Here is a 69,205-nt window from a genome sequence, read left to right as displayed (position 1 = left end):
GGAGAAGCTCTGGGTGGAAGGAACGACCCCGAGAAGGGCGGCTTCATCCTCCTGTTGAGAGGGTGCTGTGGGGGTCAGGGCTGCTCTCAGCTCTCGCTCACCCCCAGGATATTTGCAGGGGACCTTTTCAAGCAGACAGCCATGGCTGGGGTTCCCTGAAAGATAAGGACCTTTCCTGAGGCTCTGCTTTCAGTTTCCCACTCTTTGCAGCAGCTGGGAGGTGGAGGTGGGCAAAGGGAGAGGAAAGGAGCTGTGAGGTTTGGACAAGAGGCTGATGCTCCCAGACCATTGCAGTGAGAGATCAGTGGTTCTGTGAGGGACCTCATTGCACCCTTTCACCCAGTGCTCTGCCTACAGAAAGCACCACCATCACCTTGCCTGGCCTCACCAACGTTTGTCTGACCTGCTCCTTAGCACCTGCAAAGCCAGAGATGCCCCTGGGCAGTGCCCTGCTGCTGGGAGGTTTCTGCAGGGCAGGACTGAGTGCCCAGAGGGTGGGATGGGGTCTGTGAGCACTGGCAGGGAAAAGAGATGGGGCAGAGAAAGAGCTGCCAGGAGGAAAAGCTCCAGGCAGGGGAGATATGATCAGCGAGTGGGGGAAAAGTAAAGCCATAAATGCTGTGGGAGGGGGAATTAGGAAAACTCCCAGTCAGTCCCTGCAATGCAGACATCTTCCTCTCAGCAAGCCCCCCGTGTCTCCTCTCCCACCCAGCACAGCCTCTGCCCTCAAGGCCATGGGCTGCAGGGCAGGAGCCCCCTCCTCAGCAGCCTGAGCTGCAGCAGAGCAGAGAGGCATCTCTGCTGTGACGTGCCCATTTCCCACTGCACGGCAAAGGGGCTGAGAGTGACTGTGCTGCGATGCCGCTGCCTGGGAGGTGGTGTGCAGAGCTGGGAGAGGGGAAGGCTTTCCTAACTGCCCGTCTGGCTCTCCCTCCTGGCTTTCCCTTTGCTGGCAGGGTCATGGTACTGCTGCTTGTTTCCTCTCCTCTCTGTGCTGCTCTGCTTCTTGCTGTCCTGCTCTCTGGGGTGAAGGAGAGGGGTTCAGCTGCAGTTAAGGCACTGACCCTGTGGGTCCTGCGTGGAGCTGTCTTCATGGCAGTGATGTGCCCAAGGCCCCTTCTAACCTTCTAGGCAATGCATTTCATCTGATTGGGGAATGATCTGACTCTCCCTTAAGGCTGCCCCCCTCACCCTTCTTTAGATCTCTTGACTGTCTCTCTGGGGTGTCCTGCCAGGCTGCAGGCTGCCCTCCACAAGACCTCAGCTCTGCCATAGCATAGCTGTGATAGCGGAGAGTCTTTGTGCTGGTCATGCAAGTCAGAAACCTCCTCACCTGCTCTGACGAGCTCTCCAGAGCACACTCCCCATGTCTGCTCTGAGAGAGAAGAATGGGGAAATCTTCCCTCTGGAGCTACATTCCTCCACTCTCACCTCAGCCCAGGTCCTTTCTTAGAGTAACTTGGGAGTGGGATTGTCCTTTAGCTGGGAGAGGGGCTAGCACAGGGCAGCGGGGAGCAAGACTCCTGCACAGTCCAGATCCCCTGACTCTGTCTGTAGTATATAGACACCGTGAGCCCTTTTCCTCCTGGGACACTTAAGTTCTAATGCTGAGAGAAATTGAAATGCCAAAGATTTCTACTGCATCAAAGAATGCTCCCACGGTGTGACGGAGGCATCTCAAAACTCAAGAAACGTAGAATCAGATCACTCCGCTGCAGCCCATTTTCTGAATAAACTGTTGAACGAACTTTCCACAAAATGGGTGGCTGTAATCTGCTGCAGGCTGTGTACATCAGAGCTAGTCACGTCCCACTCCCATTGCAGTGCTTTGGGAAAGAGTGCAGAGGGTAAACTGATGTGAGGAGAGGGTCCATCTCACTGGAACAGAGATGTCTAGGAAGGGTGGGGTCATCCCCTGCCTTCCCTTCAGTGTTTCTGTGGCTTGCTGGAGTGGGAGCTGGTGGGGCTGATTCCGACACAGACATCTGTGTTCAGGAGGGCAAGGCTGGGGGAGATGAATCCCTTGCAAGGGTCTTCTCTTTCAGAGGCAGCTGCCATGAGTGCTGTATTCATCTCTCACAAGGATTAAAAGAGGATATTCCCACTGGGTCAGTGGACTGAATCCCCTTCACTCAGCTCTTGACAGCTGTCTCCAGGAATTCCCAGCAAGTACATGGGGCAGTTTGACACCTCCATTTACAACCCCAGCACAGAAGGACTGACTCCTCTAGAGCACCACACCCCGAGGGCCCTGCTGTGCATGGCACACTCAGACAGCATAAACCAGCAATCAGAAAAGGGATCTGAATGAAGGGAGAGAAGAGAGGAAAGGTGGAGGTTTGTACTAAGAATAGTTTGGGTTTGGCTCGGAGAAAACTAATTAACTTACCAATGCCTCTTCCTCCTTGGACAGTCCCCAAAGCTCAGAAGAAGCAAATGCTCAACAACAGTTTCCTGGATGAGTTCCTCCTCCTGGCATTTGTGGACAAACGGGGGCTGCAGCTCTTGCACTTCTCCCTCTTCCTGGGCATCTACCTGGCTGCCCTCCTGGGCAACATCCTCATCATCACAGCCGTAGCCTGCGACCACCGCCTCCACACCCCCATGTACTTCTTCCTCCTCAACCTCTCCCTCCTTGACCTTGGCACCATCTCCACCACTGTCCCCAAATCCATAACCAATTCCCTGTGGGACACCAGGGCCATTTCCTACTCAGGATGTGCTACCCAACTCTTTTTTTTTACCTTTTTCATTTTGGCTGAGTATTCTCTTCTCACAGTCATGGCCTACGATCGCTATGTTGCCATATGTAAACCCCTGCACTATGGGACCATCATGGGCAGCAGAGCGTGTGTCAAAATAGCATCAGCTGCCTGGGCCAGTGGGTTTCTCAGTGCGGTGCTGCACACTGGGAACACATTTGGAGTAACATTCTGCCACGGCAATGCCCTGGGTCAATTCTTCTGTGAAGTTCCTCAGATCCTCAAGCTCTCCTGCTCAGACTCCTACCTCAGGGAACTTGGGGTGCTTGTGCTTAGTGCCTGTTTAGGCTTTGGGTGTTTCATCTTCATTGTGGTGTCCTATGTGCAGATCTTCACTGCTGTGCTGAGGATCCCCTCTGAGCAGGGCCAGCACAAAGCCCTTTCCATGTGCCTCCCTCACCTGGCTGTGGTCTCCCTGTTTGTGAGCACCGTCATATTTGCCCACCTGAAGCCCCCCTCCCTCTCCTCCCCACCTCTGGATCTGGTGGTGGCTGTTTTGTACTCGGTGGTGCCTCCAGCAGTGAACCCCCTCATCTACAGCATGAGGAACAGGGAGCTCAAGGATGCCCTGAAGAAACTGATTCTCCTGGTTTTAGTGCAGCAGCAATGAGCTGCCCATCCCTCTTCACAAGTGGTTTCTAAGTACCTCAGACAAGTCTTGTGCTTTGGGCATTCTTGCTGTGATCATCATGTTTGTGCAGAAGTGTTGGAATTCATCCCACTTCCTTACAGCCTAGTCTCTCTGACCCAGAGGTCTTCTGTAAATGTGTCTCTCACTGTGTTACAGCTGGCCTCTCTGTAATAAAAGGGGATTTCCCCAGTGCGGTGCTTGAAGCTTGGGCTCTCCTTCAAAAGCTGGAGCCAAGGATGTGCTCAAGGACTTTCCCCCTGAAAGGGCCTGTTGCTTTTCCAGGGCTCTCCCTGGGCTCAAGGCAATGAGCTTAGAGGTGATGTGTTAGGGAATGAGGGCTGGATTCAGCTCTCCCTTGTGGGTGCCCAGTGCTCCTGGAGATGGTGAATGGTCAAGTGGTATCTCCCATAGGACACGGCTGGACACTGATGCCCATCCTTCTCAAACGGAATATGGATCCATCAGAAGAGCATAGGGCATCCCCAAGGGCACCACGTGCTTAGGGGTGGGCAGTGAATGGAGCTTCACAAAATGCAGTGCAGTCACCCAGAGGGAAAGGGCTAAAGCAGTGAATGTCCAGGCTAGTGAGAGCTCTGCAATCCCACGAGAGGCAGTGGGGACCCAGGAGGCCCAGGGAAGGGATCCTGCAGAGTGGTCCATGTCACCTTCAATGAAAAGCCATGGGCTGGATCTCGCGACACGCCTGAACACAGCCTGAGCCATTTGAAATGCCCTGTAATTGCTCAGAGCATCGTCCATGGCCACAGGGCAACAGATGTCTCGGTAGGGGGTTGTCAGATGCAACGATGCCCATCCAGCTGGGTCTGCTTCCCACCCCCAACGCAATCACCGTTGCAGAGTCACCCTGTGGCCCCAGGGCACCACAGCCCACTTGCTCTGCTGAGCAGCACTGCCAGCTCGGGGCCCCACAGGGAGCACAGGGTTGGGTCCAGGAACAGCCAGGTGGGCAGCACCCATGCACTGCCCTGGGGAAAGACTCTCCCGGGAGCACAGACATCCCTGGAAGAGCAAAGGAGCAATTGTGTGCTGGCAAGGAGGAATAAATGAGAAAGAGAAATCTGTTTCTGTGGAGGTCAAGTAAGGGCAGGCTGCTGTGTCCCTGGGGCAGCAGGAGCTGCCGGAGGAGCCCCAGGGCAGGGAGCCTTGTGCTGTGCTGGAGAGAGGGGCTGGCACGGGGGGCTGCAGGCAGTCTGGGGTAGGGAATCTGCTGTGCACAAGAACAAGGGAGATGCAGAGTGTCACTGTGCTCTGCCTCCTTGTGCCACGGGGGCCTGTTCCAGCTTGGAGGCTGATGGGGCAGCTGGCACACACATCCCTGCCCCCCAGAGCTGCTGTGCCTGCCGGGGGTCAGGGGATGTGGTGTGAGTGCCCAGAGCTCTGTAGCTCTCTGCTGTGGAGCCACCACCAGCCTGGGCTGCTCTGCTGGGTGGGATGGGGAGAGGGCAGGGGAGGTGGGGAGAGCCGGGGAGGGGCTGAGCTGGGCTGGAAAGGGCCCAAGAGAGGGAAACACCAATGTTAGCTCAGATGTGTGATTTGGGAGGGTGAGGACACACACTGGGGGGTTTGTGGTGCAGAGCCAGGTCTCATGCAGGGGAGCCAAGACATGCCAGTGCAGAAGAGAGGAGGCTGCTCTGTGCCCTTGGTTGCACGGACTGATGGGGAAGGTGCCCCCAGGCATTCGTCCCAGACCAGCCTCTCACATGGGCTGTTTCCAGCCCTGGCCGCACACCCCAGGTTTATGGGTGCATTTCCCTGTGTGGCCAGCTCTGTCCTGCTGGGCTCAGGGCCTGTATCGAGGGGAACAGCCAGCCCTGCCCGGCCTCTCTCCCAGCCCAGACCCCAGCAGACCCTGATGGATGGCTGTGTGCTCAACCCCACGTGGGACATGGCCAGAGCTGTGCAGGGCCCAGGCGCTGAGGGAGGCTGTCAAAGCAGGAGGGCTGTGGGGGAACGGGGCACCAAGGGCTGTTGTGGATATTGTGCTGGGGGGGTGTTTCCCCACCCCTGAAGGCACCCTGCCCTGTGCGCTGCTTGCACAGCAGAAGTGGGGCCATGTGCAGGCGCAGGGACAGGGCACAGATGGGAGCCACGATGCTCCTCACTGCTCCACTGCAAAGGAGAAGCTCCCCGAGCTCTCCCAGCCCTGCTCCACCAGCTCTTGTCCCTGCTCCAGCCATGCCAGAGCAGAGGCCGAGGACCAAGAGGACCCTCAGGCAAAGCTGTGCCAGCCTCGGGGAGCTGCCCTGAGCACCAGGACAGGCAGAGCACCCTCCTCCTATGTCCCCACCCTGCTGCGAGGGTGGCAGGGGCACCAGGGAAATGGCCTGTTTCTGCCTGGGGTCAGAGTGGGACTGTTGCATGGAAGGTGAATACAACAGCCACTGCGCTGCAGAAACACAGGCCACCACCCCTCACTGCAGCCCCCACTGCCCTCCTGCCCCCATCCCTGCTTACTTGCCCCACCCCTCACTGCCCCATCTCCTCTCCCCTCTCCCCATACCGCTGGGATCAGCAGTGCAGCAGGAGCTGGAACAGCCTCACAGCTGCTGCCTGGCCCCTGCCCTCCCCAACTCCCCCTGAAACATTGCATCCATCTTCAAGAAGGACAAGAAAGAGGATCTGGGGAATGATGGGCTGGTCAGCATCACACCAGGGATCAACACATCTTCCTGGAAGCTAGTTCCAGTCACATGAAGGGACTGGGAACAGCCAGCATGAAGCCATCAAGTCAAATTATTGACCAACCTCTTTGCCTTCTGGGATGGGATGACTGGCTGTGCAGACCAGGGGAGTGCAGTGCCTGTTGCATGCCTTGCATTTAGGAAGGCCTTTGACATGGTCTTCCCTAGCACCTTTGTAGCCAGACTGGGGAGAGTGAGGACGGAGGAGTAAGCAATGGAGTGTGGGGGAAACTAGGTGGAGGCTGCCTGGCTCGAAGGGTGGAGAACAGTGGCACAAAGTCCAAGTGACTAATGGTTACCAGTGACGTTCTTCAGAGTCAATACTGGAGCCAATGCCTTCTGTCTTTAGGAATGATTTCGATGGTGGGACGGAGTGCACTCTCAGCCTGTTCATGAACGATCCCCAACTGGAGATGAGTGGTTGACATGCTGGAGGGCAGGGCTGCTCAGCAGAGGGGCAGCGACAGCCTGGTGATGCGGGCTGAAAGGGGCCTGGGGAGTTCAGCCATGTCCTGTCCCTGGGAGGAAATAACCCTGTGCAGCAGGGTAAGCTGGGGTGGACTGGTTGAAGAGCAGCTTTGCAGGAAAGGAGCTGGGTGTGCTGGTCTTCAACAAGTTGACAAGAAGGCAACAGGGTTCTCTTGTAGCAAAGACAGCCACCGTTATCGTGGGTTGGATCAGCAAGAGTACAGACAAGTGCAGGGCAAGTGCAGTGGGACAGATGAAATACCCTGGCAGTCTCCACCAAAAAGAAGCAAAATAAAGGGCAGAACTGACAGACTACCAATGCTGGGGAGAGCGGTATGATCAACAGAGTGCCCAGGGACTGCCAACATTTTAAAGCAATCAAAACAAGAAAGGCCTTTCTGCCAGTTGCCAAGTGGCTGGAGCCAGAGGTACCCAGGCTTGCTCAAGGGTGAGAGGTCCAGAGAGACTATTTCTTTACTCAACCACCAAGCGCATGGCTAGGATTATAATGTTCTAGTGAGAGAACATGCTTTTTGCAAGTCTAGCTTTTTAATTAAAGCATTTAGGACTCATACTCACACCAACTGGGGGGAGGGCAAGCAAAAAAAAAAAAAAAAAAGAAGGAAAAAACACTTCCCATTGGCTTCAGTGGCTGTGGGATGAAGCCTGCTTTTGGTTTGAAAGAGAAAGGATTAGGACTGAATGTCAGGCAGGTGACTATAAACTACCTGATGCTTTCTATACTCTTCAGTGTCTCATTGTCTTCGTCACTCCTCAGTCTATACTGCACTCTATTTTCTCCCCTGCATCATGGATCATCCCTCTGGAGAAAGAGCTGAGTCCAGGGACACGCCATGCCGATAATCTGGGCATCGTGGGGAACCCACTGCAAGAGTAAGTGTGTGCATGAGAGCTCACAGCAAAGGCCTGGGCAAGCCAAGGAGCAGGGACCCTCCCCAGGTGCCAAGGATCCCAGTCCCTGAGCCACAGGGCTGGGTACAGCCTCCTCCGATTGCTCATGACAGCAGCTCATGACACCCACCACAGAGTCCAAGAAGTTTCTGTGGGAGAGGTGGAGGAAGAAAGTGGAAACATCTCCAAAGAGGGGGAATGAAGGCAGCAGTCCCAGGGGTAAACATCTCCAAATACGGGTGGATTTTACCCCCTCTCTGGCAGAGCCATTTCCTCCATGAACAGCAGTACCTGGGGGAAGGCGGGTCTTTTGCTGACACCCCCTGTGGCATAGAGGGCATCAGGGTTGGAGACACCCCTTCCAGCCAAGGGGCAGTTGCTGGGCACTCAAACAAAGGTTTCAGTCGGGGACCTCAAAGCTCCAGGACCAGTGTGGAAGGCAGCAGTGAGTGGCAGCCCTGCCGCTACACTGAGAATTTCATTCTGTTGGGCTAAACCAGGACCCCAGGGACTCCCTGCAGCCGGCTGGATGGGCACAGATGGGACCTGGCCCTTCCTGTTCCTCCCGAGCATGTCATTCAAGGAAGTGCTGGAAGAACAGGCCTGGAGGGATCCTCATGGCACTGCATTGCCTGTGGCTGTGATAACCGATTGTCTCCCTCCTGCAAACACTTCCCGGGTCAGGTGCTTGGGGACAACCATCTGGCAGTGCTCATGGGAATCCATCAGGACCATGCCCTCTGGGTGGGCAAGGGGACCTCAGGCACTTGTCACCCTGTTGGAGAGCAGCTTGGAGAGCAGAGAACTGGGGGGAGGAAAGAGAGGTCCCATGGCTGGCAGAGTGAAGGTGCTGCTGTGTGCCTGGGGCCAGGGCACTGCCACCTCCGAGGCCCTCTCCTAGCTCCTGAGAAGCTCTTGCAGAAGCAAGCAAACCCCGGAGAACAACCTTCCCCACATTGCTGGGAGTCAAGGAGAGGGTCACTTCTGTGAGAGAACATGACAGGCCAGGAGCAGGCACATGGCTGGGGTTTGTGCTTGTGAGGTCACTTCTGCCCCAGGACCTGATAGGCCAGCAGCAGGCACAGGGCTCACATATGGGGCTGTAAGGTCACTGCTACCTCAGAAGCCGGCAAAGGGCTTCGGTGCTGATTGTGAGGTCACTGCTGCCTCAGTACCTGATTGGTTGGTGTAGGTTCCTGGAAGTCACCTGTGCCTGTGCTGCTGTTAGGCCAGAACCAGGTTAATTGGCACAGGAGACTGTCCTGGAGGGCAGAGAGGCCATGGATCCCTCGTGGATCTTCAGGGACAACGTCCTCAAAGCCCAGGAACAAGCCAGTGTGATGTGATGGGAGTCAAGCAGGGCCTGGCAGGAGAACCGCATGGATGACCAGGGGCACCCTGACTTAGGAGTTCAACCACAGGAAGGAAGTTCCCGGAGGGTGGAAGAGGGAAGAGGCTGCCCAGGAGGCAGACAGAAACCTTGCCTGTGGGTGCAGCGATGGAGTTAGGAAAGCTGGAGTTGGAGCTGGAGCTCACAAGGGGTGGGGAGGGCAACCAGGAGGGCTTTTGTAAGCATGCTGGCAGCACAAGGAAGGCAGCTAAGGAAAATGTGCTCTCACTGCTCAGTGGGGCAGGGGACATAGTGACAAGGACCGGGAATAAGCTGAGTCTCTCCTTGTCTTTTCTGCCTTACATACTACCGGTAAGAGCTGCCCCTAAGGCTCTTAGTGCCCGTGTGACATTGCTCTTGATTGTCTTTGAAATTTCCAGGCAAGCAGGGAGGTTCCTGCTATCTGGGAAAAGGCAGACATCACACCCATTTCCAGAGAAGGGCAAGAGGAAGAATGCAGGTCAGCTTCATGCGAGTCCCTGGGAAGGTGATGGAGCAAATGCTCCTGGAAACCATCTCCAAGCATCTGGAGGGCAAGGACTGGAGGAGCCAGCATGGGCTGAGCAAAGGGAAATAGAAACTCTGCCTGACCAACCTCACTGCCTTCTACCAGAAGACTGTGGGCACAAGGGGAAAGCAGGGGACTTGGTGTGCCCTCATATTGGCAAGGCCTTTGACACAGTCATCCCTGTTCTACCTGTAGCCTAACTGTTGAGATCTGCACTCGATAAATCAACCATAAAGCAGGTGGAAGACTGGCTGGTCCATCAGGTCCAAAGGCTGTGATTAGTGGTATGAGGAGGCCAAACTGGTGTCTGGTTACTGGTGGCATCCCTCCGTGATCAACACAGGGGGCAACACTGTTGAACTTCTTCATTAATGGCCTGGGACATGGGATGAAGCGCACTCTTAGTACCTTTGTGGACTATGTGCAATTGGAGTGAGCCCCTGAGCAAGCTCATTTAGTTCCCTCTGCATGGAGGAGGGAGGTGGGACTGGGGGGACATGACATCCAGAGGTCTCCTCCATCCTAAGTGCTGTGATTCAATCACAGTTCATGTTTCTAGGGAGAGCTCTGTAAAGACAGACTAGGCCGAGGAAGAAGACAGGGCAGAGAGGCAGAAGAGAGAGAAGTACATCAATTTAAATAGAGGTGTTCCTCAGCAGAAAACTTCCCCATTCAAAGTGCTGGTAGGAAATAGGGCGTGATGAATAACTGTACATACATATGTATATACTCGAACAGAGGAAGTAATTACTGTAGTGCATGGACATGGTGCTGCCAACAAAAAAGAAAGGAAAAACAACATGAGAATTGACAAATAGTATTTGAAGTTCTGGAAAGGAAGGCTTTTCTCAGTTATTGCATAGAGTTCTACCTTGGATAGGTTTGGACTTTTGACTAAAAGTTTACAATCAGGCCTTTATTAATTGGGGCACCTAGAGAGGCTACTGCTGCCCGAGATGCCCTGTTGTCGCTGTGTTCCCAGGCAGTGCTGGGGAATGTGATCCAGGAGCTACGGGAACCTTTCTGGAGCATTAGCTGGTCACCAGGAGAAGTCTCCCAACACCTCTCAGGGAGACACCTTATTTCTCTCCATTGCCTAGAAGGGGAAGTGCAGGCAGCTGGATTAGGCAGAGACATCTGCCTTGAAGGGGTCTGGCACTGGGAGAGATCAGCCTCCTCCCTGTCGCTGCCTAAAATCAGTTACACTTCATTGACCGTGCTGGGAGTGTGGCTAGGTGCTTAGGGCCTCCTTTAAAACAGCACTGCAACACAGGCATGTTGAGATTGGTGCCAATTTGGCCATCCAAAGATATCTCATTTCATTGAAGCCGGTCACCCTGTTTTCCACTGCTGGTCAAGAGAGCTCGAGCCCTCAGAGTGTGCCTGGCTCTTTGGAATGAGTGAGGAGTGGCATGGAGAGCCCTGGGCAAGGAATGGTTCTGGTGAGCACTGGATTCTGTGTGAGAAACAGGGTTGCCTTTTTTAATGGTGTAGGCCTGATTATAACGGAAATGTTTAGAAAGTGACAATAAACCTGACATGAGAAAGAAATTAAAGAAAATGAAAGCAAAGAATTCTTTTTTACACTTTTCAGCTTTTAACAGTCTGTATTCTTATAATCCTCCTGCTGGTGTTGGGGGGGGGGGGGGGGAATACTCTGCGTGTGTGTGTATGTGTGTGTGTGCGTGTGTGTGTGTGTTTTGTAAAGGAAAGTGATTTCCAGATCTGGGGTGAGATGCAGTGACAGGGACATGGACATGTGGTGTCCTTGTAGGTGCCTTGGTCCCCTCTGCCCAGCCTCCGTCTGCACCTCAGAGGGGCTCTGGTCTCCTGCAGGTCAACTCTGAGAGCTGCCAGGCCCAGGCAGGTACCTCACATACACCAGGGCCTCTTCAAGTGCCACTGGGTGCTTGTGATTAGACACCTAAGCTCTGTATGAAAAGGTGAAGGACTGTTTAAAACTGTGTTAAAAATATGAGCACCTTTTCCTCAGCTGAAATAATTCAATAATTTTAATAAATTGTCCATGTTTTCCCTTGAGGAACTCCTGGATATGTTTAGGAAGGGTATGAATCCCAGGAGAAGAAATATTGGTCTCCCCCAGACTTGCATTCTCACTGCTCTGTCAAGGTACAAAATCTGTACAGAGGAACTTTCCACTTTTCCACTTCTCCTGCTCCTCTTCCTCTTTATTCACTCAGCTACCTCTCATCTCTCTCGTTGCAGCTCTGAGCTTGAGCTTGCCTCCTCTTTCAGGAGTCTCCTTGTCTCTTTAGACAACTCCTGAATTGTGTTGCTATCTCTCCTTTCCTGTCTAGCTGTCAAAAATCTTTCTAGCAAGGTTATTCCTTGTGGAAAGTGGACCTCCCTGGAGGCAGCCTGGACTTGGCATGCAGTTAAGGAGTGTATTTTATTTTTCATTCAAATGTATCGTGTTTTGTTGCTTTGATCACAGTTCAGAATTATCCTCCTATGTCTCTTTGCAGCTAGTTCTCGAAGGAAAGCAGGTGGGAATTGGTGCATAGAGGCTGTAACACTCAGCTACAGACGCCAGTGGAAAAAGGGTTGATTTTTACAAGGGTGATGTAGGTCCCCAGTGGCCGAAGAGAGAAATGGCAGGACTGGGGAAGTGGGAGGAAGGCTGTTTGTACATGTCTGCTGTCAAAAATCCTGCTTTTCTCACACATCAGGATTCATTGGGAGACCCTCTGAGTCACTATGAATTGGAGAATGTAGATATCACTTGTTCTGTAAGTTGAAAAGTAAAGAAAACTTTAAAAGCTGGAGTATTTTGTCTTTTTTTAGGTGCTCATTTATATCTTCCTCTTGTAAAGACACTCCTGAAACCTCTCCAATTAGCCACTCGAGATCTGAAGAACTGAGGGAAATTATGGAGATAGACGTGGCTCCCTAGGGCTTTTTGCATTGCAGTGACCCCTCAGCAGGGGTATCTGTTGCTGAGTCCATGAACCTCAGATTCTGAGAGGAGAATGAACCAACCTCTCAAGAAGTTGCATTCAGAAGCAAATCATAAAGTTTCTTGGAGTATTAATGGGTCCCCCTGAGGGCCATTACTCACACAGCCTCCCCAGGGGCTGATGAGAGCAGAGGCAGTTATTACAGATAGATAAAGAAAATGTGCAGGTAGCTCTGATGCCTAGAAAACCTGGATGTGTTTTATCATACCACATGGCCATCACTGACACCCAGCCCCTGAGTAGGGTGATGCTTTCCCTCCTGCTTTGCTCAGGGCTCTTTGTGGGGGCAGTGTGCCACACTGAGTGAGGGACAGTGAGATGGCACCTCGCAGGCCCCCCCCCAGCAGGAGGAGGAAACAAGGCCTCAGACTACAAGGAAATGGTGTCTTCTGGCAGGCCTCAGTGGCAGATACAGGAGCCATAGCCAGGAGGAGAAAGATCTCAGTCCTGTCGGAAGCTTTCAGCCTTGGCAGTGCCCCTGGCCATCTCTACCCCAGGCTGTCCTACACTGTCCCACGCCTGTGCCTGCTCCACTGCAGCCTGTAGACACCCAGCCTGCTTCCCCTCCTTGCTCTCACCCAGGGATCTGCCCACCTTTACTGAGGTCTCTCCACCCTCCCTTGCTTTTCCTTCAAACACAAAGCCAGGGGCTCACCACAGACTCCCTCTGCCTGACCTCTTGCACCACAGCACTACCCTTCAAGTGACATCTCTTTTTCTAACATCCATTCTGAACCTCTCAAGCTGAAGACTGTGGCTGCTTCTCCTTCTCATGCTGCTTCCCACACCAAGAAAATGGCCACCATCTCTGAAACCACCCTTCAAGCACTCATGGGCTGCTACTCTAGTGCCCTTAGCCTCCACTTCACCAGGATAATGTAGCCCAGGTCCCTCAGCCTCCCTGTACAGCTCACGTGCTGCATGACCCATACCTGCTCTTGGCACACCTCCTCTGCACCCTCTCCAGGTCCTCCCCATTCCTCCAGCACTGGGTGTACCACACTTGGACACACTATTCTCCAGATGTGGCCTCCCCAGGGCTGGGTTGAGGGGGATAATAACTGTCCTTGTCTGGGGGGCCACACGCTTCCTAATGCAGCCCCACATGCAGCTGGCTGGATCTGTGGTGAGCATGCTCCACAGGCTCATATGGCATCCCTCATGCTCTCCAGGCCCTTCTCCTCAGGGTCACTCCCCCAAGGCAGGACCTGCCGCTTTTCCTTGCACAATTTCAGGAGGTTTCTCTTGGCCTAATCTCCAAGCTTCTCAAGGTCCCTCTCGACTCAAGCTCCTTTGTGTCAGCTGTGAATGTGTGTGTGTGTAGATGGTTCATCCTTTCTTGCCATGATTCTGACAGGATAACAGCATGACCAACTGCAGGACACCATAGATAAAGACCATACTATTTTAAAGGAACAGCTGGAAATGGTTGAAGTGAGCATGGCAGCCATCCCAGACAAGCCAAAGGGAGGTACAGAGCAAGCACAACCAGGGTCAATGGGTACAGGGTAAACAGAGGTGTACTGATTGCATGGGAGGAGATCGTGATAATAAAAGAGAAGGGCTTGTAATGTGGAAAAGAGGGGCAAATGCAATAAAGGTTGAAGCCAATGAAAAATCAGGGCCACCTGGGGGTGCCTGCCAAGCAGCCCTGAATCTGAATTGCTCTGGCCAGAGCAGGACAGGATACATGCAGTTGATCTAATCTTATTTATGTCTGACGTACTTCCATGACCGTGGGGAAGCAGAATGTTTTCCCTAAGGTCAACAAGGGAAGGCCTGAGGTGGAAGGAAATGCCAAATCATTCAGGCTGGAACGGACCTCCGGTTGTCTCTAGCCCAACCTGCTTCTCACAGCAGGCTCAGCTGTCAGCTCCTGCCAGGTTGCTGAGGGCTTTAGTCATTTAGGTCTTGAAAACCTCTGAGGATGGAGGTGGCACAACCTCTCTGGGCAACCTGCCCCAGTGCTTCACTGTTTGGATGGGTAAAACGTTTTTGCTTATCCCCAGCCTGAACCTCTCCTGTTTCAACTAATGCCCATTGGGCCACCTCCTCCCATGGTGCACAGTGGTGAAGAGGTTGGCTGCATCTTCTTGATGACCTCCTGGTAGGTATGGGCAGGCTGTCATTAGGTCTGCCCAAAGCCTCCTCTTCTCCAGGCTGAACAAACCCAGCTCCCTCAGCCTCCCACACTGACAAAGTCAAGCTTACAAATGTGTGCCTAGGTTGTTTAATGGATCTTCCAATCCTTCTGGATTTTACAGGATCTGCAGAATACCTTAGGCCTGTTAGAATGCAGTCAGCCTCATGCCATGACATTCTGCATACGTCACACCCATTTGACATCATGTTGTGGTTACAGGTGTTGTAGATGGTGAGGAGGACAAGCAGTCATCCATAATTAAAAAGAGGTAACCTCGCATCACGAGGAAGGCCTGGCTCTGGGGATGCCATGCGTGGTGCTGAAACACATACAGAAAAGGAATTCAGGAGTGCAAGAATCGCAGTAGCTATCGCCAGAGATGCCAGAATCACCCATCCCTTTCAGTTGGAAGCGACCTTAGGAGGTTTCTAGTCCAACCTCCTGCTCCCATCGGGATGAACACTGAAGTCACACTAGAGTTCCTCTGGGCTTTGTCCAACAGTGTCCTGAAAGCCTCCAAGAACAGAGAGGCCATAAGCTCTTCAAATGCTTCATTATCCTCACTGATTTTTCTCCCTGCTATCCCATCTTAGTTTTTAACAACTTCCTCTCATTCTTCTGCCATGAATCCCTGTAAAAGCCTGGTTCACTATGGGTGGCCACCTTGAGCTGGGAAGCTGCTAAGAGTCACCCCAAAAGACTTCTCTTCTGCAGGCTGAACAAGCCCTGTTCCCTCAGCCTCTCCTCTCAGGGCAAGTGCTCCAGCCCCCAAGCACCTTGGGGACCTGCCACTGAAATCACTCAGAGTGATCAACAGCATTCTTCTGCACGGGGCCCCAACTGGATGCAGGATCTAGATGTGCTCTAAGAAGCCTTAGTAGAGGGGGATAATCACTTCCACTGATCTCCTGGCTTTGCTCAGGTTCATGCAGGCTAGGATGCTGTGGCCTCCATGTCTGCCAAGGAATGCTGCTGGCTCATGTTCACTTTGCTGCCCACAAAGACTCCCAGGTCCTTCTCCTCAGAGGTCCTGCCCAGCCAGGGACTCCCCAGTGTGTATCGCTCCAGGGTGTTGGTCTCTCCGAGGTGCAGGGCCTGGCATTTGTCCTTCTGAATTTCACAAGGTTCCTGACAGCCCATTCCTCCTCCCGGCTGAGCTCCCTCTGAATGGCAGCCCTCAAGCATGTGACTGTTGTCTCGATCCAATATCAGGAAGGTTTCGTTATGATCCCAAGGACGAGATTAAGACCCTAAAACCGGTCAAATGTTGTACAACCTTTTACCTTTATTTTCAACGGAGTGGGGAGAAAAGGTGGGGAAAGGCAAAGAGGAGGGGGGAAAAAGGGTAAGGGGAAAAGACAGAGAAAGTTGGAAAAGGAGAAAAGAAACTAGCTACCGCCACTCCGAGTCCGATGGTGTTCTGCTGACTCCGCCTGAGATCTTCGGTCGTTGGAAGCAAGCCCCCCCCCCATTCACACAGGCTGCAGTTTTTATAGGTTCTTGCCCCACCTCTGGGAGGTGCTTCCTCGCTTCCCATGCAGATTAACCGTCATGCGCAGTCCGCCCTCTCGGAACCTTCCAGAAACGGGCTGGGGCATCTGGGGTCTCCTGCTCATGCGCAGATGGCAAATGAGTACGTGCAGTTCGTGCCAGACATGCTGTTCCCCTAGAGGCGACCTTCTGCCCTTTTTGCACCCTTTTTCCCCCATGCAGGTGCACGAGGCTGTTTACCTCGCGGACGGCTCCCGGGGACGCTGGTGCAGCATTTCCCGACGCGCCTTGGCAGTAGCAGCTCTGCAGCAGCAGCAGCAGCAATGTCGAGACAACATTGCATTTAGTACCAGTTCTCTACACAAGCTCTCAGTGGGGATGAGGGTGGGGGTCTGAGCCCCCAAAGCCCAGCAGTCTTGCCCTCACCAATGCACGTCCCTGCGGGCTGGTGTCGAGGTGGCCGTGTCTAGACAGCCCTGGGTGGGGCTGAGGCCTCTGCAACCCCCGGGTCCCCCTCGGGCTCCAGCAGCCCCACAGCGGTGCTGCCAGAGAGGAGCAGTGAGGTCAGAGAAGAGCAGCCGTGTCACAGCAGCCTGGGGCAGGGCAAGGCGGGGCGGGCTGGGGCGACCTCACAGTGGGGCAGAGCAGCATCCTTGGCATTCGGGACACCGAGCTGCCTGCGGCCCCTGGGAGCAGGGCTCTCTCGGGCTGAGGGGGTGAAGCGCCTTTGGCCCAGAGGAGCTGCCGGCCCCTCGGCCTGCAGTGCATGCCTGTGCCCATGGAGCTGGAGGACTTGCAGCTCTGCTTGCGGCGGCACCAGGATGAACGCCGGGACCTGCTGGAGAAGCTGCTGGAGCAGGAGCAGGCTTGTGGCGTCCTGCGAGCAGCTAGCAGCGCGTTGGAAGAAGGGATGGACGGGTGGGCATGGCTCCATCCTGCTCGGGGCTGAGACTCGGGTCCCGGAGGCTGTCTGCAGCCCCTGCACGCCTTGGCCCTCGATGGGGGCCCTGCGGGGCTGGGTGGAGGTGGGGGGCGGGCCCTGCCACCCGTCCCGGAGGGCTCTGGGTGCTACCCGCCTGCCTGGGTGCCTGATCTCTGCCCTGGGGGTCTGCACTCAGCAGCCTCCCCTCTCCTCAACCCCGCAGGCTGCAGCGCTCCTGGGAGGGGGCTGAGGAGCCCGACGTGGGGCTGAGGGAAGAGCTCAGCACCCTCTTGAGCTGCCTGAAGGAGAGCGAGCAGGAGACAGCTGCAATGCAGGAGCAGCTCCGGGGCTTGGTAGGTGCTGGGGATGCCCGGGCGTGTGCACGGGGGGCTCCAAGGCCTGCTCCCCAGCACTGTCCCCATCCCTGCAGGAGCAGGAGAAAGAGGAGCTCCGCACCACCCTGCAGGAGCTCACCACCGAGGTACCGAGAGCCCCGTGCCAACACCCCCTCGAACACCCCTCTGGCTGCCCCACGACCCCCTCGCGCTTGGCCCTCACCCCCGGTTCATCTCCACAGCACTTCGCCTTGGCAGCGCAGCATGCCCAGAGCTCCCAGCAGCTGGAGAGGACCAAAGAAGTCCTCCCGCAGCTCCAGGTGAGGCAGATGCTCCGCTGTCCAGCTGGCTCCCCCAGGGACCCTGAGAGGGGTGGGGGGACTGCGTGGTTTGGGGACGCCCAGTCTCAGCCAGGGCCCTGGGCCTAGAGCCCACACTGGTCCCTGGGGGTCCTCCAGCTCCCCCCACCGAGATGCTCCCACTGCCTCTTCTCTCCCAGGCAGAGCTGACGGAGGTGAAGGCCGAGGGAGACGCGGCCCGGAAGGAGCTCCACCAGGTCTGTAACCCCCGTGAAAACACCGCTTAGGTGGGCAGAGCTGCTGGGTGTGGTGCCAGCCCCCAAGGACGCCTGTGTCCCTGCCTCCCTGGCCCCGGCCGGCCTCGCAGCGCCCTGCAGACTGACTGGGCATCGCCAGTCCCACCTGGGCTCTTTGCAACGTGGCCCGGTTGCTTTGCAGGAGAAGCAGTCAGCAGCCAAGCTGGCAGAGGCCCTGCGGGAGCAGGCTGAGATCGAGAAGGTACTAGGCGTAGGAAGCAAGGCGGGACGAGGTCTTTGTGTGGGGAAAGCCCCCTCACGGTGGGCTTGGCGTGGACTACTGAGCAGGGCCCTTCCTTCGTCCAGGTGCTGAGGAAAGAACGCGAGTGCCTCCGGGAGAGACGCGAGGGCCTCCAAGGGCAGACAGTGGGGTGAGTGGGGACAGGCCCCCGCGCCCAACCTGTGGGGCGGGGCTCTGTGCAGCTCCCAGGTCTCTGTGTCCCCAGTCCCAGCTTGGGAAGGGCTGTGCCAATCCCGGACAACAGAGCCCCTGATCTCATCCTCCTCCGATGACATCTAAGCTGCTCCCAACCCCACTAGAATGCCTCTGGAGCACTCCCAACAGCCTCTGCGTGGCTTCAGACCTTCCCTGAACAGCGGTCGACCACTCGCGCCAGCTCTAAAATCCTCTGCCGAGTGCTGAACAGCTCTGGACAGCCCTAAGGGGCTCTGCAACAGCTTTCAGCCTCCCTTTGAATCCTCCAAACCTTCTTGGAAGGGCCCAGTGCCTTTTCCAAAGTACCTGATGGAAAGAAAAACAAACAAACAACCCACACACTGGTTGGCTCTTTGAAGCAGCTCTGAACAGCTCTGAAGAGCTCCAAGCCTCTCCTAAATGCCCTCCGAGCCTGAAGTGGGAAGGGAGTGGAGGGAAGGGTGTTTTTGATGCTGGGAGCCTGGGGTGCCTTGCCTCAGCCCCAGCAGAGCCTGTCCAGCACCCCGGGTCCCTGTTGCCCATCTGGTGGTCCCAATGCCGGCCGAGCTCGCTCCTCACACCCCAACTGCCTGTGGTGCCCACAACAGGGGGAAGACGGAGCAGGCGGCCAGGCTGTCCACGTCACTTATGCGGGAGATGGTGGCTGTGAAGCTGGTAGGACAGACAAGCCTGACGTGGGCCTTGGGGAAGAAAGGGTGTGCAGGGCACCCGCTGGCTTTGGGGGCACTGGTCTCAGTGGGGATGAGGGTGGGGGTCTGAGCCCCCAAGGCCCAGCAGTCTTGCCCACACCAACACATGTCCTGCTGTGCCTTGACCTGCAGGAGGAGCAGCTGGTGGCAAAGAGGCAGGGCATCACTTTTTGGCTGCAGTGAGTTGCTGCGTGGGGCTCGGCGTGCCAGGGCTGGTGTGCGGGGGGTGGGATGCCCAGGCTGGCGGTCCCAAGGCATCCATCAGCTTCTCCCTTCTCAACACGGACACAGCTCAGGATCCCTTCTCCCGGGGTTGCGGAGGTGCTGGTTGTTTCTGGGCTCAGTAGGGAGATGAAGAGCAGAGCCGAGATGCTTGGGCCCTTAAGCTGAGGCCCAGGAACGGGGCAGGGGGGTGGTGTGCCCAGCATGATGCAGGGTGCCAGTTGCTGGCCTGGTGGCATCTGCAGGTGATGTCTGGAAACAGATGAGACAGATTTCTCCCCTCCGCTGTCTTAACCCTCTCCTGGCCTGCAGGAAGCTGTTTGTGCTCCTCGCCTGCCTGCAGCTCGTGTTGCTCTGCCTGGTCCTGCTCACGAGGGACAGCATCAGCCGGGACCTGCCCTGCAGGCTGGCGTCCACCTTTGGGAGCTGCCCAGCGTGGCCACCACCCTTCTGATACCCCTGGCCTTGCACTGCGTGGGGTGGAGAGTGACAGGGACGCTGGGCGCCGTGCAGACCGGCAAATGTCCAACCCTGCAGCACCACCCTTCTCCCGGGGCACCGCTGCACACATCTGGAATGGCATGTGCAGGCACACTGCACGTCCAGCTGTGACTCCACCTCGCTGTGGAGGACGTTTGCCTGCCAAATACTTGCCACCGAGCTCACCCTGCCTTTAACAATAAAAAGCACAGCTGAGAACCCTGACTCCTCCCTCTGTGATTTTTCCTTGGAAAGAGACTGACTTGGTCATGGAATTTCAGCTGCCTGATGTAGGACTGACGGGGGGTGCCAGGGGGATGCTATGCTTGTCCAAACTCCTGTTTTCAACTGTAGCCTAAAAGCTGCCATTCCATCTTAACATGTCTGGCGATGGATTGAGCTGCCTCTAGCAAAGACTTACGCTGGCCGGGAAACACTGTAACACCCTGCTCTGCTCTTACTGGGAAACCAAATGTGAGCTGGAGTTAACTGGAAGTGGGCTGAACCAGCGATGTTTTGTGCAGTGACTTCCAGCTCTTCTTGTCCTATGCATTAATCCACCTCAAACACTCCATGCTTCAGAGCTTTTCCAAAAGGAAGGTATTCATCCACAACTTGTAGCTTTGAAACCAGACTTCAGAAAGGAGATGATGCCTCATAAATGCAGTGTGTAAAGCTGAGTACACTATTTTTTGCTGCAAAGAAATGAAAAGTGGAAAGGCGAAATCTGTTAATAATTCCGTATCCTGAACCACACGGAAAGGGCAGAGGCCCTCAGGGCCTTCTTTGCCTGAGGTTTTCCTGGTCCACTTTTCCCTTCGGAGGCTGTGGCGGACAGATGAGTGAACTTTTGCCTTGAACATTTCTTGGTACATAAGATGCAAGCAAACCATAACCCCGAACAAGCCATCTGTTCCCAGCGGAAACAGGACTGAGCTGCTGCGACCCCTGAAATGGTCTCCCTGCGACCATTCGGGACACACCGAGCCTGCGCTGAACCAGACCACGATCGGGCAGAGACTTTGGGACCTGGACTGCAAATTACTGCCGCTTAGCACAACTTTTATAAAAGTTGCTTAGCATGAGTAGCTAAATTTGCTGAAGCCTTAGGCCGCACTCCCTAGTTCAGTGAGAAAGGGCCCCAGAGCTGGTGCAGACTGGAAAGATAAGGGAGTTACCAGCAGTTTGCATTCCTATGCGTCGCACTCCGGGAGGGAGGATGTCAAGGCTTTGAAATAAGGCCTGCTTGGGCGCCAGGACCCTGAGAAACAAAGCCTCCCCTCACTGCTGAAACAGTGTTAATTAGGGGGGTCTGGATTGTATCCTCTTCATCAGGACCTTGGAAGATAACACTGTAAGTGTTAATTGCTGGAACAACACCTGTTTGTCAAGGCCCTGAGAAAGAAGGGCAGAGTAAAGATAACAATGATGAGACCCAATAAGGGAGCAGGAGACCCCAGACCAAAAGATTACTATTGGTCTGAACTGCCGCATGAGGGGAGGGAAACTTAATTTGAAAAGCTATAATTGCCCAGGGTTGTTTCCTTTTTGGGGGGGGAACTCGCTCTCTTGCTCTCTCGTCCCTCGTCGGAGGCACCCAGCTTGAGCTGTGATTCGAGCGGAGTCAGCGGAACATCATCGGCCTCGGAGTGGTAGTAGCTAGCTTCTTCTCTCCTTTTCCAACTTTTCTCTATCTTTTCCCCTTACCCTTGTTTCCCGCTTCCCTTCGCCTCCCCTTTGCTTTTCCCCCCACCTTTTCTCTCCACTCTGTGGAAAATAAAGCTAAAAGGTTGTACGATATTTGACCGGTTTTAGCGTCTTAATCTCGTCCTTGGGATCGTAACGAAGCCCTCCCGATATTGGATCGGGACATCTAATTGGCGTCACGGACAGGATCCCTTGAGACGAGAGTGTCATACAACCTTATGGTGTGCTGAGCGAGTGTGTGTGAACGAGACGTACGAACAAGTACAAAGCGAGTGTGGAGTTCCGATCCGCGGTTCCGCTCTCCCGTGAGGGAAGCGGCCGGAGACGAATGAAGCGTAAGGAAGGAGTGAATGTTGAGATCTTTAGTATACTAGTTTGGCTCCTGAGGGTGTATAGGGGAAACTTGGATTTTAAGGTGTGACCCCCTCAGGATGAAATCCCCTTTGTAGGACATTTTTGTACTAGTTTGTGGTTTGGCTCCTGAGGGTGTATAGGGGAAACTTGGATTTTAAGGTGTGACCCCCTCAGGATGAAATCCCCTTTGTAGGACATTTTTGAACTAGTTTGTGGTTTGGCTCCTGAGGGTGTATAGGGGAAACTTGGACTTTAAGGTGTGACCCCCTCAGGATGAAATCCCCTTTGTAGGACATTTTTTGTAGTAGCTTACGGTTTGGTCTCCCAGGAGTGTATAGGGGAAACTTGGACTCATTTAAGGTTTGGCCCTCCCGGGACGAAATCCCCTTTGTAGGATATGGCCGCCCAGAAGGCAGGCAACTTTTGTGGAGAAATCGAGAAACTATATGACCTTTTGGAAATACACTGTTCTCGCCCCTCGCCCTCAGGACGAGACTGGGCACGGAACCATTGGTCCCAATTGCAAAGTGTAGTGGACCGGATAGCGGTCTTGCAAAAAGAAGCTAAAGTTAAGAGAGGAAAAGGGAAAGCTATTGTTTGTGCCGTGTTAGGAGCGTGCCTAGCAGCTGCGGTGGAGGAGAAGAAGGGGGCACCTTGTCAGGCGGAGGCTGCGAATGCCGCGCTGCAAGCGGCGGTAACAGCCCTGCAAGAACAATTACGGGAAACCAAGCGGGCGCTGGAGGAGGAGAAACACCAGGGTCTGATATTGAAAGAGGAGCTAAGAAACCAGCTCCTGAGGGAGACAGACACCCTTGCCGAAGGTGAGGTGCTGCCTGAAGGAAAAAGGGTACGCCAAATTTACCCCCAAAGGGACCTAAAAAGACTAAAGGAGGCCGTAGACAACCCCCCCCATATGTGCCCACTAGTCAAAACAGAATATATATACGAGGATGATAGCGACAACCGCCCTGAGGTTGTTACCAAAGAAATCCCTTTCACAGCTACCGAATTGGCCAAGCTGCGAAAGGATTTTGCCAGAACGGCTAGGGAATCCGAAACCGAATACGTGTGGAGGGTATCCCTGTCGGGGGAGGACGGAATCCTGCTATCTGAAAAGGAGGCAGAGGGATATTGGGGCCCAGGCGTGTTCCTGACAACCGGCGATCGCCGAGCCCCGTGGTCCCTGACTCAGAGGGCCGCATATTGGGCGGGGGGGCTGAACCCTTTGGAAAGGGGGGATCCCCTAGCTATAACAGGTTCCGTCGATCAGTTGCTGGAAAGTGTACAAAAGGCAGCTTGTCTGCAAATGATGTATGATCGGGAACTCAAGCCAAACCTGAGCTCTCCGATGTTATTGCCAGTAGATCCCGAGAGGATGACACCCCTAATACGGGGACTTCCTGATTCCCTGAAACCTATTGGGATTCAATTGCAGGGGAGAATCCAAAATGTGCCCCGCGAGGAGAGAATTGCAGCTGCCCTGGAGGGGATGGTAACCCCCGAGCATCAGCGGCTGGGAAAAAAAGGTGTGGACCTGGGGGGAGGTAGCCCAGGAACTGATCAATTATGGGAGGAAATATGGGCCAGTCGGCCGGACTTACCAAAAAGCAGAAACTAGGGCCGTGCGGGCGGCAGAGCCAGCAAACAAGCCGCTGGCATTCTCTGGGAGGAGCCCAGACTTGGCCAGAAGAGAAAGATCCCTGACCCGGCAGGGACTATGGCAACTGGGGCTGCAAAAGGGTGTGCCCCGAGACTTGATGGACGGGCTCTCAACCAAAAAACTAGAGCTTCTGGTGCGAAGGTGGTCCGGACAGGGACTCCCGCCCAGACCGAAACTACCTTCCGCACCGGTGTTAAACGTGGGAGAGGGGTTTGAGGGGGATGAAAGGGAGGCGGAAAACTAGCTCCTCCGTCCCCTCAGGGTGAGGGGGGAGGCCGAGGGTGGATGTTTATAAGACAGCTCACCTGCAATAACAAAGGGGATTTGTTAATCACTGTAGCGGTGGGGCCGAAGAGAAGGCCTGTAACCTTTTTAATTGACACAGGGGCCCAAATTACAGCACTAAAACGGAGTGAGGCAGAACGGTGTGGTATCTCGGCCCCCTCCAAACACCTAATAGTTTTAAATGCTCTGGGGAAGACCCAGACTGTTGTCCGAAAAGCGGATTCGTTGCCCGGTGTGCAATGAGCCAATAATTACACACTCAGGAGAGACATTTATTTATTTATTTCAGAGTTGCGCAAGCCTGGGTGCTCGGTGGTCTCCCACAAATCGAGCACACCCCCCTAACTTTTCAGGTAGCATTTATACAATCAAATTTGCCATATTTGTGACTTCCTTCTTCTTATTGCCATATTTGTGACTTCCTTCCTCTTTCACACTGATTGGTTAATGATTTCTTCACATTTCCCCGGGTCCCACCCCTGCTTCTCAAGGTTCTGATCAATTAATTAACACTGCCCCAGCTGGGTCAGTAGGTGTTATCTTCCAAGGCCCTGAGGAAGAAGACATAATCCAGACCCCTTAATCATCACTGTTTTAACAGTGAGAGGAAGCTTTTTACTTCCCAAGGTCTTGGCGCCCAAACAGGCCTTATTTCTCAGCCTTGGCATCCTCCCTTCTGGAGAGTGGGGCACAGGAATGCAGACTGCTTGTAACTCCCTTATCTTTCCAGCCTGCACCAGCTCTGAGGCCTTTTCTTAACGAACTAGGAGCGCGGCCTAAGGCTTCAGCAAATTTAGCTACTTATGCTAAGCAAGTGTGCGGCTACTCATGCTAAGCAAATTCTATCTAAGATAGAAGTTATCCAAATCTACCTACTTCAAACATTCTTTCTGAGCTTCTCAAGGTTGTCTTGTAACAATTCCCCCCTTTGAGACTTATATGATCATTTTCATATTAGTCTCACTCTTTTAAAATCTTTCCCATATTAGTTTCATATAACACTTAGAAATACATTGAATCACTACATAAACGCATACAAAAACTACTAGCACCAATCCTAGAATTGTTAAACATTTTTTAACCCATGAGCTCACATCAGGGAACCAGGAAGTCAACCATTTCCATATTTCTTCAAATCCGAAAGAAGTATCATCTTTCTGAACCTCATGTAAGATTTCAGTCTGCTTCCAGATTTCATTTAGATCGGTAGAAATTCTCCTGCTTTGATCCACATATACACAGCAACTAGTATTTATTACTGTACATACTCCTCCCTGAGATGCCAAGAACATATCTAGAGCCATTCGGTTTTGGGTACTTATTTTAGCAATTTCTGAAACCTCCTCTTGTAAAGCTGCAATGGCATCAGAGGTTTTATTCCCTATTTTTTTTTCAATAACTGCTGAAATATTTACTATTGCTTTTTCAAGTTCACTCACTCCCAATTGTGGAAACAGCCACCTTACGAATGACTGAAACCTAGTAGGTCGATCTATTAAAGGATTATTGACCCTCTTTTGTCTCCTCATGAATGTTCTTAGCCAGGATTTTTGATATTTATTACTCAGTTCTTTTCTTATAGTAACATTAGGGATTATTGCCCCTAAAGTACACGTCCCTGACCAATTAGGAGGTAGCACTTTTCGTGCCTTGTTCCCACACAACCAATACCATCCACTACCTTTCAGAACATGCCACCCATTTAGTTCCTTACTTGGCCATTTATAACCTATTTCAGGTATATGAGAGCAATTTTTATAACCTCCCACCTTAATGGCTCCAGTACAGTTGATCGGTTGCTTTCCATAGGGTACAGTTTTTTTCCCACCATCTATTACTATTATTACATCTTCGGACACATTGATAATAATCTCCTGTCACACTCTGGACTTCCCATTCCTGTTCGGTTGTTTCATTATATTTTGTTTGATCGCTATCATTTCTTATCTGTTTCATAAATTCCATAAAGGAAAAATTAAGAGGCACTCCAATTAGGGGGAAGCCCTTGTTGGAATGTTCAGGGAAGTGGGTACACACCCAGCAATCCTTCTGGTTAATTATCTTCATAGATTTCGTAATTACTTCCAAATGGAGATTATGGCTCCAAAATCCTTCCTGGTTCCCTTTAATTGTTTGGCTCAGGTAACTTAGAAAAACTAACCACCACATTTCTCTCCTGGTTATTTGGGAGAACATTATTTTTACACAGATACCATAGATACCATAACAACAATATTAACCCTATTCCTAACAAACAGATTAAAGCAATTCTTTCCTGAATACAATCTATATTTAAAACCAATTCGCTTTCAATACAACTCATATATCTTTATATATTTTTAACTTTAAAGGTTGAACTTGTTCAGCTTTCCACGTCTCTCGAGGTACTGCTTTCACTCGGGTGTAGTGGATCCAGGAATCAATTCCCTGCAGTTTCACAGCAGTATTTGTTGTTAGCAGTACAAGATACGGTCCCCTCCACTTTTCTACCAATGGCTCGTCCTTCCAGGTCCGAAGATACACTTGATCTCCCGGCTGGAATGAATGTACAGGTGAATCTAAAAGTACAGGAGATCTTAACTGGATGTACCTACGGAGAGAAGTAAGAACCTTTGCCATAGACAAGAGATAATCACTTAAAATTTGATCGCCCTTAACGTGCATTTGAATTTCATTTCCAGTTAAATTTACAGTGTAAGGTTTACCATACAGAATCCCAAATGGACTAACTTTCTCCCTAACCCTTGGGGTTATTCTGATTCTTAATAATGCCAGAGGTAAAACATCAGTCTATTTCATCTGAGTCTCCTGACACAATTTTCCTATCTGTCTCTTAATTGTTTGATTCATTCTTTCAACTTTTCCACTGGATTGTGGCCTCCAGGGGGTATGTAAGTCCCATTTAATTTGTAGTATTTTTGAGATTTGCTGTACTATTTCTGCTATAAAATGAGGTCCTCTATCTGAAGAAAACCCTTCTGGTACCCCAAATCTTGGTATAATTTCTTTTAATAACATTTTTACTACCTCCCTGGCCTTATTGGTACGGCACGGGAAAGCTTCAGGCCACCCTGAAAAGGTGTCAACAATTACCAACAAATATTTATATCCATTACATTTTGGTAATTCAGAAAAATCAATTTGCCAGTAATCCCCGGGCATAAAGCCCCTTTCTACTTCCCCTGGGGGGGGCTTCTTCTGAAACACATTAGTCCATTTTCCCTCTGATAATTCCAGAGCCCGGGCTAAAGCAATCAGTTCTACTTTCTGGGCTGATGTATTTGCTGGTAGTGATCTTGCTTCGATTTCTCCTTCCAAAGTGATGACAGCGTATCCAGCCCTTCTTTCTCCCTTTATTATAAAACTGCTTCCATTGGTAAATAATTCGCAGTCTGGATTCTGCAATGGAACATCTCTCAAATCTGGACGGCTGGAATATACCCGCTCAATAGTTTGCAGACAGTCATGAGCCAACCTCCCCCTTCATGAAATGGCAATAAAGATGCCAGATTAAGGGTATTAGACACCTTCATGGTTACATCTTCTTGCTCAAGTATCACTGCCTGGTACTGCACCATCCTACTCGGGGATAACCAGTGATGCCCTTTTTGTTCTAAAACTGCTGCAACAGCATGTGGCACATAAACAGTCACTTTTTGTCCCAACGTCAATTTTCGTGCCTCTTGTATTAACAGCACAGCAGCTGCAACTGCTCTGAGGCATCCTGGCCACCCTGCACTCACTTTATCCAGCTGTCTTGAAAAGTAAGCCACAGGTATTTTCCAATTTCCTAAAGTCTGTACAAGCACTCCCAAAGCCTGGTGCCCTCTCTCATGTACATAAAGTTTTTTTTTTTTCTTTTTTTTTTTTCTTTCTTTTTTTTTTTTTTTACAGGCAGGATTGGAGTATTGTACTCGGATTGACATTCTCGCAGCAGTCCATACTTTAAGAAATTATTAATCATAGGCTCCAGTCCAACACGGGCCTCTGACTTCATGGGATACTGTTTTCACCTTACCGGTTTAGCTCCTTGTTTTAATTCCACCTTTACCGGTTCTGCACATCTGGCTCTTCCAGGTTTCTCCGTTGCCCACACAAAAGGGATTACTGCGTCCATTACTTCAGAGGGAATTTCACTTGGTCCATCCTCCACCTGTTCGGAATCCAGTGCTTTCTGCAACATATATGCTTGTGTCTTCCAGGCGTTACTTTGTGGAATGTGCACCTTAACTTTGTTTTGATCAAAGGTTATCTGTGCCCCCAGTTTATTCAGTAAATCCCTCCCCATTAGGGGTAATGGGCATTCTGGCATGTATAAGAATTCATGTGTTAACACTTTATTTCCTATTTCACATTTAATTGGTTGACAGAAAGGTTTGACCTCTCACTTTCCCGTGGCCCCAATTACTGGCATAGAGAATTTACTCATTGGTCCCTTACAGCTATTTAGTACTGAGTATGCTGCTCCAGTGTCTACTAAAAATTTAACTGTTTCGTTCCCCAGCTTTACTGAAACCAGGGGTTCGGCTGGGGAATCCAATTCCTCAACCCCCGGTCCCCGTCAGTCTGAATCCTCTGTACCAATCATGAGCAAATCTGCCTCTGGAACAGATGCAGACTCAGGTTTCCAACGGTCTGTTTGTCTCTTCGGGCACTCATTTTTCCAGTGCCCCTTCCCCCTGCAAATTGCACACTGATCTCTCCTTAGCGGAATTCCATCTCCCAAATTCCCTCTTACTCTATACCCTCTTCTACGTCCTTGTCCTTTCGGAAAACTCCTTCCCTGAGAGGGAGTTTGTGCTTGGGCAAATGCAGCTGCCAAGATTGCAGCATTTTGCCTCTTATCTTTCAGTTTCTCCTTTTGTTTTTCCTTTCTCTCCACTTCTTCCCTATTATTGTACACCTTATCTGCAATTTCTATTAATTGCGATATCGACATCCCCAACATACCATCTACTTTCTGAAGCTTTCTCCTTATATCTGGTGCTGATTGTCCTACAAATAATGTAGTAAAAGTTATTTTATTTGCTTCGTCCTCAGGATCCAAGTCTGTCCATTTTCGGGCAGTTTCACATAACTGCTCGTAAAATGCAGAGGGATCCTCAGTCTTACCCTGTGCGACTTGATATAGTTTTGCAATATTTTTGGGCTCAGGTACTCCATGCTTTACTGCATATAATATTACTGTTTAGTCATTAACCTGCCTGCCCCTGTGTTTTGATCCCAACTCGGTTCCCGGGTCGGCATAAAACGGTCTGGTCCGTCTTTGGCATTTTGCCTTTCATTTTCCTCTTGAGCTTTATCTAATACCATTCTTTTCTCCTCAGGTGAAAGCAAAATATTTAAAAGCACCTGTAAATCCTGCCAATCTGGATTATGATTTTCAATTATCATTTTAAAGGATTGATACATCTTTTCTGCATTTTCTCGGTACGACCCGGCAGACTCCTTCCAATTCATTAAATCTGTAGTTGAAAAAGGGACCTTCACATACACAGGCATCCCGTCTGGTCCGACTGCTTGACGCAGCGGGGCCTGAATCACGGGATTTTGTTGAGCCCGAGTAGCCCGAGTTCTGCCTGCAATCGGGCTACATGCCTCACTTCCCTTATTTCTGCTATTAACACTATCTTGATCTCTTTCAGGAGAGACCAATAATTGTACATCCTCTTCCTCATCACCCGCTTTTAAACATCTTTTCCCAATACGACAAGCAGAGCAACACCGAGACATTTTCTCTTTGTCTCCCATCATCATTAACACATTTGAATCAGAGATCAACAGCTTACATTTTTTTTCTAGTTTCATGCTCATTTCTCAGAGAGAAGAACAAATCTACATATGGGACCTCATCCCATTTGTTCTGTCTTCTGCAAAACAACATAAGTTGCAAGATTGTATTATAGTTTAGCGTTCCCATTTCTGGCCATTTTTCCTCATCCTCCAGTTTATACATTGGCCACCACTGAGTACAGTATTCCTTTAATTTTCTCCTTGTTAAAGGATTCCCACCAAACTTTCTCCAATGTTTCAGGATGCATCCTAAAGGAGAACAGGAGGATACCCCCACAGATTGTCCTGTTCCCATATTACCACCCTTAAAAGAACGTTCTTACCAATTACGCTTTCGTACACTCCAGTCGTCACTGTCCAAACGTGTACAAAGCTTACCTTTGGTTACCACAACCAATTACCCTTGTATCATACCCTTTATGCAATGTCTCTTAATAATTACTGCGTTGCACCTTTGAGTCGCTTACCTGTTCCGACCAGGGAGGGTGCTCACGGAGTCCCCGAACAAAACGGTCGGTGCGCGCTGGAGTCCGATGAGCAGTCTCCCCCCGCCGGAACTGGCAAGACGATCCGGGCAAGGCTTTACAGCGAGGGTCCCATCTGGGTCGCCAGAAAACTGTTGTCCGAAAAGCGGATTCGTTGCCCGGTGTGCAATGAGCCAATAATTACACACTCAGGAGAGACATTTATTTATTTATTTATTTCAGAGTTGCGCAAGCCTGGGTGCTCAGTGGTCTCCCACAAATCAAGCACCCACCCCCAACTTTTCAGGTAGCATTTATACAATCAAATTTGCCATATTTGTGACTTCCTTCCTCTTATTGCCATATTTGTGACTTCCTCTTCTACACTGATTGGTTAATGATTTCTTCACATTTCCCTGGGTCCCACCCCTGCTTCTCAAGGTTCTGATCAATTAATTAACACTGCCCCAGCTGGGTCAGTAGGTGTTATCTTCCAAGGCCCTGAGGAAGAAGACATAATCCAGACCCCTTAATCATCACTGTTTTAACAGTGAGAGGAAGCTTTTTACTTCCCAAGGTCTTGGCGCCCAAACAGGCCTTATTTCTCAGCCTTGGCATCCTCCCTTCTGGAGAGTGGGGCACAGGAATGCAGACTGCTTGTAACTCCCTTATCTTTCCAGCCTGCACCAGCTCTGAGGCCTTTTCTTAACGAACTAGGAGCGCGGCCTAAGGCTTCAGCAAATTTAGCTACTTATGCTAAGCAAGTGTGCAGCTACTCATGCTAAATAAATTCTATCTAAGATAGAAGTTATCCAAATCTACCTACTTCAAACATTCTTTCTGAGCTTCTCAGGGTTGTCTTGTAACAATATTGGATCGGGACAATGTTCATACCTTTTACTCAGGTATGTAATTATGAAATACAGCATTTGCCTCTGGATGGAACATTCTCTTTTTTCAGTGTATTACCTAATTTCACTGCCCTCGTGCATGTTCACGTGCTTAAATCTGGGATCAGAACCTTAAATTATCAATTTACAGACACATATCTACACATCTACATCTGTACAGAATGATTTGGACACTGGACCTCAAGCCTACTGTAATGTAAAATACAGTGATCAATAATTAAAGCAGGTATGGTTTCATTTACTTGTTGAGCTGTGATTCTTTGCAAACAGGGGAGTAATATAATAATGGAAGTAGAAGTGCTTTGATGCAGTTGACTATGAAGTTTCAAAAATAAACAAGCAGCAAATCTCAACCTCAAGGAGTCTTTTAACTGAAATTACTTCCAATCTTACACCTTCAGTGATTTCCTTAAGACCACAGTGAAGCTCACGCAAATGTGTGTAATGCTGCTGTCTATTGGAGCAATAAGATATTACACCAGCACTCTCAGCTAAGAGACTTTTACCGGTGCAGAATGAAAAACAAAAGCAGAATGTGGCTGGTGAAATGGCTCACCCAGGAAAGTGGCCATTAAAACATTTACTGTATGGATGACACTACACTTTAACTGATGGAATAGAGACCTCGGAGGGATAATTCATAGAAATGGCTATTACTGTGGAGTACTTTGGTCAGAAAACACAGGTAGAAGGATGGTTGAGGTGAGGATAAAACACCTTGTCTTTCAGATCCAGACACTAGGTAAAGAGTGGCCCCTGCTGAGAGTCTCTGAGTGGTAATGAAAGGGGAAGAGCATCCTAGTAGGTGACCTGAGAGCGCCAGAAGGCAGACTGGGTGACAAATGATTTTTGAGAACTAGCAGAATGACAAAGTGGGTGGTGACAAGAGATTTCATCTAGCCTGACTTCCACTAGGAAGGTACCAAGGAGGAGATTCAACTTGAGCTATCCGAAGAATCAGCTGGGTATCTAAACTCCCCCTGTGTCAGGAGAGAGAGACAAACACCAGGAGTTCAAATTAGAGGTCTGCCTTGTACACACTTAAGGGAGCAGATGGACCCTGTTCTAGATAATCCAAGCAGGTCTGTGGTATATGTGATATTTTTTTAGTACAGGAGGTAAAGCAAAGAGAAAGAAGGCTCTTCTAAGGGTTGATTCTGACCTCTAGGGATTTCCCCCTGGAGGGAAATTTTAAGTGAAAGTGACCTGAAAGCTACCAAGGTACCTGGTAATTTCCAGCTACAAATGATGATTCTTCCTCAAGGAGGAGAGAGGAGTCAAATAAAAGTAATAGATTTCAAGTAGACCTCAGTAAGCTCAGAGAATTACTGGGCAATATAAAGAACTTGGTCTATGAATTAATGGTAGCCAGCCATTCCTTAATTTAACACTGATAAGAGCACCAGTGCCTAACACCTAGCTGCAAGCTGAAGGAACAAGTAGAGTCAAGGCCAAGTCACGCAGACTGCATACAGACACATAGTATGAGTAAAAGGGACAAAATGAGAAAAGTCAAGGCACGGAATAAGACACAACCAGCAATGAGACACCTTTATGTAATGTAAGAGTCACAACAGGAAGACCAAGGGCAAGGCTGATCCACTGCGCAGCAGAGGGGGCATGATGTGATTCATCCATCCTGTCTTCATGAAAGGAATTAACAGCAATCAAGTGGCTAACACAATTAGCAACAGAAGCAAAGGAAGAAGATCTCTGTCTCAGGTGGTAAAGGACTGGAAAGTATTTTATTTGTTTTCACATCAGTCAAGCCTGAAGAATGCGACCTGAAAATACTTAGAGAACTGACAAAACCATCAGGTCAAAGTACGTATTATGAGAACGTGTATAGGTTGGATGTGAGATTAGAAGACTATGAAAGGGCCAATCTGATACCCTTCTTTAAAGAGGGAGTGGTAAAGGAGGAACTGGGGCAGTCAGAGCAGTCAGTTTAACAGGAACTGAAGTTAAACTATAGAAATAAATCAACAAACTATTTGAAAGGGTATAGGCTTGCCAAGAACAAATCATATTCAATATTTTCATTAGTGACCTGACTTACGGTACAGGGTACACTTACTGCATTTGCAGGTGACTCCAAGCTGGGAAAGAGACAGCAGACACACTGAAGGATAGGTCTGGAATTCAGAACACCATGAACAAAATGGAAATACAGTCTGAAGAAAATCAGTATTGATTCAGAAGGGGCAAAAGACAGCATTAATCCGCTGCATGAACACAGAATGCAAAACCCCTAATTAAGTAGCACTTCCCTGAAGGGTATATGGAGGTTAGAGAACAAAACATTGAAAGATGAAAAATGTAGCCTCAGACAAAGAGGAAGCAGCCTACAACTCTAGTAAGTGCTCTCAGAAACTCAGCAGCAATCCCTGTGTCGTGTTTTCGGTGCTGTATTTCAAATAAGATGAGACAACTAGAAAGCAGGTAGAGAACAGAAGACATGAATGATCAGAGTGCTCCAAAACATGACCCACAAAGAAAGATTGCTAAACAGGCGCGGTTGATTCAGCAAGTAAACACCGAGGAGGCAATGTGCTCAGTCTTCAAATGCATAAAAGCTTGTTGCAGGAAGGAAGGAAGGAAGGAATAAATTGTTTCCACATCTTAAGTGGGTAAGGCAAGAAGCAGAGTGCTTATATTACAGCAAGGACGATTTGGGCAGGTGGAGGGGAGGAATCTCAGAATCTTAAAAATCGTGAAAAGGAGATAAAGGCATAGTTTTCCTGAAGAGGCTTTGGAGGCTCTTCTTTGGATGTCCGTAAGAAGTAGATACCACCAAGAGCTGCCGCGATCATGCCATAAAGCTGAACTTCTCCTGGGACCAGAGGATGAGCACAAGCTGGTGGACACAGCATTGTGAGGGCCTCTCCAGCCCTACAACTCTTTGAGAAAAGTGCAAACTGAGCTAACCTGCACTCATAAAATATCTAAGGCAAGACAATACCCTACCAGCACGATTCACCCTGCTCTTGACCAACTTTCTAGGTAATTTCCCGACCCCCGCCAACCCCCCCACAACCGGCTCTGCCTGTGGAGACGGCTGAACGCCCCAAATGGCCCTGCCAACCCTCCCTCCCGACCCTGAGGGGAGTGAGGCAGCTGTGGCAGCTCCCTGCCGTGCTCCGAGGCTGCCCGGGGCCCTCAGGCCCCCAACGCGCTGGGCAGAGGCCGCCGGGTGGCTCGGAGCCTCTCTGGGGGTCGGCGACACCCCGCTCCCCCCTCCCGGCCATGTGCGAGCGCTTCAGCTGCCCGCAGAAACGCCTGTCTAATATCCACGGAAATATGCGCGGGAATAGCCGATATTCGATATACTACGTATTTTTTTAAGGTTTATCACCCGGAAGATAGCTTTACAACCTCTGTTTCCTCACGGGTGATGGTTGCGCCCGGCTGCTTCGTGGCTTTTCAAGCAGGCTGCGCCTTCTCCGCCTTTTCCTGCGCCCGAAAGCGCGGAAGGCCCCCGACGGCGTCCCAGGAGCCGGGCTGGCGCCTCAGCGGCCGGGAGGGAGGCCCCCAGGATGGCGATGCTGGCGGAGCGTGAGTGGCTTCTCGGGGCTCCCCGGGGGAGGAACCGCTTGCTGGGGGGTGATTCCACCTGCAGCGGGGGGTGATGGCGGGAATGGCGAGGAGAAGGAGCCGTTATCCCTGCGGGGAGGGTGCCGGTCTGGGCGCTACCGCTGTAGCGGGGAGCGGGGGTCGCCTCAGGGCTGCCCCGCGCCGCCCTCCGCCAGGCCTGGGCGCTGGGCGGCTGCCCTGAGGCCGGGGGGTTGGGGCCAGGGCGAAATTCCGCTGTGGGGGAAGGAGAGAGCAGGAGATGAAGGGTTTTAGGCGGCTGCTTCGGTAAAGGCACCAGCCTGCGTAGCTCTAAGTGCAGTAGATCCCCTGGGCTCACTGGGAGAACTCATGTCTAAGGCTGAGCCATTTCTCGTAAGCCTTTCGCACAAGGGTGTTGCTGAATGGAGCATTCGTGAAGGTTTTCTATGTTGTTACGAGCCACCTGGGTAATTTCTCCCCCCCTCCCCCCGACACTGGAATCAAAAAGGGCTTTGCTCCTACCTCTGAGATGCTGGAAGGCTTGGGCTCCCTATATCTAACAGCATCGATTAAAGCCTTGGGGTGAATATCCCAGTCGATAACTTTTCTTTGGGTGAAGTTCATCTATTCAGGATACAGAACTCTCTTGGGGTTGGCCTGAGGTGGGTTTTTTTTTTTTTTTTCCTGCAGAAACAAAGTTTTTGTTACCTTGTCTTCCAAATTCAAGAAGCGTTTCTGTAAAGTAGCTTTCTCTAGTAAATGTAAATCTGTGTGTAAACCTCTCAATTACGCACGCACAATATTTCGTCTTGTTAACGGAGAGTGCAAATGCGACAAGAAGCTTTTCTAATAATAGTTACAGACTACTGCGTAGTTCCAGAATACTGCATTCATGTAGGGTTTTATGTAACAGCTCTGGTATACTTGTGTGTGGTTGTTGTTAACGTTCTTAGCTGATATTGGTAAGATTAACTGTTGTCAAGATACCCTGAAAATCATAACAGAAGGTCTAATAAATTTGTTTCCTTAACTGTAGGAAAGATGGACATAAGCGTACTGGCTAAACAGAAAATCTGGTTTCCATTGGGAGATATAGATCTGAATTGTTGAAAATTGCTTTTATGCATGTACCTTTCTGATTATTTCAGATGTCAACTTTGTTGGTACCATTTTTGAGAATTTCTTCTTTTTTTAATTTGGTACTGCAAGTTTCAGTATTGTAATGCTACGTTAATGCTTCTGGATATAGTGAAAAATAAACAAACAAAAAAACCCTTTGGAAATCGGTTGTCTGAAAAACAAATCTAACTACTGAAAGCCACCTTTCCAGAATTGTACGTTTTTGTTCATCACCTGCAAATTCAGTAAGGCCGTGTAATACACTTGTATTCTTGTTTGCAATTCTGCATCAAGTTCACATGCTCCTACTAATCCCAAAAGAGAGATGGGGAGAGGGGTTAATTGGTTTTACTACAACTGTGAAAGCACATGCATATCGGGAACCTAAAATAACAGTTTATGTAGTTTGAGTTTAAAAGCCTATCAGTAGCAGAAATGGGCAAAAGGTTAGCTTTTATTTTTCACTTATTTTTAACTCAGAGTTTTTAATAAACTTTGATAATTAACTGTCTGTCTTAGTGGTGCTCATTTTGGAGGGAAAAAACTATATGGATGGGTTTCCTAGCTTGGAATAAAAAACATTCCTGTCTGTGGACTGTATCTTTTTCTTTTCCTGATCATTGAAGGCAAATTCAGCCTATTTATTACTGTCCTTGTTATCACTAGATGTAGGCCCACAGCTCTGGTTTGGATGGGAACCCATAATCTTGCATGCTCTAGAGACATGGGCAAAGTTAGAAGTTGGGTACTGGGTCAGAAGGATTTGTGAATGCAAACATAGAATTTGGTCATTTGGGGAAATGAACTGGGTGAGTCAGAGCTCTTGAATGCCTCCTAGCTTACTTTCAGAAAATTATAGTTTAATTCCATGTCTGGTGCACGTATTTGTTTGGGCAAAACAGTTTAGTAATTGATCTCTTCCAAATAGTGGGGCTTCTGGGTTAAGGGAGTATCTAAAGAAATGACACTTTTCTCCACTGGATGGTGGTACTTGCCCAGAATTTCATTAATATCTCTAGCATCATTTTCTAAGAGCAGCCCAGAACGTTGGTGTTAACTTCAGAGCTGAACTTTTTAGCTGGAAGAGAGTAGATTTTTAAAAGACCTCTGTAAGCAAACATCTCTGACAAATTGTAGGCTAAATACCTTTTTTATCATTTGTTTGGAGAGGGTAGATGATTTTATGATTGCTATATGTGACATGAAAGTGTTCCTGATTCTTCTTAAGTACTTTTGATCAATATAAGCAACTTCCTGTAGTTTCCTGCAACTAGCTTATGCTATTTGAAAATAAGACTGTGTTAACATGACAGAAATGTGAGGATTAATCCCCTTACAGTAGTTACAAGGTTTGAAGTACATGGATTAAAAGTGCTGGGAAGAGGAAGGTCTCTTAAAATTTCAAGCTTAAGAAATCTTTGCATTAAGTCTCCTCGTGTTTTGTTATCAGGGTTCTCCTGGGAGTAAAATGTCTTGGGGCTTGTCTACAGAGAGATATTCTGGAAAATTAATCAAAATTAACTTTTAAAGTGGATTAGTTGAGCTTCATCAAACAATTCAGTTTGGAAATTAATTTAAATTCACACGTTCAGTTGGCATGGATTACTTCTACTGCGTAGACAAATCCTTAGATACACACTGTACTTTACAAATGTGTGAATTGCATTGACTTCAATTTCTTGGGATTTGCAACCTCGCCACTTGGGGAACTAGTTACAGAGAGCAAAATAGTAGGTGAGCATACTGAGTATGGTGTTATAGATAGATTAAAAAATAAAATTGAGCAAGTTGGTTTTAGTGACTCAGTGAAGGAGAGTTGTTGCTAATTGAGGGATTTTAAACAAAGGGAATAATTAGAAAATATGATTGAAAGGAAGGCTGCTGCTCAGCTGGGGAGCCTAACCTTCTCTATGAAATTGGTTCTTTTTATTAATCTTAATGTCTGTTTCACGCTTAGCTACTAAAGGAAGCAATGGCCAAGATTTTCCCAGTTTTGGTAGGCCTTAACTTTTACTGCCCAGCTTGATTGATATCTTTTTAATTCATTCCCCCTATCAACCCTCTGAAACCTGGGTCCCTAGAAATTGTCTGTATCTTGGGTGAAGGAAGATGATAAAGCATGTGAAATTGATTGCCCCAAATTCCTAGCTGACTGTCTCAAACACAGTAAATGAGTGAAGTGAGCCACCTAGCCAGGCGTTCTGTTCGCAGCGGAGCGGTTGGGAAGCCTAATCTGCTTGGGCCCGTGTAAAAATCCCAGTCCACAGTAGCACTTTACCACGTTGTGTTACTAGCACAGGGTTTGTAGTGGATGTTTGTTTCTCTGAAGGCTGCCTGATGGAAATAGGTCAATCATTTGCCTATAGAGAAGTGGACCGAACGAGTGTTGTGTGGATTTCTGTCACAGCACTGAGTCACTTATACTGTAAAATCTTTTTAACAGACTGTTTGGTGTTTTACGAAATTCTTTGTCAGACTTCTGCTTTTTAAGGGACTGCCTTATGTAGCCTATGTTGAGCTTTGAAGCTTCAAAAAATGTTTAAAAAAACCAACCACCATCACACTTTCTGGTAGCATTAGTTTTTATTTAAGAAAGAACCAAGATGAGGCTAAAAATAAATTGAACTTCGCTGTGATATTCTCTCCCTCTGGCCCAGATTGTGAGTACTGCATTTTAGGGAAAGATGATTTCCTGATTATTATGAAAATGTCTCGGTGGACATGGGTTCCTACTGACTTTTTATGGCCTTGAGTTAATCGGTCATAATGATTCTCCATTTCCCATCTTGTTTAACGAAGTTTGTAATCTTCCTGTCTCCCATTCTTTTCATCTTGTTTTATTACAGTTCTCTTCCTGCATATGTTTAGGTGCACACTTAATGTGACTGGTTAACTGTAGTAACTTTTCTTCCTCGATTTCAGTGAAGTTATTCGTAGTGATAAAGGCAAACATATGTATTTGGGCATGGGGCATTGTAGTTATTCAGTAGTAGATTTAGAACAGAAGAACCCAGATGCTGAAGATCTCTGACACCTGCAGTAATTTCTATTGACTTTTGCAGGGTTTCTGAATAAGCCATTTTGTGGCAAATCCAAAATCTGAAATTCGGTAGATTTCTGCTCTGTCATTCCATATGAGTGATTAGGTTTTATTTGGGGTTTGGCTTTTTGTTATGAAGGCAGATACTAGATCTCCTGTATTCTCGATAAGAGGAAGGATGGACAGTAGACATTTGTCAGAGCTAGGAAAACCAGCTTTGACATCTCTTCTATAGATCACCTGTTGAAGCCAAATGTAAAATAAAGTTCAAACAGAACTTAGGCCTGCACTTTTAAATGACAATTCTTAAAGCCTTTGCTAAAGTGCAGCCCGTCCCCAGGGTTTGACCAATTCCATAGCTATCTTGCTGTGGCATTATTCACATTAATAGTAATATTTTTCACTGGACTTCTTTGCAATCTATAATTTGGTAAAAATAACCCCCCCAAAAACATGTTTGGTCTGGCATAAGTTCTGTTTTTTGGAATGAAGGACTTCTCTTGAATTGATTAGAAATAAATAATATGCACACTGTAAGCACAATATAAACGGAGCCTGACTTTTCCTTCTTGCTGTAGCCCGTAGAAGGCAGAAGTGGTCTGTGGATGCACGAAACAGTGCTTGGAGTAAAGATGAATCTAAATTTGGCCAGAAGATGCTGGAAAAGATGGGCTGGTCCAAAGGAAAGGTATGACTTAAAGGAGAATTGTCTAGCTGAAAGGTTGTCTCTAAACTTTTCTTGAACTAAAAACGCTGAGAAGAGGAGAGATCTGGGTGGAAGACTTGCTGGTGACTCTCGGTCCCAGCATTTAAACAGACGTCTTCTTTTTATGTAATTTATTCTTGAAGTCTGATGAGAATGCAGAGAAAACTTGAGCAATGTTAAATTTTTAGGTTTTTTACACAGGTACTCACTAACTTCTGGCTTTCTTCCTTTCCATTCCCCACTCCCCTCCCAAACAAGATAATGTCCCCCAGTAAAAACAGGAGCATGGATGTAAAATCAGAGAAGTATTAGAGAAGACTTTATGTTGCCTTTATCCCCTCAGTTCTCTCCATGGCCTTTTATATTGTTTAAAAGAACTCCAGGATCTGCTTTAATCTTTCACCTATTTTTGAAAGGTTACTTCTGATGTGTTCCCTGAATGACTGAAATGTAGTGTGTGAGCTGTATTCCTTTCAGCTTCCAGCCTATCCCTGTGCGGTAAGGGGGTGAGGTGACTGGCTTTGGTGCTAAGAATAACTCTCTAGGTCAATGCAGACATCTCAGCTCTCCCTTAAAAGCACTTTAACTTCCACAAAGGTGTCTCAGCAAAGCGGGGAGTTGGACTTGCATGTCAGCGTGTTTTCAAGTCTTGCGTCACTAATGAAACGCACAAAGAAAATCCACAATATATCTTTAACTGTTCTCCTTCAACTCCTCTCCCTGCCCCTTTTAAAAGGAATAAAATTAGGACTGTTTTCAACTCTGAATAAATTAAAACTTACAGTGCCAAAAAAAACCCTGCTCTTGGATTGTAGCCTACTCTTGCCTCAGAAAACTGGCTTCTATTTAGTACATAAAAAATCTTCTGCCTGCCTTTAATTTCAAAAATAACCAGTGGTACCTGATTCAAAGGCTGCTGAAATCAAGGAACTGGCATTGGTTTCTCTAGGCTTTAGAACAAACTGTTGCAGTATGTGACTGAGAACTGTCTGGCTATGTAAAGGTGCATGCATGTTTGCTTTGTATGTAAGATGAAAATAGATGTATAACCCAGAGTAGAAAAAATGCTGTTAAATATTCTGTTTATATCTTAGGCAGCCAGCTCATCTCAGCGTAGATAATGCCTTTGCCGTTACGAACACTGTGTCAGGGTGTGGAAGGAAGGCCCTGTGTTGCTTTGTGTCTGTCATCTCCCCTCGTCTTCCTCACAGTAATTTTCCTGGCTTAGGCTGCAGGGTCTTCCTTTACAACAGCTACAGCTGTGCTGGAAGGTTTTATATCCCCATTTCATTATAAACTCAGACAAAGGCTTTGTCTTCCCCCCGCCCCAAATCATATAGATAAAAAGGATAATACCAGACCCAAAGATTGCTTCCAAGATGCGAATGCTTAGGGTTTTTAGAACAGACAAAACCAACATTTGTTTGCCCCCATCTCTTTACTAAGTTACGGATGTGAATGCTATAGAGGATGTTTTTAAGGCTCTGTTAGCTGCATTCTGATCCTTTCTCTGCCCCCCACCCCAACATACCTTTATTATGCAGTATGAGCTATCCTGTGTCTTATAGCTGTTTGTCATCATGCATCTGCCTTCCCAATGGCGACTGTATTTTTGGTGAGAGACACATTGATTTTGTGTGTTTTGTTTTAAAATAGTAAACACTTCGGGGTTGCCTGGGAGTGTCAGGTGGCTTCCTGATTAATCACCCAGCTACATAATGTTGTTGCTATTTTAGTGTTTATGATATTTTGCTGGAGGCTTTAGCAGTAAATTAAAAATACTTAATATCTCGTGTGTGCTAATGCCTGCAAATGAATTAAGTTGCGGGCAAGCAAATAAATAGTAACTTGTGGTTTATTGCTGTATTTCATTACAAATTGTCTTACAGTACAAAAGCTCTAGTTGCTTAGACACTGCAGAAGAATCCTTACGCTTTTGCCCTTAAATCCTCCTTAGGGTCTTGGGGCTCAGGAACAAGGGAATACAGAACATATCAAGGTTCACGTGAAAAACAACATGCTGGGGTTAGGAGCAACCATCAATCACGAGGTGAGCACTAGACCTAGGTAAGAAAATGTGGCTCCCATTTCAGCTAAAGCACAACCTTTGTAATGGGACTTCAGTGAAATCTGCTGTCACTCCTGGTGGCGGTATACACCTGTGTGAACATCTCTGCAGAAACTCTTGACCTTCAGTTTAGTTACGCTCTGTTGGGTGTTTTGGGAGAAAGTGGCTATTTGGAAAGGTTACAGTGAGTACAGGAGGCTGTTCAGAGAATAGTTGCTTTCTAGCAAACCACTAAAATACTTCCTTCCTCTGTGTCTCTTCTGTAAAGACTACCTAGCTTAGCTTTATGCCTTCTGTCTTTCCTTCTGGAACAGTCACCTTCCTGAGTGGAGCTCAGGTACATAGCAAAAGCAGAATTTAGTCTTAAAGGTACTGGATTCTGAGTCAACATCTCGAGTAACATTGTTGCCGGAAAATCACCTTAGTATTTCCTGCCTGCTGTTGAAAACATCTTGCCCAGACTATGACACGCAGAGCCAACAGCAGCTCAGCATTGTTTGAAGACATGCAAACACAACCCTTATCCCTTCTGCACTTTGGAGTGACTGTAACAAGCCGCTGTTAGTGTTGCCACCTGTGGAGTTTCAGAGGGTCCCTCCTGCCAAGAAGGGTTGAGTACCTGCAATTAAGTTACTTCTCAGAGTGCAGAATCTTAATACGCTTTTTAGTGAAATTTCTGTTAGGACTGAAAGCTCTTGCCTTGTATTCATGTGGGTGATATTTACAGGACAGCTGGATTGCTCATCAGGATGACTTCAACCAGAACTGAATGATTGCCATGGACAGGGTGAAACAGGTAGGTTCATGCTTTGCTCAGTCAGATGCTGGAAGCTTAATAGGGTTTCCATTCTTTCTGTCTTAAAAGGCTAGCTGGGACCTAATCCTTTGGGCTGCTCATAGTATGGGGTTGACAACTTCCCTTCCTCCCCCTCTCCCTGAAAATCAGTGGGAGCAGAAGGACGTGTCATCCATGATCATGCTAAAGTTTGTCTAATTGGATGCGTAAATCTTAGTGTGTTGTTTTTGCTCTGGGTCGGGCTCCTGTTAAAGGCTTTTTATTGAGATAGCAAACATCAACATTTTGAACTTGTGTGTTTTACCCAAGACCACAACATAGAGGAGGACCTTTTGCTGGGATGTGCTACAACAGCACTTGTTTCTTTGAAAAGCAGCCAGAGTGAGTATGAAAGCTCACAACAAAAACATTCGCCATTGCAAGGCGTTTGCCTTTGTTTAGCTAAGGAACTGTTGCATCTGGCTTGCATGCTCTGGTGGTTTCTTAACTGCCTACTTTTCCTGCCCTCAAAGAACTGCTTTTTAGCTTTTGACTCAGGGTTATGCATTTCTGTTTTGAATGTGGTATAATGTGATTTTTCTAGCCGTGATGTAGAGCACACAAGTGGGGAAACTATACAGCTTCCCCAAAAGAGCTATACATAAAGTCATCTAATTTTGAAAAGCTCTTGGTGTATGTTCAGTCTGACCTTTGTTTAAAAAATGAAGTAATGCTTCAACAGTGGGTGTAAGCTTACAGAAAGAACTGCACACATCAAAGCTGGTTTATCATCTCTCCTTTAGTTAGACTGGTACATCTCTCAAGTTCAGACTCTAACCGCATATCTGAACAAGTCTCTGTGGAGTGTCATTAAATCAAGAGGATCTGTTGGACAGCCTGTCCGCATGCTGCCAGTGGCAGAATTGTCACCCTAGTGAATTCAGCAAGTAGAGAGCAGAAGATTTTCTAGGAGAGGGAGGGTAGAAGGAGGAGGAGGAAAGTCAATTACAAGAAGGATCAAATTAGTTGTTTAGGGAAAAGTTTAATTCCTTGACTCTTGTAGTTGGTGACAGTCCAGAAAATGAGGATTAAAATTCTGGATCTAAAGCTTAAACTTTTTTTAATTGCTATGTTAGTCATCCTTGTGCACTGCAGCCCTAATTGTGATCTGAGGCCACACAGTGCTAGGTGCTGTAGTTAAAATCCTAAAGCGGTAAAATAGCATATTGTAGGGAAATTCCGAAAGTTCCTGTCTGTCTTTATGTATAAATCCTACCCAAGTTCCAACTTGAGCGATGGGAAGATCAGTTAGGTGTAACTGGTGGGAAACCTGCAAACTGATGAGCAGAGAGCTGAAATGACTTGCCCAAGGACACAGTGAGTCAGCACAGAGGCAGGTTCAGTGAGCAAGGCTGACTTGTTCCTAAACCTGTGCTGTATTCCCTGGGTCATCTGTACGGATGCAAAGTGGCCCCCTAAAGCCATATTTCTCTCTTTCATATGGAGTTATTTTTCCATGGTCTTTTTAGCAACTGTGACAAGAGATTTCCATCACTGAGGATAAATTTGGGTGCAAGTTGAAAGGTCCCAGTAGGATTCAAGTTTGGTGATTTACAGACCGCAAGCATTGCTCTGAAACTTGTTTTTTGGCTGTTGTTTAAGCTGGCAAAACTCATCCAGATAACTCTGCTTGCAGCCGTGCTCCAAGATCAAATGCTTGCCCACGGTTAACCTGTTTTGCACCAGGACTCCCCAAGTCCTTCTCTGCCAAGCTGCTCTGCAGCAGGTCGGCCCCCAGGCTGTCCTGCTGCATGGGCTTCTTGCTGCTCAGAGGCAGGACCCTGCACTTGCCTTTGCTCAGCTGCAGGAGATTGCTCTCTGCCCATCTCGCCAGCCTCTCGAGAGCCCTCTGAATGGCAGCACGACCCTCCAGGCTGCGAGCCCCTTCTCCCGCTTCTGTAGCCTCAGCACACTTGCTGCTTTGAAAAGTGCAGGCCAAGGGCTTGTCTCCTTTCAGGCTTGCTGCGGCTCTGTGCAGCTGCCTTGGAGCCACAAAGAGCCTGCTTTTGTGTTGTCAGGACACTCTCGTGCTGTATGGGATGCTCCCTGGCCATGGGCTTTCAGGCGGTGAGGCGAGCGTCTCCCCGGCAAGGCAGGGGTGAAGGCATCCCCATTTAGGAACAGGAGGTGTGCATCTGCCATTTCATGCAGCACCTGAGAGCAGGTCTGCAGCTCCTGCCTGACATCTTGCAATACACTCTGAGGAGAGCCAATGCAAGGGGTGAGGAGGAGGTGGGAAAACACGGCAGGATTACCTGTGCTCGCTTCCCAACCCCCCCATCATGCTGGCCTACCCCGTTGTTTCCTCTCAAGCTAGGGGCTGCCAAGAGCTCGCCCTCCTAGTTACTGCAAGCTTTGCCAGAGACCAACCCTGCTCTGCAGTTGTTTCATAGGAGTGCTTAGGGAGATGTAACTTTTTGTATATCACTGAGTATCTACTCTAGAGAGAGAAGTGTTTTGTAGCGATGTGGCCATCTCTGCTCTGCCTCGCCTGTTTGGTGGGACTGAGGCCAGAGCAGCCTGAGCTGGTACGTGACATGGTGCGAAGGAGCGGGAGGCTTTGGGGGGAGCCTGGCACCAGCCTCCCTCGGCTGAGTGGGATTGCTGGGGCCTGAGCTGAAGCTGTGCAGGAAGGCTGTGGAAAAAAGCGGCGCTGGAAGTGAAAGAAATACCCTTTCGACAAGTCTCCAGCGTTCCCCTCCAGGCCCTCCTCCCTGGTGCCCTAGGGAGCGGGAGTGACGGCTCTTCTCTTTTGCACACCCAGAGACTTCTCCAATGCCACGTCTCCTGGTGTCTGTCCCTCTCCGAGTGGGTGTGCACGTGTGCATCGTGTCGCGGCATGTCGTGTCCTCCTTGGAGTAGAGGCCTCTGCAAAGCTCTTGACTGCCCCTGCGGTCCCTTGCTGCCCTCCTAAGCCGTGGTGCCCGGGGGAGCAGGCTGGTGAATGCCAGCCAAAGCTGGTGGGCTGCACGTGTTGTGTGAAGTCTGGGCTTTGTGCAACAGAAGTGGAGGCAGAGAAAAGGCAGGTGGAGGGCGCAGGGAAAGCTGAGTGTAGAAACCTGCTGCTCAGGGCCTGGAGGAAGAGGACAGGGTTGTTCCCTGTGACCAGTGGGCTGGAACTGCAAAGCCCCGGGCTGTGCAGGAGGCCTGAGGGGAAAGGACCCTGCAGTGAAGGAACCTTTCTGCAAGTCTTCAGCCTTTATCACCAAGCTGTCCTCCCGGGGAATCGCTCCTGCAGTTCTCTTGCTTTGGGCCTTACAAGTTCACAAAATACTGCTGCATCCTGTCAATGTTGTGGGTGCCCCCCTCAAGCTGCAGGGTTTGCGTTTGGGCGGTAGCCTCTGTCAGGGCAGCTGGTGGGAGGAGTGTGGGTTGGCGGAAGGGTGAGTTTTGAGCGGCCACAGGATCAGTTCTGTAACTGGCTGCTTGGCTGAAGAGCCAGTCTGATTTACAGTGTGTGAAACCTCTTCCTATTCTTCCAGGGAAGATGAAGCAGAGCTCCCGAGAGTCCAAGTGTGCTTGGGATTTGTGAACCATTTGCTTCCCCTTTGTTCAGAGAGGTGATAAAAAAACAGTGCTTCCCCCAGCACCCACACAGGCTCGTGGCTGGCTGTGTGCATGTGAGCTGGCTGTGCCTCTGGGGATGGGGTCACTTGGCCCAGCAGATCGCCTTTCCCCATGCATTTTCCTTGCTGCTCTCTTCAGACTATCAATTGAAGGTGTTGCCTCCTCCTGTCAATGTGGAGCCTTCTGCAGTTCCTCAGAAGCTTTCATTTTTTGTCCTAGTGACACAGGCAATAGGGACTGACTGCTCTCATAGTTCAGAGAGAAGTGCAACCAGAGCACCTAAGCAAGGGGGGCTTCCTTTCCCTGGAGTCAGGACTTGTCCTGGTGGAGAGGCACATGGCAGCTGCAGGTGCTGCTGCCTGGCTACTGCTGGGAGAGTAGCAGCATGTTATCATTTGCGGGGGTTTGCAACTGGATATGGTGCATTATGGGCATTGAAACACTTGTTGGGTCAGAGAACTAAGCAAGTTCCCCTCAGAATGACCCCAGTCACCTTCATGGCTGCGTTTCCAAGGGACCTGCATGGCTGAGGTTCTGTGCTGCTTGCCATGGGAGACGGGGGCATTCAGGCATGCAGAGGGAATGTGGACCAAGAAAGCAGCATTTTGCACCTGCTTTGCGCAGCCCTCAGTGCCCCTGGGCCTGCAGAGCAGTGGGGAAGCAGGCCCGCTGCCTGGAGCCCGTCTCAGCAGGGAGGTGTGTCAGATGCCCTCCTCTCTGACCAGGTTCTGTCAGGTATTCCACGCGTGGGAGGGGAACTCTTTGCATTTGAAATGAACAGGTCAAGATCAAGGTGACAACAAAGAACAAGGCGGTGTTTATTAACAGTAGGAGCAGAGCAGGTAGCATCATTCGCAATGCACGGAGAGCTTTTGGTGACCAGCCTTTCAAGATCTCATCCCAAGGCTGTTCAGTCAGGCGGGTTTCCACTTTTGCTCACTGAATCAGTTTGCTAGATCATCCCTCATTTTTCCTTCTCTCTCTTCTCAGTGTTTTCCAGTTCTGCACAGACATTTAGTGGCCTTGGCGGGGATTTTTGGGAAAGCCGTCTAGTTGATGGAAGGTCACTCCAAGTGTGACGGAGGTATTAAATGGTGCCAAAGAAGACATCTTGTGTTCAGTCCCAGGAGAAGCTAAGCAGTACTTCTGCTTGGTGATTTGATCAAAAGCAGATGTCCCATTCCAACAGCTAACGTTGCCAACTTCACAGCTGACATCATCTTTGCAGGGAATACAACTGAAGGTGCATACCCAGATGCCTCCCAAAGCATTGTCATATGCTCGTCATGTCTCGGTACCACAGGCAAGTTGCCAGGCGCAGGGACCAGCTGAGTGTTTCCTCCTGCCTAATTCCAGAGCTCTGGGCGTGGTAGGACAGGTCAATCCCTGCCTGCATAGCCAGTAGCTGCAGTGCTGGCTAACCTCCTCAGTGCCATGAGTACGGCAATGCAAATGACCTCCTGCCAAGGCAGGTGCCCACACGTTCCCATGAAAGACACTAGGAATGACAGCATCTTGGCCTCAAGCCATTCCTTTTGTATGAATGTCCCTGATGCGTCCCTAGCAACAGGAAGAAGAGCTCTTCGGTAGCTGCATTCTAAGGGCCTGTAATACTTTTCAGCACGCACAGCTTTTTTTCCCTTCTTGCGTTAATGGCTCGGTTGTTAGCTGCCCTTCTTAGGCAGCTAAGAGCACTTTCTCCAAGGGAGTGTGGTTCTCCTGGCACCCTTGCCAAACTTTAGAGCCTATGGCAACGGTGTAATCCTTTCCGCCTTGCACATTTTGTTGCCATAATCCCGCCTTGCACATTTTGTTGCCGTAATCCCATGGGCATGTAGGCTGGGGGGGTGTCCCCTCGATGGTCAAGCAAGCATTTCCTTTTTGAAAGCACTTAATGCTGCCTGGTGTTGAGGTTCCCAATTCCGTAGGGAGCTTTTCCTCAGCAAATCATGCAGAGGTGCTACTTGAATACGGAATCCAGGAAAGTGTCACCTCCAAAACCCCCCAAGTTCCTCAGACAGGTCTCAAGGGTTTTGATCTGAAAGTGTGGGAATGTTTTCTATCACCTCTCATATAGATTCTGGCAGTGTTTTCTGTCCCCCTATCCATCGGGTGCCCAAGAAGGTGACCCCTGGGCTGGGTCCTTGACAGGATTCACACATGGCTCCCAGTCGATGCGCTGCAGGGGTCCCAGGGAAACTGCCAGGGGAGTTTCTTCCAGCAGGAACCATGCGGGTTGTGGTTTCCACCTCCGAATCCTTCTGTGCAGAACCTCGGGCCCTGAGCACATGCCTTGGAGACACCTCTGCCATGTCCTGTGCACAGCTGGGGCATGGGCAGGGGGGCAGTGTGTCCTGCTTGGATGTGGTGGATCTCGCGGCTGATACTGTGAGGCCACAGAGGGAACTCTCGTGGTCAGGCAGGTTCTAGGGAGGCTCTTCATAAGGGGGGGTTCTTCCAGAATTCCTCTGCTCCACCCTCCTCTCGAAACACTTCCTCCGCTGCCTTGAAATGGAGCCTTTGCTGATATGCCACAGGCAAGGGCTTTTCTTGTCTCCCTGGACAATTGTGCAGGAGAACTGACTGTCTGTCCTTGGGGAGCTGTCTCTCTGGCAGCTCCTGTTTTCCCAGGCCCCCAGCTCTGGAGGATTTTTGGGCCTTTCCTGCGGTTTTGCCAAAGAGCATGACACGCAGCGCTTTCCGATGGCTCTGCCAGGTGTCCTGCCGTCCTCGGTGCACTTGATGGAAAAAGCCTGGGGCCTCTTTCGAAAGGTCTTTTGTGGAGTAGAGGGTGAAAGTAGTGTGGAAGTGGGGAAGACGGAGGCATCAGATGAGGCAAGGAGCTGTGCAGGGAGCAGCTGGAGGCTGTTTGGGGCAGGGAGAGCTGTTTGATAGTTGGGAAGGCAATCCTGCAGGGTGTTGTGCCAGTGCCTCCTTCTGCAACCTTAGCTGTTACTGCTGCCCTGGCAGTTTGCCCTCCCTCTCGCTGGCCTCCTGCTCCCTTGCCCAGCCTTCCAAGCGGTCGTGGCAGGACAGGTCTGGTTCTGAGAAGCACCTGTCCATGCTGCTGATGCCACTGGTGAAATTGCTCAGGGAAGGGGCAGAGACGCAGGTAGGATAGGGCCTGCGGAGACTGCTGCTCCTGCCCTTGGGCTGCTCCAGCTCCAACACGGGGGTGCTGCCTTCAGCTTGCGGCTCCGCGCTGTTGCAGGCAGAACCGTCATGCTGAGGAGCCCCTGGGTGTCCTGTGGGGAGAAAGAGCCTGCTAGGTCTTTGTTAGGGGCCACCTGAAGATACAAGGGGGCTTTCGCTGTGGAACCACGCACCCTAGGAAAACAAGGACCCCCGAGGACAATGTCCTGTGAGAGTGCACTTCTAGGCCAGCGTTAGCAACTAGGAGAGGAGCAGAAGTGCACAGACGTTTCCCATCTGGGAGGAATGCTGTTCTGGGAGTGCTGTCCTTTGGAAAGTGTTCCAGGGGGCAACCACTGCACTACCATGTTCAAGTGTCTGCAGCTCTCTGCATTGCCACAGCCTTCTGTCTTCTGCTATGCAAGGCAAGACTGCAAACCAGCAGCCCTGGCCTGGCACAACCATCAGTGCCTCCTCCTACCTGTGGAGCTGTTGGTGTGCTCCGGTGACTCCTGGGCCGAGGGACTGAAGGGCAAGGTGATGTCCTCCCCAAATATTGCTCGGCAGTTGTCTATTAGGAACGCCACCAGGGCTGTCACCTGCACACAGAAAACCCGTGATGTCAGAGATTTGCCTGTCCTGTTGCACATAGTCCTGATGTGGGGCGCCCCAATGTTCAGAGGTGCTGCTTCGTTGAGCTTTGGCAAGGGCACGGGGCTGTGCGGGGCTGGCCCCGAGCTGCGCCAAAGGCGGGAGCCAGGGGCTGAACTCCACAGACCTTGTCGTTCCTCTCCTTCAGCTCTGCCAGCGTGAGCACGTTGTCCGTGCCGGGGCTCAGCATATTTGGCCCCACGCAGATCGCAAGGTTGCTGGTGTCCATCTTGCTGGTCTCCACGTTTTCGCTGATGTGACGCAGCACAGTGAGCAAGCGCTGGAGCAGCAGGAGGTTTGCTGTGGGCAGGCTGTCGGCCACCCTAGGGAACACAAACCAAAGGGAAGGTTAAAGATGCAGGGCACAGGCACCGCTCCACCGTCACGGGAGCAAGCTGGAGTGCCCTCCAAAATGGTGGGACCGGTTCAAACTCTTACTCCTTCAGCTTGTCAATTTTGTCCTGCTGGCTTGGCTTCTCCAGCGCTTGCATCCACTCCTCGTAGAGGCTGTCCGCGAGGAGTTTGGAGGGGATATCCCGAAGAAAGTCCTGCAAGGCCAAGGTCCTTTAGAGGATGCTCTCAACAGTGCCAGTGAGCAGAGAGGGAGCATCGCGGTGCCTTGGGCTCACAAGCAGGCAGGTTGCTTTGAGCTGCCTGCTCCCAAAGGTGCTCCTGAGCACTGAGAGCGCGGGGGGCTGTGCGAGTGCGTGCCAAACGTACTGGTGTTAGTGCAGGAGCAGGACCCAGCTCCTAGCTGAGCCTTTGGTGCAGCCCTGAGTCTCCATGGTCCTCCCTGAGGAGAGGAGGATGCTGAGGAGGAGGTGGAGGAAGGGAGTTTCCCATGGTCATGCAGGGAATCAGGGGCAGAACTAGGGCAGCTGACAATCTGAGGGGGAAGAAAAGTGCCACAGTGTCCTGAGCCTGAAGCCCGGAGTCTGGCTTCAGTAGGCTTTTAGCTTGGAGTGCCACCGAGGGGAGTGGAGGCACTGCCAGGGGCCCATGCACATGAGGCACATGCTCGGAGAGCTGTGTGCTCTGCTGGTGCAAGGAATTCACCTTCAGCACCACTGCCAGGAGGTGCACGGGTCTGCTGTCCAGGTCAGCGCTCTTGCCCTGGTTTAGGACCTCCTTCAGCTCCTTGCGGGCCTTCTCGCTCGCCGCCTTCCTGAAGATGCCCTCGGTGGCAGGCCCTTTCTCATACAGTATAGCCAGGAGCTCCTGCAGGAAGGAATGGACAGGTTTGGACTTGGGGGCACACTCTGCTTTGCTTGCCTTAGTAGCTCCTTCTCGCTCCACGTCGATCACACTGGTAATAACCTGGTATTTCCTAGGCACCCGTGCCAGTGGTGTGGGCTGGAGCAAAGCCGCAGAGCTGGCCCCCGTTCCCCCCGGGGCTGGGACCTGGCCTGCAGGCCTTGCGTGTCAGCAGCGCGTGTGGAGGGGGAAGCCCCAAAGCGCCTCTCTCTTGAGAGCCCCAGCACAAGTGCTGGGCAGGCTGTGTCGCGCGAGAGGCCCGAAGCAGCGTGCCTCTGTGGGCAGGCTTGCTTACCTGGACTGGCTGGGGCAGGCCCCCGTCTTGCCCGCAGAGAGCTGCCAGAGGCTGGCCAAAGAGAGCCGCCCTGGGGCCAGAGGCGAGCTGCCCTGGGACAGGGCAGGCCCTGCTGGCAGAGGTTCCTCGCCGAGCAAGTGGCCAGGAGATCACCTGCCTTCTTGCCTTCGCTCCCTCTGCTGCAAGCAAAAGCAAAGCCCAACTCAGGGTAGAAAACCTGGCGCAGAGGCTGCCTTTTGCGTGTGTGCGGTGCCCTGTGCTGCAGGGTCTCCCGCAGCTTGTCCGGAGGCGCCGAGGTTTTGCACGGGGGGAGGGAACAAGCAGCCTGTCCGAAGGCAGTTGCTGCCGTTCTTTCTCCGACTCACCAGCCGAGTGGCCAAGTGCCTCTTCGCCGTCGGAAGGGTCCAAGCGGGGGCCTTTCTTGGCGTCAGCCTGTGAGAAAGGGCTGATGGTTACAGAGCCGCCCCTCCTCAGTGGGGGCCTCGAGGGAGCTGCTCCAGCGATGTTGCTGCAGCAATGCAGGCATGTGGGAGAGGCTGCCAGGAAAAGCGGGGGTGGTCCAAGGGCTGCGGAGGAGAGGCTGGAGGTGCAGGCCTGACGCTGTGTCTCTGTGCCACGGGGGCTGTGGCAAAGGCTGCTGCTGCAGCCAGCGCCCCCGAAGCGGCCCTGCAGCCCCCAGCCCCCTGCACAGTTGCAGGCTGCTCCCTTGATCCCGAGCAGCCCCCGTGCGGCACAAGGGGTCTGCACGTGACCGCAGGGACAGTCTGCTGTGCCGTGCTCTCCCTGGCACCAGGCATTTGCTGCCTTTGCATGCCCCAGGGAGCTGCCGCGCGGTGCGGAGATCGCCCGCGTGCGCAGGCAGCCCGGGCAGGGCACAGGGAGCCCCTGCTCACCTCTACCGAAATCAGCGTCTCCACGGTCGCCGCTGTCAGTGACATCTCCTAGGCAAGAGAGCAAAGAGGCGCCATGAGAAACTTGTGCGAGGGTGGGTTTGGGGAAGGTGAGCCACTGTTGGGGCAGAGCGGCGAGTGTGAGGACACTTACGGGACTGTAGAAGCCAATGACCTTGGTGAGGAGCTGCAGGGAGGGCAGTCGGGTGAGCCTGGCTCCTGGGGCTCCTGGGCTCTGCCTGTGCACAGGGAAGGGCACGGGAAGAGCTCTGTCACCCCCAGCCCTCGCTGCTCTCTCTGCTGCCAGCCAGCCCCACGCTGCCTGGCAGCCCGACCCCCGAGAGCCTCCCACAGCGCTGGCTGCCAGCACCGCTCTGCAGCTCCCGGCGTCGGTGCTGACTGCAACCGCGAGGCTGAGCAAGTCACGCGGCTCTGCGCAGGAGCTGCCCTGGGCAGTGGGGGCACCTTTCCCCACCGACATTTGGGTCTTTCTGCGTGCAGCTCCACCGGGAGCACTCGCCCACTCTCAGCCTTGCGGCGGCAGGTTGCATTCCCTGGCAGAGCTTACCGGAGCATCGTGTCCAGCCAGAGCTGCTTCGCCTCCTGCGACCTGCAGCACAAAGGAGACCCAGCCTCAGCCCCGCTGCCCCTCCTCCTGCTTGGGGCACATGCGGCCCCAAACAGCTCTCGCCCCCGTGGGCAGAGTCCCCGGGCCAGGGCCGAGCCACGTGGGGCAGGACAGGGGCTCGCGCAGGGCCCTGGGACCTGTCGCCCCCACTCACCCAAAGGTCACCACGCAGAGGTTGGTGGGCCAGACGAGGATGAGGGTGCGGCTGCACTTGAGGCCAAAGACCTCCTCCTCCTCCTCCTCAGGCCTGGCTGTGGCTGCCTCCTCGCTGCACAGCACCCAGAGCTCGCTGAGCCGCACGCGGTGCTTCAGCCAGAAGATGGAGCCGCACCTGCAGGGAGGCAGAGCAGGGCCTGGGGTGTGGGTGTGCAGCGTGGGGGCCACCCCAGCTGTCCCCCAGGAAGAGCCGTTTCCCAGGGCAGAGCCATGGGGAGGGTGGCCCCGAGCCCCAGGCAGCAGCAAGGAGCCTCCTTTGCAGCCGCCACGCAGAGGCCGTTGGAGAAGTGGCTGCAGGGCAGTGATGCCAGCAGCACCCTTGGTGAGGGCCTGCAGGGGAGGAGGACAAGAGCAGGAGCCTGTGCCCTTCTCCTGCCCCCTGCTCTCCTTCCAGAGCAGTGCTGGGCATGCAGCGTTCCCGCGGGAGACCCTGGCCGAGGCGGTGCTGGGGAGGAAGGAGGGCTGTGGTGGCTCTTCTTACTTGAAGCTGGCGATGGCGACCGCGTGGGGGAAGAGCAGGAGGTGCCTTTGGCGCGTGCGCTGGTGCCGCGTCACCTGCGCAGGGAGGGTGAGCAGGAGCTGGGTGCTCCCACTGCAGACGAAGGTGCCGAGGGGCGGCGGGGGCCGGGAGGCTGCCCTGCGCCAGAGCCCGCGACGGGCACCAGGAGCCACGGGGCCAGGGGCCCCGGGCTGTGCCTGCATGGCGGGAGCAGGGCCGACAGCGCCGCGGGCGCCGCAGATGTTGGCCTGCCCCATGGCGCCGAGGCTGGGCAGACGGCTGCGGCAGCGCCAGGCACCGACCAGGCCTGCGTGAGGCTGGACACGTGTCCCTGTGCCGGGCAGTGACCCCAGGCTGGGAGCCACCTCTGTCCGCACTGCCCCACGCCAGCGCAGTGCCGCACGGGGAGGGACACGCGCTGGTGGCCGTGGCCGGGTCACTGTGATGCCACTGTGGCACATTGTGATGCGCCGGCCGGGACGGGTGGAGCCCTGGGGGCTGCAGGAGTGACAGGCCATCTCCCGGCCTCTGTCTCCTCCGACGCTGGGGCATTTCCATGTCTGCAGTCTGGGACATGGGAGGAACTGTGTTCAGAGTATGTGCAGTAAAATGAGTTCTGTAAAGTACAGAAAGAAAACCTCAACTAAAAACACACAGCGGGTTTCTGTGTAGGCGCTGGGATGCTGTGCCTGCTGCCCTTCTTGAAAGCCGTTCCTGAGAGGGCATTTCCCCCACAGGTTTCCAAATCACAGAATCAGCAACTGGTTGAGGTTGGAAGGGACCTTTGGAGATCATCTAGTTCAACCCTCCTTCTCACTAACCTCCTTTCAGGTTTGGAAAGGATGCCATTAAGTCCCCTCCAGAGCCAACTCTCCTCCAGGCTTAGATAAAGTGCTACAGCCCCCCGACCATCGTGATTACTGTCTGTTGGACTTGCTCCAGCTTATCGACCTCTCAGGTTAACCATGGGCAAGCATGTTATAGAGTTGGCCATCATCCAGTTTCAATTGGCATTAAAAGTCAGCTGAAAAACTTCTTTGTTCTTAAAGAACTGGTGTAGTTGCCAGAGCTGGTTTGTAATTAGAAATTGGGAAGGAAGGGTTTTGTGGGCGTTCATATGCCAACATCCAAATAGCCTTGATCTACATAGCATTAGCTTTCTTCACTTTTTCTAGCCGATCAGCTAGTGAGGAGGTTTGATTCCTGCCTCTTCTGCTGGGTTCCTGAGTGGTGACGGTTGTGTCCCTGTAGAGAACCGGTTCTCTACATGCGGTTTTGTCTCGACATTGCTGTCCCTACACTTAAGGGACAATAAGGGGCTGTGGGACACTTGGCAAATAGTCTACATTGGCCCTTTTCGCCTCTCAGAAGGGAAGAGGCATGTATTGGTAGGAGTCGAGGTAATTTCAGGATTAACCCAAGCTGAAGCTGTCCCGCGAGCAACAGGGGAATGGACAGTGAACAGTCTGAAATCATGGTTCAGTTGTTTTCCTAAACCCAGAGTTATCCAATCAGATAACGGTAGCCACTTTACTGCCGGAGTAGGCCAAGAATGGGCACGAGATGAAGGGATACAATGGATTTTCCATACCCCATATTATCCCCAGGCAAACGGTACTGTAGAACGTACAAACGGACTCTTAAAACGAACCCTGAGACCGCACAATCCCGGATGGGCGCGACGAATATCTGATGCAGTAACTAAAGTCAATGGACGATGGGGAGTAAATGGCTGCCCCAGACTCACTGCTTTTTGCCCTAATCCTCCATCCCTCTTACCCGGGACTAGGGAGAATAAGAAACCGAGGAATCCCTTGTATTACCCGGGACAACCGGTTCTAGTGCACTTACCCACTGTGGGACAAATACCTCTAGTACTAAAAGCTTCAAAAAATCTGTATGCATGGGTAGCTACTGATGCCTGTGGGAAAGATCTTAGAATCCATACCAGGTGGATCCTCCCTTCCTTTTAGGTCAATTAATCTGAAAGGAAGAGGGCACTGAGGAAGAAGACTTGTCTTATGTCGAGCTTGAGTGTCCTCAACGATACTACCTGTGGTAGTTAGAATAGTTATTTTTATCATTTTTTGTAATTGTGTGCTGCGATCATAATTAGCTTTATTGTTGAAAACACAACAGCCAAGAATGGCATTCTTAACCTGTGGGATCTGTGGACACACAGCACACAAATTTTTACCCGCGGGGTGGTTGAGAATTTGTTATATAGGGTTTATCAGACCTTTGTTTTTCCTTTTACCAGAAACAAGCGGACCTCGGTTAGGCATAAAGGTACATGATAACCTTGGAGACAGAAGTGTTGCCTGTAAGAAGGGATCCATTAAAGTAAATTTGGGTGGGACACAAAAAGTGGGGAAATAATGAGTGGCCTCCTGAACGAATAATTCAACATTACGGGCCTGCAACCTGGAATAATCAGACTACAAGCGGCTCTAGAAATTATTACCAACAAAACCGCTGACGCAATAGATCTTTTAACTCGGCAATCCCAACAGATGCGCACGGCAATCCTTCAGCACCACATGGTTTTTAGATTACCTGTTAGCTGAAGAGGGAGAAGTGTGTGGGAAATTAAATATTCCTAACGGTTGTTTGGAAATAGATGATGTAAGCGAAGTAGTTCTCCAGTTAACCAAAGATATCAGAAAAATAGCCCACGTCCCCGTCCAAACCTGGAATGGCTGGAGTGGCGATTTGTAGTCCTGGTTACTGGGGGCACCGTGGGTGAAACAGTTAATATTGTATTTGTTAGGTGCAGTTGCCACCTTAATGTTCTTGTATCATTCCTTGCTTTGTTCAATTAATCGGACATGTTCTGTCAAATATGCAATTTGTTCCTACCACCTTGCCCGACGGCATAAAGAAAATCCGTGCCATCCATTGGCCATGGCCAACCACAGTACCCATCATTTCCCAGTTTCTCCTGAAGGAGGAAATTGCATATTGACATCCACAGCGCATTTGCCAGCTGTTTTATGCCTATTGTAACGATACTACCTCCTTAACTCAGTTTTGATGTCTGTTTTGTAAAGTTAAATGTTGTTGAAGTTGTTAAGGAATAAGCTTCCATTGAGCAAGACCTCTGTTTTTTACCCAAACCTATGTTATTCCCACGACTTCCCCCCTGTCCCTAATTCTCTCTCCCTTCCTTCCTTCCTTGCTTGCTTGCTTCCTCTCTCTCTCTCTCTCTCCTGCTGCCAAGCTGCAATGTCAAGACACAGGGTGGTGTAGAGAACCGGTTCTCTACATGCAGTTTTGTCTCGACATTGCTGCTGCTGCTGCAAAGCCGCTGCTGCCAAGGCGCATCGGGCAATGCCGCGCCGGGCCCCCGGGAGCCGTCCGCGAGGTAAACAACCTCGTGCACCTGCACGAGGTAAAAAGGGCGCGAAAAGGGCAGAAGGTCATCTCTAGGGCACGGACTGCACGTACTCATTTGCCATCTGCACATGAGCAGGAGACCCCCAGATGCCCCAGCCCGTTTCTGGAAGGTTCCGAGAGGGCGGACTGCGCATGACAGTTAATCTGCATGGGAAGCGAGGAAGCACCTCCCAGAGGTGGGGCAAGAACCTATAAAAACTGCAGACTGGGTGAATGGGGGGGTGGGGGGCTTGCTTGGGACGACTGAAGAACTCGAGCGGAGTCAGTGGAACCAGATGGGAGCTTCCCACCTCTGCCCCCCACCCCCGCCGCCGCCGAGACTCCCAAAAGAAGAGGACCAACGGGACGCTGCTGGATCCACGGGTGGTGATATCTGTCTTTCTCTCTCTCTCTCTCTCTCTCTCTCTCTCTCTCTGTCTTCCCCTTTTCCTCTCTTTTTCCTAAACGTGTGACGCGAGATGTGTCTAGTTAGTTGATTCCATTTTGCCTTAATAAATCTTAAAAGTGGTTGGCTGGTGTCGTTTTCACCTTAATTCAGTCCAAGGGCATCACGAACTTGGTCGTTGGTCCTAAGGGGAGGGAAGTCGTCCTAAATGACTCCCTTCGGGCCGCAACATGGGAGTCCAGGGAGCCCTCTCAGATGGAGGCATCAACACAAGAGATGCACCTGCCTGGGGAGATGTTGCAGCATTCATTTCACCCAAGGGCAGAGGAGCCCAAGGCAGACACCTGAATCTACTCGGTGCTGCCAGCCCCCACTCCTTCTGGAAGGATAAGCACTCCTGGAGGAGAATCACCCTCCTGCCGGATCCACCCATGCTGTGAGGGGGGAAGTCTTGCATCAGAGGGACTGGGGTTTTGGCCAGCTTCCCTAAATTGGAGGATGGGACTTATGGATCTTTCTTGGAGACCGCCAAACACCTCCATAAAGAGATCAATGAGAGGGCAATGAATCAAGCCCCTCCACTGGACACAGTCTGCACTGGGGAACAGGAATCTCAGCCCTCCTGTTCTCTGCAGATTCTTGCAAAGCAGATCTGCGAAAGTCAGCCTGATAGTGCCAGCCCTGCTGGAACACTGCTGACGTTCTTTAGCAGAAATCATCACTAGCTGGATCTTGTTTGCAAAGTGTTTTACACGCAAAGCCTCATTCCCTCGTCCCCCCCTCTTCTGTTCACATCTCTATTTCTCCCTGATACATTTTTTCTTTTTTCCCCCACAGGAGAGGCATTGCGAAGAAATGCATGTCTCTTCCCTCCTGATATACTGATTTCTTCAGTGAGAATGTGTTTTGTGCTGGACTTCATGGGAGGGCACCAGGATTTAAGAACAGGGATGGTGGACGTGTTGAGGGAAGGGGTGATGTGGTGGCCTAGTGGGTTGAGGAGATGGGGGACGGTTGTGAAGGCCCAGCATGGGGGCCAGTGCCATGCTCAGCATGTTTGGGGGTGGTTCCTGGCCTCGCTCAGAGGGCCTGGGCAGCACCGTGCGCAAAGGGGCACCCAGTGTCACCCAGGGAGAGGGCTCTGTTCAAGCCCTGGCAAAATGGGAGGATGCTGTTGTGGGAGGGGGAAGGGGTCTGTGCAGCACCCAGCCAAACTCGAGGGGCTCAGCTGGGGCCCTGGGGAGCTCCCCACTCCTGGCCCTGCTGTGATCTCCCCGGGCACGGTCTGGAGCAGGGTCTGCTGGGAGTGACCTGTGCAGCGGAGCTGAAGGATGCTCTGCCCCACGTGTGAAAGAGGCCCACGCTTGCTGCCCCACACGCGCACCCTCGGGCACCCCAGGCACAGGGACAGGGACCCCAGCCCTGCCTGGAGCTGTTACCCTTTGCATCCGCCCTTGTCCTTGGGCCCTGGCTCCTGTCTCTGGACGGGGAGGAAAGCTGTGCCCCCGGCAGGCACAGGCGATTCCCTCGGCGTGGGGCAGGGCAGCAGAAACGCGGCACCTCCCTTTCATCACCCTTGGGGCAGAACAACCAGCTCTAAGGAACGTCCATCACACAGCAGTCACCAAAGCCCTGACTAAATGGGACTAGTAGGGTGCAAGCAGGTAGAGCAGGTCAGAGGTACTTGGACGTTGGGCCGTATTCCGAGAAAATAACCCCGCAGGGGCCCTTTGACAGGCCTGGCCGCCAAATGGCCCTGGGGCCGCAGGGGACCATCAGTCAGGGCTCTGGCTGCAGCCCCAGCGCTGCCCAGCATCTCCCCCCTAGCCCCAGGTGTCCAGGGACAGGCGAGGGAGAGAGGGAAGGGGAGAGGGAGAGAGGGAGGGAGGAAGGGAAGGAGGGAAGGAGAGAGGAGAGAGAGAGAGGAGGGAGGGAGGAGAAAGGGGAAGAGAAGGGGGAAGGAGGGAGAGATGGAGGGAAGGAGAGAGGGAATGAAAAGAGAGGGAGGAAAGAGGGAGGGAGAGAGGGAGAGAAGAAGAGAAGGCAGGAGAGGGGGAGGGAGGAAAGGAAAGAGGGAGGAAGGTAGAGAGGGAAGAAGGGGGAAGGAAAGAGGGAGGAAAGGAGAGAGAGAGGGAAGGGAAGGAGGAGAGAGAAAGGAGGAGGGAAGAGGGAAGGAGAGAGAGGTGGAAGGAAGGAGAGAGGGAAGGAAAAGGAACAGAGAGAAAGAGAGAGGCAGGGAGGGAGGGGAGGAGCAGAGGAGGCCAGGGCAGCCCTGGGGGCACACAATTGCTCCTTTGCTCTTCTCCAGGGATGTCCCTGCTCCCGGGAGAGTCTTTCCCCAGGGAAGTGCATGGGTGCTGCCTGGCCAGCCATTCCTGGATCCAACCCTGTGCTCCTCATGGGGCTCCGAGCCGGCAGTGCTGCTCAGCAGAGCAAGTGGGCTGTGGTGCCCTGGGGCCACAGGGTGACTCCTCACTGGTCGTAGTTTTGCGTGTTGGATGCAGACCCAGCTGGATGGGCATCACTGCACCTGGTGATCCCCTACCGAGGCATCTCTTGCCCTATGGCCATGGATGATGCTCTGAGCAATCACAGGGTATTTCAAATGGCTCAGGCTGTGTTCAGGCATGTCGCGAGATCCAGCCCATGGCTTCTCATCGAAGGTGACATGGACCACTCTGCAGGATCCCTTCCCTGGGCCTCCTGGGTCCCAGCTGCCTCTTGTGGGATTGCAGAGCTCTCACTAGCCAGGACATTCACTGCTTTAGCCCTTTCCCTCTGGATGACTCCACTGGATTTTGCAAAGCTCCATTCACTGCCCATCCCTAAGCACGTGGTGCCCTTGGGGATGCCCTGTGCTCTCCTGATGGATCCATACTCCCTTCGAGAAGGACAGGCACTGGTGTCCAGCCATGTCATATGGGAGACACCACTTGACCATTCACCATCTCCAGGTGCACTGGGCACCCACAAGCGAGAGCTGAATCCAGCCCTCATTCCCTAACACATCACCTCTAAGCTCATTGCCTTGAGCCCAGGGAGAGACCTGGAAAAGCACCAGGCCCTTTCAGGGGGAAAGTCCTTGAGCACATTCTTGGCTCCAGCTTTTGAAGGAGAGCCCAAGCTTCAAGCACTGCACTGAGGAAATCTGCTTTTATTACAGAGAGGCCAGCTGTGACACTGTGACACACATTTACAGAGGACCTCTGGGTCAGGCAGACTGGGCTCATGGCTGTAAGGAAGTGGGATGAATTCCAACCCTTCTGCACAAACATGATGATCACAGCAAGAATGCCCAAAGCACAAGACTTGTCTGAGGTACTTAGAAATCACTTGTGAAGAGGGATGGGCAGCTCATTGCTGCTGCACTAAAACCAGGTGAATCAGTTTCTTCAGGGCATCCCTGAGCTCCCTGTTCCTCATGCTGTAGATGACAGGGTTCACTGCTGGAGGCACCACCGAATACAAAACAGCCACCACCAGATCCAGGGCTGGGGAGGAGATGGAGGGGGGCTTCAGGTGGGCAAATATGATGGTGCTGACAAAGAGGGAGACCACGGCCAGCTGAGGGAGGCACATGGAGAGGGCTTTGTGCTGTCCCTGCTCAGAGGGGATCCTCAGCACAGCAGTGAAGATCTGCACATAGGACACCACAATGAAGATGAAACACCCAAAGCCTAAACAGGCACAAGCACCCCAAGTTCCCTGAGGTAGGAGTCTGAGCAGGAGAGCTTGAGGATCGGGGGAATTTCACAGAAGAACTGGCCCAGGGCATTGCCATGGCAGAATGTTACTCCAAATGTGTTCCCAGTGTGCAGCACCACACTGAGAAACCCACTGGCCCAGGCAGCTGCTGCCATTTTGACACACGCTCTGCTGCCCATGATGGTCCCATAGTGCAGGGGTTTACATATGGCAACATAGTGATCATAGGCCATGACTGTGAGAAGAGAATACTCAGCCAAAACAAAAAAGGCAAAACAAAAGAGTTGGGCAGCACATCCTGAGTAGGAAATGGCCCTGGTGTCCCACAGGGAATTGGCCATGGATTTGGGGACAGTGGTGGAGATGGTGCCAAGGTCGAGGAGGGAGAGGTTGAGGAGGAAGAAGTACATGCGGGTGTGGAGGCGGTGGTCGCAGGCTACGGCTGTGATGATGAGGATGTTGCCCAGGAGGGCAGCCAGGTAGATGTGTCAGCCTTGCCTGCAGTGGCCATGAAACAGTGGAGTTCCAGATCCTGAGTGATATGAGGAGGAAGAGTAGCAGAGCCCACACTCTGGATGTCAGAGGAGCAGACTTGGACCTACTGGTAGAGGGATCCTGTGGTAGGTAGGTCTGAAGGACAGAAGAACTCAAGAAAGGTGGCAGGTCTTTAAGGACAGCATCCTCTAAGTTCAAGAATGTCCCATACTGATGTCCAGGAGAGCAAGCAGAGATCTCAGGAGACAGAGTGGCTGAACAGGGAACTCACAACTGAACAACAGGACAAAAAGGCAGCACAGGGATGGGGAACAGAAAGCAGGGAGAGGCTGCAAAGCAGGAAGTGAGAAATGCTGTCCAGGGAAGTAGGGAAGCTGTTAGGAAAACCTAAGCGCCTTTAGGACTGAGGCTACAAGGAATGTCAAGGGCAAAAAGATGATCTGCTATTGCTTCAGTAACAGTGAAAGCCTGAACAAGGATAATGTGGTCCCATTCCTGACTGGGGCAGGCAATCTGGTAATAGCAGAGGTAGATGGGTCTGGGGAACTCAATCCCTTGGCTTCAGCCCCCACCAGCAAGGTCTCCCAGGCCACTGTGCCTAGAGTCAGGAGTCCTCAGGAGAAAAACAACCAGCAGGGCCTGGGGATTGAGGCAGGAATTATTGGTAAGTGTACAGGATTGGATGGGCTGCAGCTGAGGATGCTGAGAGAGCTGGCCTCTATCTAGCAAGGCCACTCTCTGTCATCTTGGAAAGCTGTGGAGACTCAGGGAGGACCCAATGACTGGAGAAGGGCAAATGTTACATCCCTCTTCCACAAAGGCCACAAGCACAACCTGGGCAACTACAGGCTGTTCAGACTCACTTTGATGAGGAGAGTGTCATGCAGCGAGCCCCCTCTGATCACATTTCCAGGTAAAGGAAGGAGAATGAGGTGCCTGGGAACAGTCAGCACAGATTTCCTGAGAGGAAATCATGCCTCACCAACGTGATGGCTTTCTATGTTAAAAGAACTCTATTTATGGACGAACAGAGAGCAGCGAATGTCAGTTACCTCAACTTTCAGAAGGCTTTTGACACTTTCTCCCACAGTACACTTGCACACAAACGAGGCCTCTATGGTCTGAGTGGCTGGACAAGCAAATGGTCAAAGAACTGCCATCATAGTTGGATGATGGGGCTCCTCTCGCTGCTGAAACAGTGCTGATTAGGGGGGGGTCTGGACTATCTCGGGGTCCAGATCATATTCCCTTTGTCTGGACCTTGGGAAATAACACCTACTATCACTGCTGGGGCAGTACTGATTTGTCAGGGCCTTGAGAGACAAGGGCAGGACCCGAAGAATGAAGACACATCCACCAGCAGAAACCACAACAGTAAACAACCTACCGAGGGACCCAATAGGGAGCAGGAGACCCCAGACCCAAATATTACTATTGGTCCAAACTACTGTGTGAAGGGTGGAGAGCTTAGATTGGAAAGTATCATTGCCCAGGGATTTCTTTGTTCCGGGTCCCTCGTCAGAGGCACCCAGCCTGAGCTGTAATTCGAACGGAGTCAGCAGAACATCATTGGACTCGGACTGGTGGTAGCCAGCTCTTTCTCTCCTTTTCCAGCTTTCTCTATCTTTTCCCCTTACCCTTGTTCCCCTCTTCCCTTCGCCTCTCCATGGCCTTTCCCCACCTTTCCTCCCCACTTTGTGGAAAATAATGTTAAACGGTTGTACAATATTTGACCGGTTTTAGCGTCTTAATCTCGTCCTTGGGATCGTAATGAAACCCCCCCGATATTGGATCGGGACAAGGGATGAGGTTGGATTTTAAATTCTGCGCCCCGATTGCTACATGAGCAAACTGTAAACCCTGACTGATAAAGAGTGAGCCCCACTAAAGAAAGGAATAACCCGTAACTCCTGCGTGAGAGACCCTCAGCAGCAAGCTAAACAATCAACCTTAAGTGAAAAATTCCAAACCCTCAGCTTTAAGCAACAAGCACCAAAGCACCCAAAGCTGTTTCCAGAGCATGGAAACAGTCAAGAGAGGCCAAGGAGTTTTGCCCGCAGCTTAGGAAGTTTTCCCTTCCTTTAGAAGTACAGCAGAACAGGAAGACAAGCACCAGAATTGCGTTACAGTTGCTGTTTAGAGGCTTGGTTTTAGCCACCATTCAAATGTGAGCATGTGCAAGCGTCACTCCACGGGACTGCACTAAGCTGCACTTGCACTGAACCTACCTGAAAGCCTGCAAGCACTAATTCATCTCCGGGTCAGGCAATTAGTATGTTTGGTCCTCTCAGCTCCATGGGCAAACGGCCACAGCCAGCGGCGCCAGTGACCACGGCTAGGGGACGAACGCCTCGCACCTCCCAGCCCCACTCGCGTACGATGCAGCCCAGGACTTAGCCGTGTCCACGCCGCAAGTCAGAGCTCATCCTCCACAGCCGGCCGCGCATCTCCGCAGAGCTCCCAGCTGCGACGAGGCTCCTTCGACTGCCCGACTGGGCTTCAGCACCTGCAAAGAGGCCAGAGCGGTTACCGAGAGGCCGGGCAACTGCACGGCCCTCCTACTAGAGCTGCTCCCTAGTCCAAGGCCCGTGATTGTTCCCACAGTCGTGACCGACCCTCCCGTGCTGCTTCAGTCACCCTCTCTGGCACTGCTTCATCGCAAAGATGTCAGAGCGGCTCTCACACACAGGCAGGCTCGCTCAGGCACCCGGCCACCTCCAGCCTTCGCTAGATGGTCCTCTGCAGGGAAACTGCCTCTGACGGACACTCTCAGAAAGCACTGTCCAGCCAAGGCAGGATAAAAACTGAGGCCTCCAAAAACTCCAAACTCCAGAGAGACGGAGCTGATGGGTTATGGTAGGTTGTGGTTTTGCTGTGTACTCTGGCGCTGTTGCTCGTACACACGTAACCCCATTTCTCTGCTATAGCAAAGTTACTTTTGTAGCTGGCTCCTAAAAGGAACTGTAACTTGCGACAGCAAAAATCCCGTCTGACGGCAGTGGTAACCGGTAGCTCTTCGCGGCAGCATATAGTCATTGCCCGAGGTTCCGAACACCTAGGATTAACACAATCTATAAATACAAAAATACTGCCGCTACAGAGTGTAAAGCCAAGCCAAGATTTCTGCAACCAAAAAAGAAAAACCTCTTTGCGTCTGACAGAACGAGCCGTACGCACCAGCGCCTGTAGCTCAAGGCTAGTGACCCCTCCCAGGCGACGCTCTTCTGGCAGGCTGCGGATCCGAACTCCTCCCGTCCTGCCTAAGAGTCTCCGCTGGGACACGACGACTTTGCCAGCCAGCGCCTGTTGATGGAGGCAGAGTAAAATCCATCACCCTGCAAAAGTACAGAGCAAAGAAAGAAGAAAAAAAAAATCAAAGCTCTGCAGAAAATCCTAAGAATCCAAAGCTGTCTGCAAGCACAAAAGCGGATCTAATACGCACACGAGCAAGGTAAACGAGAATACATGAGCCACGAATACCGCTTCCCCCAGCCCCGGGTTTGGAAGCTATGGCGACAGTCGGGCTTGCCATGACAGGGAAGTTAGACTAAGCAGCCGCTAGAGATTAATCTTTCAGAAACCTTCTGCGTCCGCATTTCTGGCACAACCGTGCTCTGCCCCTCCATCCATTCAGGCACACGCCAGAAGATCCACTGCTTGTAACACTTGCACAGTAACCACCCCTCTGCCCCCGCTCGTTAAGATCAGCGCCTGCTGTGCCACTTGGATAGAGGATACTCTGCTGTCTCTTCATTTCCCTGACGTTACTACTTTAGAAGGAACTGAACAGATTGGATTGCCCCTGTGCGATCAAAGCTAAAAGTCTCAAAGACGCTTATCAGCCCAGATTGCCGCTAAACAGTCTTTCTCACAGCCAGAGAATTTTTGTTCTGGCCCCAAAGGGGACGTAAGGGTGACGCTACCGGCACTCACTTTCCTTTACCGCCATTTTCTAGCGGTGCTGCTCCCACGGAGTCAGCAGATGTGGAAAGCATTACCGAAAAAGGCTTTCCTTGTCCTGGGAATTTGAGGGCAGCAGGTTTTACAGCCACTTCTCCCAGTTCAGTGAAAGCAGCGTCACGTTCCGTGTCCCAGCTCCATTCATGACTCCCTCTCAGTACTTTCCACCACGGTCTGCTGATACCGGCAAAGCCACGTTAACGCTGCTGGAGGAAATTAAATCTTCCTAAAATTGCTCCAAGTTGGAACTGATGAGAAGGAGCCTTAATTCCACAAGGCTTTAACCCTTCTTCTATCCACCGTCTTCCTGTTTCCCCAAATACCATTGCCAGGTAACTAACCTGGGGCTCGCACTCATTGAGCCTTCCTGAAATTGATCTCTTAGTTTTACACTTCAGACACTTCTCTCTCGCTCGCTTCCTCTTCAGTAAATCTGGTCACTTGACTACCAGTCCCCTAAGATAATAATTTGCTGTCTCGCAGCTCTTAAAAGTATGACGCTTCATAGACACGTAAAGTCACACGCACAGATGAATGTACGCAGCATACGTCTCGTAACGCGTACAGACCTTCCATTATATGTTGGTGATCTATTATTCCAATCACTATTAACAGCGATCCTTCCTCGCCAGGAGGAACGGGCTTTCCCTTTTTCTAGCAGAGGGAGACAGCTTTCACTTGGCTCCATTTGATTTTATTACTTCAGCTTGCTTATATTCATATATAGTCTCTTCAACTTCAGCCACGGCAATTAATCTAAAAAAGTAAGTATTACATCTTTTCCTTTCCATAGCTGCATGTACGATAACAAAACAAAAGAGAAACAGCCAAAGCAAAGCTAAGGCAGATACAGGTAACAGCAGCCACAGGGTAGGAATGGGTTACTTAGTCCTCAGCGCTGCCTCGGGGAGGCCGAAATAATGACTAACAGTCATTATCGATAGTTACCTTAGTTACCCGTGCCAGAACGCCGCCTCCTGTAGCAGTTCCTGGTGATATCGAGGGTCCACTGCATTTTGGCTTCCTTGTCTCATCCCGTCCCTTCGGTATTAATCACAAGAAAATGCTTGTCCGTCTCTTCTCTTTGTCAGCATTTGCTGTCCTTGGTGCCATCTCTGTAAGAAAGCGATAAACTCGCGTTTTACTTTCAGGGAAACACTTAGGTTTACGCATGATCTTTTTCTCTTTACCCTGTTTTCTCCCCCCCCTCCCTTTTTTTTCCTTCTTTCCCTTAAAGGAAAGATGTTAACACGGCACGTTACATCATACGTTACAGGGTAAACAGTCTGGAAACGTTACATACAGCAATTAGGGCTAGGTTATTAGGCAGGCGGGCACATCGCCTAATACTTACCTAACGCCATCTTCCATGAAACCTTATTTTTATTCTGCTTCGGTATTACTGTGACTGTTCTCAAACCCTTGTAGACGCGCACTTAACTGACAACACTCTCGATCTTTAACTACGTGGAAGAACGATAGCCCTTGATTTGCCCGTCTCCGTTTCAAACCTATTACCTTTTCGAGACAGCGCCTAGATTCCTCTTACGCTCGGATGCTGGCCTCACAGGCGACGACCAAAACGAACAACCGGATCCCCAGGTCTCGCTGCTTCTCTTCGAGATGTCCCCCTTCGGTGGACTACCCTGCCAAACAAACCAAAAAGACTGCCGAGGCCGCGAGGGTATCAGGTGTTTGGACCACTTCTCCAAGGCTTTTGGGGTGATTGACGTAACCGCGGCGGTAATTAAGAGTCCCCATTGTCCCACAGGCTGGAGCAAGACATTGCTGCTGCTCTGAGGAGCTGCCTAAAAGCCACGCTGTTTTCTGTAGCGTCACTGGGGCTTCCCAGAGCCCATTGGTGTTCTCTTTGGCTTTTCCCGAGCCTTTTAGGTTTTTTAGGCTATTCCTTAGCCCACCATTTCATGGCAATGGTCTCCTTAAACATTGTGCACAGCACGATTATCCCAGATCAGCCACATCGTATACGTACAGAGGCTTCTCAGAGGCGGCTCAGAAGAAAACAGAGAAAAACCTCTTTGTCATCTGTGCATCCACCCGTCAACACCCTTCACAAGGAAGCGCTGTAAACTCCCGGTTCCCTAAAGCGGGACTGAGTTGAGGCAGAGACGCAGATCACATCCCATCTTTGTTAGAATGCCTCACTGCTGGGGGGACCGGGCCTGGGAGTGGTTTTAGGAATGTTTGGGGCTTTGGACAGAGTACAGGGGAAGGTCTGGAGTCAGTGACAATGTTGCGGCAGGGCTCAGAGGTGTTGTGGGGCCTGTGCGGGTGTTGGAGCAGGATTTATGGGTGGTTTAATGGCTTTGGGGGGGGCTGGTTGCAGGAAGGGTGGGACTCTGCGGGGCCCTCGGGGTGGGGGTGCCATCCCAGATATGTAGGGAGCGCACAGGGGTGCCCCACGTGGCTGTCAGCTCGGCGGGAGGAGCCACCGGTCTCTCACCCCACCAGACGGGGGTGGGGGGGGAGGGGAGAGGAGGAGGAGGGATCTATGAGCTCGCACAGAACGCCAGAGGAGGCAGCAGGGAACTCACCAAGGGCCCCGCATCCCAGAAGAGCTGCCAAGGAACCCGCGTCCCAGACGAGAGGAGGCATCAGGCTGCCGTGCCGCTGCTGGACACATCCAGACCCCCGCGCAGACACCCCCACACACACTCCTCCAGGCTGCGTCCGCAGGGGCGAGCGCACGCCCTGGCCCGCGCTGGGGAGCAACCGCGGCCCTACAGGCGACACACGCAAAAGGGAGAGTCAGAGCCGCGCTCCGGCAGACCCGGCGCGGCGCGGCGCAGCGCGGAGCCAGGCCCGACCCCTCCCCCCGCCCCGCCGCCTCCACGCAGCGACGGCCCCACCAGCCAGGACACAGCCCGACGCCCGCGGCCACCCAAAAGTACACCCTCGCCTCACCAGGGCCCCCACATGCTCGACTCCAGGCGGCCTCTGCCCTCGCCCGCCGCCGCCCAGCCAAAACACCCGCCCTGCTCGCCGCCATCTCGCTCCCTGCTGCCGCGCATGCGCCGCCGGCCGCCAAGTGCGCGCAGCCGCACCGCGCACGGGCTGGCTACGGACCGCGCGGGAGGGGCGGGGGGGAGCGGCAGCGGCAGCGGCAGCGGCAGGGAGGCGAGACCCGCAATGGCGCCCTCGCGTGGTCGCAGCGCCGCGCTGCAGCCGGCCGGCTCCCGCGGGCGACCCCGGCGCTCAGGCCGAGCAGCGAGCGCCCCGAGGCTGCTCTGCCCGCGCCCGAGAGAGCGGCGGGGATCCGCGAGCAGGCGCCGGGGCTGCGCCGGGGAGGGAGTGCCGCGGAGCAGCTCCGAGACGGCACTGCCCGTCCCCGCGCCCCCAGGAAGCACCGAGAAGGAAAAGCCCTCTCGGGAAAAGCGCTCCCGGTCCGCGAGCACCGGGCAGGGGGCACGAGCGCGGCCCCTTCGCTTACCCGTCCCCGAGAGAGCGGAGAGTAGCGGCCAACGCGGCGACCGGCAGCGCACACGTGTGCGCCGGCTGCCTGCACTGCTCTTCGCACGCAGCGGTGGCCGGCGGCGGCTGCAGTGCTGCCTTGTCGGCACGCGAGGACAGCGGTGAGCGGGACGGAACGCAGTGCGCGTGCGCAACGCCGCTGAGCGTGCAGTGCCGCTTTTCAGACCCGCGATGGCAGCAGTGAGCGCGGCGGAACGCAATGCGCATGCGCGCTCCCTTTCGCTGCAGTACCGCCTTCTCCCCAGGGTCAGGGTCCACTCAATAAACAAAATGGTGTGATAAATGTTGTAATATGCTCCAAGTGCCTTCGTATAAGAGAACGACATCAAAATGAGGTATTATTGCATTTAGTCTCCACTACACGTGCTACCCCAGCACCACGGACTTGCTTTAAAGGATCAGTGACGTACGCGGTCTGGCAGTAATTAATATTCACGGAATGAATATGCACTCGATCAAGTAGGAGTGTTCATAAAAAGCTT

General features: G+C 51.6%; 2 protein-coding genes, 1 long non-coding RNA gene and 1 pseudogene across 5 annotated transcripts; 1 reads left to right on the top strand and 3 right to left on the bottom strand.

Annotated features, from left to right (window-relative positions):
- The first annotated feature begins 34,297 nt into the window (after positions 1 to 34,297).
- On the top strand, positions 34,298 to 42,119 carry LOC135325868 (PIN2/TERF1-interacting telomerase inhibitor 1-like). Its single transcript, XM_064503839.1, has 4 exons — positions 34,298 to 34,393; positions 39,128 to 39,237; positions 41,213 to 41,305; positions 42,051 to 42,119. Exons 1-4 carry the CDS (start codon positions 34,375 to 34,377, stop codon positions 42,090 to 42,092), a joined length of 264 nt encoding a protein of 87 aa, XP_064359909.1. The 5' UTR covers positions 34,298 to 34,374; the 3' UTR covers positions 42,093 to 42,119.
- Positions 42,120 to 46,513: 4,394 nt separating this feature from the next.
- On the bottom strand, positions 46,514 to 49,001 carry LOC135325816 (uncharacterized; annotated as a pseudogene).
- Positions 48,999 to 53,547, bottom strand: LOC135325815 (rho GTPase-activating protein 20-like). The gene is made up of 10 exons (XM_064503793.1): positions 53,273 to 53,547; positions 52,730 to 52,906; positions 52,516 to 52,557; positions 51,951 to 52,186; positions 51,423 to 51,623; positions 51,058 to 51,236; positions 50,565 to 50,726; positions 49,947 to 50,056; positions 49,636 to 49,831; positions 48,999 to 49,456 (listed from the first exon to the last, which is right to left on the bottom strand). Exons 1-10 carry the CDS (start codon positions 53,545 to 53,547, stop codon positions 49,322 to 49,324), a joined length of 1,713 nt encoding a protein of 570 aa, XP_064359863.1. The 3' UTR covers positions 48,999 to 49,321.
- Positions 53,548 to 61,196: 7,649 nt separating this feature from the next.
- Positions 61,197 to 68,790, bottom strand: LOC135325848 (uncharacterized). 3 transcript variants are annotated; one of them, XR_010386594.1, is made up of 6 exons: positions 68,683 to 68,790; positions 67,787 to 67,972; positions 66,750 to 66,877; positions 66,180 to 66,346; positions 64,449 to 64,606; positions 61,197 to 63,777 (listed from the first exon to the last, which is right to left on the bottom strand). It is a non-coding gene; the product is annotated as an uncharacterized LOC135325848 (long non-coding RNA). The 3 variants fall into 3 exon arrangements; XR_010386593.1 differs by lacking the exon at positions 68,683 to 68,790 and adding an exon at positions 68,157 to 68,280; XR_010386595.1 differs by lacking the exon at positions 68,683 to 68,790 and adding an exon at positions 68,157 to 68,280 and having other exon boundaries at positions 66,750 to 66,872.
- Between the last annotated feature and the right edge of the window lie 415 nt (positions 68,791 to 69,205).

The sequence above is a fragment of the Dromaius novaehollandiae genome, unplaced genomic scaffold (genome assembly GCF_036370855.1).
Source record: "Dromaius novaehollandiae isolate bDroNov1 unplaced genomic scaffold, bDroNov1.hap1 HAP1_SCAFFOLD_30, whole genome shotgun sequence".
Taxonomy (NCBI): Eukaryota; Metazoa; Chordata; class Aves; order Casuariiformes; family Dromaiidae; genus Dromaius; species Dromaius novaehollandiae.
The sequence above is the reverse complement of the archived record's forward strand: the minus strand, read 5'-3'. Positions and strand labels throughout refer to the sequence as shown.

Coding starts and splice junctions, on each gene's coding strand:
- LOC135325868 (XM_064503839.1), top strand. Junction 39,238..41,212: donor TGGGCTGGTCCAAAGGAAAG/GTATGACTTAAA, acceptor AATCCTCCTTAG/GGTCTTGGGGCTCAGGAACA. Junction 41,306..42,050: donor GAGCAACCATCAATCACGAG/GTGAGCACTAGA, acceptor TGATATTTACAG/GACAGCTGGATTGCTCATCA.
- LOC135325815 (XM_064503793.1), bottom strand. CDS start 53,547: ATGGGGCAGGCCAACATCTGCGGCGCCCGCGGCGCTGTCGGCCCTGCT. Junction 51,237..51,422: donor GGCACTTGGCCACTCGGCTG/GTGAGTCGGAGA, acceptor TTTTGCTTGCAG/CAGAGGGAGCGAAGGCAAGA. Junction 49,457..49,635: donor TGAAGGAGAGGAACGACAAG/GTCTGTGGAGTT, acceptor TTCTGTGTGCAG/GTGACAGCCCTGGTGGCGTT.